The sequence below is a fragment of the Sturnus vulgaris genome, chromosome 3, assembly GCF_052056855.1.
Source record: "Sturnus vulgaris isolate bStuVul1 chromosome 3, bStuVul1.hap1, whole genome shotgun sequence".
NCBI classification, from domain to species: Eukaryota; Metazoa; Chordata; class Aves; order Passeriformes; family Sturnidae; genus Sturnus; species Sturnus vulgaris.
Window position 1 is genome coordinate 35,477,640 of NC_142245.1, and position 64,117 is coordinate 35,541,756.

At 42.6% G+C, this 64,117-nt stretch overlaps 1 protein-coding gene across 1 annotated transcript; it reads right to left on the reverse strand.

Annotated features, from left to right (window-relative positions):
* Positions 1-16,103: 16,103 nt before the first annotated feature.
* Positions 16,104-41,637, reverse strand: SRD5A2 (steroid 5 alpha-reductase 2). Its single transcript, XM_014889858.2, has 5 exons — positions 41,274-41,637; positions 20,921-21,084; positions 19,047-19,148; positions 17,943-18,093; positions 16,104-17,405 (listed from the first exon to the last, which is right to left on the reverse strand). Exons 1-5 carry the CDS (start codon positions 41,555-41,557, stop codon positions 17,339-17,341), a joined length of 768 nt encoding a protein of 255 aa, XP_014745344.1. The 5' UTR covers positions 41,558-41,637; the 3' UTR covers positions 16,104-17,338.
* Positions 41,638-64,117: the final 22,480 nt, after the last annotated feature.

Consider the following 64,117-nt stretch of genomic DNA (forward strand, 5'->3'; position numbering starts at 1 on the left):
GCGTCCTGGGCAGCACAGCCTTTCTTCCAGGTCGATAAGTCAGTATGTAATGATGGGTGAGACCCACAAGCACTCTGCTGCTTTGTGTTGCCCCAGCACTGTGGTGTTGCTGTTGCTTCGGTGTATCCAGTTGGCATCCCCTTTTGCCTTTGTGTTGCATTTGAGTATCTGTGATTCTGCCTCAAAAAGTTAAAATGGAAGGTGTTGCATGCTTGATAATATTTTTTTTCAAATCTTGTGAAGAGGATACAGTAGCATCCTCTACAGACACTTCTTGGTGCTCGTGGTCTGACATTTTCAGTAAGTTGTACCAAAAGTAGGCATTGTTTGAGATAAACAAAGCCCTGTGTTAAAATGAAGCGTTGTCATGTATCAGGGATGTAAAGGTGAAACGAAGAAGAAGATGCTACAGTGGTGTAATGATTATTTTCAAGCACAGGATTGTTTATAGAGACAGGATGCTCAGCAGTGTGGTTATACTTATCCAAATTACAAGGGTACAAGTTTAAAAACAAGCATTAAATACTGCCTTTCAGTAATTACATAGAAGGAATCTATTTTGAAAATGTATGTGGTGTCTTAAAGCCAAATATAAAAAGACTCAGACACAAAAGACAGGTGTTTGGGCTTTTTGAGATGCTTCACTGTGAATTGTTTCAGCTGATGGATTTGTTCCACCTGAGATTTTTGTGAGGTTTAAAAGTCTGATCTTAATTTAATTTTCTGAACTCAGAATGTCTGGTTATGAGATACTAGCAATTATTTCTATACATCTTTTACTCTTAAGTAATATTTAAGCATTCTCATCCTTTTATTCTACTATATATTTCATTGGGAATAAGTATTTACTATTTTTTCCTTTAAAACTGTATTAAATCAATTATAGGGTTTTAATAATATTGTGCATTAAAAGAATTAATTAGAGCTTTTCAATATCAAAATCATAGTAATTAGAAACTTAATGAACCGAACATAATATAACAGGATCTCTTCTATTCTCCACTAAAGCAGCAATAATTTGATATGAAGAGAGGCACTCTGGAATTTCCCAGAGAAAGAGGAAATTAAGTGGTGGTTGGGTTGAAACTGCAGTTGCAGAAGAGTCATATAGTCGCAAAAAGAAAAAAAAAAAAAAAAGAGGGAGAGAAATGTCTGCATTTCAATTTAAAGAGAAAAAGAGGGACCTTAGGAGAGCTTGAAAACTGCATTATTGAGCAGCATACTGAGTATTATCACATCTCCGTTTCTCCTGTAGAAAATGTTGCAGCTTGGTTGTCAGAGCTATTCCCAGGTGCATTTTATGCATTACAGCATTATGTATTACTAAGTTTGGAAATTGTTTTTTCTTATGTTTTATTGTTGGTTTTGGGCCTCTTTCCATTGTGGTAATCTGAAGCCTGGTTATCTTCCTCTTGCAGATGGAAAAAAACAGCTTCTCTTCCTTTAAATCATATAGGAACAGGAAAGAGTTTTCTTGTTCTGGTCCTCTGTTATCCTTCTGCTGTTTGTAGCACCTGGGGAAGTTCTGTGGCTAGTGGATTTGGTGTGATCTGTGACACTGGGAAGACCTGTCCTTTCTCAAACACTTAGTTTGTGTACATGTGTCCCTAAATGAGCAGCAGAGAGAAGACAAACATTGCAAGGTCTGGCTTCAGGCAGGTAGGAACCTCTGAGTAATATTAGTAGCTTAACTAATGCTGTTCAGGCTTTTAATTTCATAATTTATGAACATCATGTCGTTTATTAAAATCTGCACAAAGCTGTCAAAAGTGAGGAAATTAGGGATTTCAGATATTTTACATTGCCCACATAAGCCTTTCTTTCACCCCTAAAGTCAATGGTTTTCTGCAGAATGCAATAACCTTCATGTTAATCTGAAATTAATATGGTTCTGTCAATAGCAAGGCTGAGAAGGAATGCAGATCTATCTTCAAGGGAGATTATTTCTTCTAGAAACAAACTGGTTGTTACTATAGGATTTATCCCATCTGACTTCGGCTGTATGAAAGACAGGTATCGACTTTAAGTGCACCTATGGACTGGTTTTCTCCAACTGTGCTGACTGATCTCTAAGCCAGATTTCCCTTGCTTACAGCCCTTCAGTGCCCTGTACCTTACCCTGCCCCAGCTACAGCACCACTGCCAATAAATTAAAGGAGCCATCTAGCTCTTTTTGGAGGGAAAAGAGAATGTACTTCAGCAGACCTTGTTTGTCCCTTTGTAGGAGATACACCTGGATAGGTCAGACTCTCTGGAGTGCCTGGTTCTCCCTTTAAAATTAGGGGGAACCTAGACAAGTGGCCAGGAAAGGTTGCTTCACTTTTAGGTAGCTGCCTGTGGCTGGCAGGGATAATTGTGCACTAGGAGTTGGGAAGTGGCTGTGGTTACACACCTTGTTTAGTGTGTAGCCCATTAAATCTCCATAAAGCGAGCTTCTCCCTTGTGTTGTGCTTGTTAGACTGCGCTAAAACCTTCCAATTATCCATGCTGATCATGAAATGAAAGGCAAAAAAACTCCCCAGACACAGGAGTCTCTGAACTGCAGTTCTTTATAGGGAAGTCCATGGCCTGCATTTGCTTCTCCCTCCATTTATGTTTATTTTTAGGTTTGTGCAGGTAAAGGTAGATGGTTGCTTCAATTTTATCTAAAATAACCAACATATCAAAGCAAACCAAGGGTAAGCAGAGCTGATGAGGACATGCCTTACACCAGCTAATTCAGAGCAGGAAGTTTCTTTCTTCTCAGTCATTTTGTTAGCTGACCACACAAGAATTTCCCAAGTTCACCAGCAGTGTTTCACTTGCCCAGCCTTTTTGATAACTGATATTTCTCCTCATGCAGTATGAAGATCACACAATGAGAGCACCACCAGCCAACAGGGAAGGACCTTCATATTCTGGAGCACCCGGGCTGCATTGCATGTCTTGAGATACATGGAGTTTATGCCCGATGGCATAAACAAACAACACTCCTTTACACAGGAAAGGAGCACAATTTCCTGCATAGCATATTTGCAGTCTGACTAAATTAGCTGTACTATTTGAGCTTTTATACCTATGATTTTGTTGGTAAATCCCAATGATCAGTCATCCAAAATCAAGCTTTTCCCACAAAATAAAAAAGATAATTTATTCATTGCTTCTCTGGCCTCTATTCCAGCTCTGACAAATCCCCATTACTCTTCATATTGAAATAAAGGAATAATGAGCTTGCACATTTGGAAAATAACAAAATAGTTGAAAGAAGAAGATCCTAAAATCTAACTTGGAAATATAGTTTCCCTGTGATTTCTGGTGTGGGGGTATTTTGAACTCAACTGATGCAGTAACAGAGCACTGAACTGAAGAAATGGGTTGCTATGCTGAGGTGCTGCAAGTTAACCTGCAGATGCTTTCTGAGGTCTAAAATAAAAACACTCCACTTCCACTTGCCCCAAAACTGCTCTGCTGAGTTCATTATCACTGTGCAAATACTGCCTGAGTAAGGTGGTTTATATAATGCTCAAATTTGGAATGCTCTAATTCAACACAAGCTGAGCTGGGGATCACTATGACATTATTGGAATTCGACATTTTCTTTGGTGATTAACCTCTACATGTGTGACCTCAGGGCAAAGTACTAATAGGTGTTAACTAGAAAACTTGGAGACAATCAAATCCAGTCAACTAGACAACTTGGAGGCAATCAAATCCAAACTTATGTAGCCAAACCTCAAATGCTGGAAAATGCAACCTGGAAAAAAAAATCAGACTAGCTTCTTTTCATAAGGAATGTGGTCCTATATGTTGAAATGACTGTCAAGGACATATTTTTGCAAAGCACACAGTACCCAGCAGCTCCTTTATAAGCAAAGAAAGCAAATTATAGAAATTGCTCATGGCCCTGTGCAGGAGAGCTGAGGATATCTGTATTTCCTCAAACCATCTCCAACAGACTGGCTCTTGAAAATATTTGAGAGAAAGAGTCATTTCCCAGTGCAGGTAAGGTTTAATGTCAATGTGCCCAGCTGTGCAAGAAGCACTGCTGAGTGTGGGTGACTAATACATTTGCCAGCACAGCAACTTCAATGTGTAATTTATTGTTGTGTAGGCTGTCTGGATAGCTCAGCCCCGCAGCCTTTTATTTTGCCAGATGCTGATCACCTCCTGAGAAGTGCTAAGACATCTCATTTGTCAGTGCGTGCTTGGTGCCTTGCACAAAGTGATCAGAGCTTTGTTGGGTTTGTGACCCACCAGAACTGAAAAATTAAGGTGATCCATCCTCTACAAACAGAGACAGCTAACATAAAACCAGTGCCCTTGAAAGAGCCACTGTGACCTCTGGTTTGAGCAATTTAGAGGAGACATCATTCAGCCTGCTGAATCTGCTCATTAACTGCTAACACAAAGAATTACTGTGAATAAATAGTCCTTTTAGCTTCCTCTACTCCACCACTTGAAAGCTAAAAAATATTTTTCTGGAAGTGGTATAATGGAAATTGAGTGGCACCAGCTTGAGGTTCTCCCTGGCAGCCTCAGGCATAGGGCAGTGCCCAGCCAGGCTTCAAGGGAGCCTGTGGAGGGTAGTCCTCCCGGTTTTCCCTCCTGCCTAACAGCCCCTGCCTGCAATGCCTGGGTTGGTTTGTGTTGGGCTCATGTCCCTGGCGTGGCTGGGACAGCTCCAGAATTGGTACTACCTGACCTGTATGAGACTTGGCTTCTTTGCTTGGGGCTCCAAGGGGCTTTCTGGGCAGATATCTTTTTCCTTCCAGAGACACACAGCTTCTGTGTAGCACCAACTCTGTTGAAACACATCACCCTAGGCAAAGATCAGCTGGATTGTTTCCCCCGCTTCCACTAGAAACTACACCAGCAGCTTGTACCATGTTAATTACACAAGACAGTGCAGCTTTCAGGAAATAAATGGATGGTGATGCCTTACAACGAGCATTTAAGATGAGTATGTTTGCCAACTTATGTTGCTTGATGATTGTAGGAAAACATTTCCTTTTAATGATGAAGGTATATTTATTATTTTCTCCCATCTGCTAGCAAACATTTCTGCTGCAGATTGTATGGCGTCCAACATCAGCCCATGGGAAAAACATGGAGTTCTCTGAAAAAATGATGACAAAGATGCAATATATTTTCTTGATGCTGAGCCTCAAACAATGGATGAATGTAGAAATTATTTCAACAGCTGAATAAGGACATAGGGCAAGGTGCCTCTTCCCTGGCATCAGTGCTTCCCACGGGGCCAGCTCCTCCTCCTGGGTACCACCACTGCATGCTGCAGCACCATGCCTGGCACACACTGGTGCCAGGAAGCTGCATGGTGTCTACCTTCCTCCCATGAAGAATTTCATAGGATTTGGAAAAGGTTTGGACATTTAAAAGCTGCCAGGGGTCTCCAGAGGAAGGAAGCCAGTGCATGTAGCTTGCCAGACACCTCAACAGCTGTGTGATCCAAAACTGATTGTGAGCAAGCTGAATTCACTTAATATTATTGATATTACAATGCCAGGCAGTGACAGGACTCTGACTGAGGATCCCACTGAGAACAGCTTTTGCCTGGTTTTGCTTTGTAACTCATCCTATGAGAGGAGAGTTCAGATTTCCTTGCACTCTCACTCTGGCCCCTGGATCTGCTGCTGGCAAACAGGCTCCCAAGTCTTGCTTTGTTTTGTCTTCAGATGTGCCTAACTAAAAAAATCTAAATTCAACAACTTTGATCTAAGGGCACTGGCTGAGATCAGAGTCCCATCTCATTAGGTTTCATATAAAGACAAGACTACATTTATCCTGTCACACAAAGTGCTTGCACCTTGACGAACTGGAAGGGAAGCAGCCACAGTGAGAAATGCCTTGCCAAAATTCATGCAACAGATCAAAAGCTGAGCCAAAAATGTTAACCAGCTATCCCAGTTCCTGGCATCTGAGTAGACCTTCTTCAAACTGGCTAGCAGGTGGATCTGTGTATTTATTCATACCAGTGGCTACCACCTCTTAAGAAATATGCTCAAAAACTTACACCACAAAATTAAATATACTTTGGAGGAGCTGCTGGCCCCTGGCTGACCAGCACTTCAGCCAAGGAACAGCTCCAGCAGCAGCTGCTCATGCTGGATGATGAACATCACCTTTCCTGAATTTTGTAAAGCTAACAGCAGACAAGGACCTACTGAAGGGTCAAATGGCACCATTGACCTCTAGTGCACATGTGCCCCTGATCACATCAGATAATTTTACCCCAAAATAATTTCTGTGACTTGGCCTTGGCTTTGGAGAATAAAAATGCACAGATTTTTCAAGCTTTAAGAAGCAGATTCGGTGTTCCCATCTCTTTCTGCATAAGAACAAATCACTGGATTTTACCTAGTCATTTCCAAATCCAAATCACGACTTCTGCTAGAATGACAAATTATGCTGCTACAGTTTGCATGCTAGCTGAGTACTTCTCACTTCAGCTGAAAGTAAATCGTGGCAGTGAAGATCCTCCTCTCCAGCCCACTGCCCTTCTGAATGAATGAGGTTTGTCCCAAGGTATCACAAATTATTTTGGCTCTTTGCATATGTTATAGATTTTAGCTGTTCTTCACTTTTTGATTTATTAATCAAAAGCATCAGACTGTGATGGAGTATTTGATCTAGAATTTGCTTTTGACCATGTTGCCCATGAGTTCTGCCAGAAAAAAAAAGTACTGCTGTAACTGAAGAAACATTACCCTGGAGATTGATACACTGGATCCCTGAGCATGCACTTAGAGTTATGTATGCTCTCTTGTGGTTAACCTGCTGGATTTTGAAGAGAGGATTCCAAATTCTCAATACTAGTGCATCTCTTTTAAGACTATTTTGCAGTGAATTAGCCTAAGTTATTTCACCTCAACCTGAAACTTTTTTGGACAGTACTAGAATGCAGTGCAATGTACTGGTGAGACAGATAGAGGGACAAAGGTGAGGTCTCAGAATGAAAGGAAGAGAAACAAGGAATTGTGCAGGCTATGTATGGTGCTAAAACATCACAGCCAATGGAGGGAAATCAGAAGTGATGTTGATGACAGTAGGTGAGCAGCTTGGGTGCCAAAAAGAAGAAAGGAGAGAGAGAGAAAATTCAGAACCCAGGGGTTACCTGTACTGAGAAGGTGATTTTTCCTTTCCATGATATATATTAATAGGGACTGAGTTTGCTCAACAAAAGTTTAGCTGCCCTGCAAAGCTAGCACTATATGGGTTGCTGGTTGTTGTAGTACCCAGGCTGCCTTGGCAGAGACTCCCCTGTGAAAATTGTTCTGGTGGGCATGACGCCACACAATTATAAGGAAAAGCAGTGTACACGCCCAAAATGATGTGTTTCCATCTACTTCATCAGCTCAGGTAAGGAGCCCGGCTGTGCCACTTTATTGTCACAAGGCTGGCGCTTTCTCGTGGCCCAGTGTGAAATGCGAAAACAAAGTTTCTATCAGGAGAGAGACTTGCTGCCCAGAGGGACAAGGATTGTAGTTGTTGATATAGCAACAGAAAATGACTTGTGGGAAAATCTGAGGCAGTGCCCCACCAGCAGACCAGGGTGATAATTTCTGCTGCTACTGCCCTTCTTCATACAGGACAGGTCTGGGCATAGGGTCATTCCATCTTCATGTGGCCAGTTTGGTTTTGGCTTTTTTTTTCTTATTTGAGTGCCAACCATAGCAAACAAGTTGGATTCATTGCACAGCTGTTACCATTTTGGGGAGTTATTTTTCTTTGGTCTGTTATGAAACTCTGTATGGGATGAGCATCAATAGGGCAAACATTACACTTGGTGGAGGCAACAGCTGTTGTGCTTGAAAAGGAAGAAAGAAAATCCTTTTGTGATTACTGCCAGCAATTTGTTCATGCTTTTTGTATAAGAGTGAGATAACAGCTGGTACAGACACATGTTCCTCTCCCTCCCCATCTTGCATTATTAGCAACTGTTAGTGCAAGTCAAAATAATAGTAATTTGCTGGCAATAAGTGATTTTATCTGAAAATAGTTAATTTCCTTCATGTGGGAACACATTCTTAAATGAAAAGATTCAAATCATTGATTGTAATTTTATTGAAATAAATGGGGTTTTAGGCTATTTGGACAGAAACTTGCACAGCATCTAATGTTTATGGCTATAGCAGTAAAATTATCGTAGCATTTTCATGAAATCATTTGAATGAGAGGTTAAAAACTTGAAATGCACTGTCTGAAAAGCTAGTAATGTGACAACATTCTGCATGAAGCAATTGCAGTGTTGCAGTTGGTAGGAAGTGAGATTGTCAACATGTCCTCAGACCAAGGGACAAAAATACCACCAAAACACACTTTGCTGTGATTGAGAAATCCTTCCAGTGAAGAAAAATAAAAGACAATGAACCGAAGAGGTTTGGGCCTGACATCAGGAGCAGGTGACATGCAGTGCCCAGCCCAGCTCAGGCAGTGCTATGGGTGAGCTGCTCCTCCAGCCACCTGCCCTCTTCACTCCTTGCTCCTTGAAGACCAGCAGGCCCAAAACACCTTTTTTTGGCCATTTCCACATGACATAATCTATCATTGCTTCTGTTACCTTTGTCAACTCAAGGAAGTTGAGAATAATAATAAATAAAATGTGAATAAATCCATGTGCCATCTTGGGCGTGCAGATTCTTTTCCTGGGGAAGGAGTCTGCTTTACTCTTTGAGCTCTTTTGCATACCCTTCTTGGCCCTTTCTGCCATTTCCCCTGACAGCAGCTGGGCAATATGTCTTCATACTGAAGGACTTTCTCAGACAGCAGGATGGGGAGTGCATAGCATCCACTTCATGAGAGCGAGCATCCACCTGCCTCTCGCAACACCTTCCCTACAACAGATCCAGCTGGGCAGTGCTAACAAGCTGCTTTTTGTAAGGATCATCTGCTAAAGCTGAGCAGTTCTCCAGGCTAGATGAAGCTTCGCTAGGAGGTCCTTCCAAGTCACACAGAGATGCTTTGAGGAGGTGTCATGGCTGGGCACTGTGGTGCATTAATCAACCCCAGGGCTATGATGAGTCCCCAGTGTGATACAGATGTAAACCAAGGTAGTAAATACATTTGTCAGAGGCATCAGGCCAGGCATTTGCAGTAGGCTTTATTGCCTATCACATACAGGTTGAGACCTCTCCTGCAATCCTGGGACTAAGCCTGGTTACTAGTGTTCAGAGAAGATTGAGTCAGATGGAAGCAGGTGAACATATGGGGCAATTTTTGGCAGAGAATGTGCTAAAAGATGCCAAGAAGAAGTCATTGCTTCTTTTGTCAGGGTTGCTAGTAGGGAGAGTGTGCTGGGAGCCTCTCCAGCCCCAGCACTGCCCTGTGATGTAAGGCTGCAGCTGGACTGCAAGCCAGCTCCACCTCTGAGTCATTGCCTTGCCTCCAGCACGGCTGTGAGTCATCCCTCCTTGGCTGTTCCTCCTCTCACAGTTAAAGCACAATAGAAAACTCCAAACAAAATTGTGCTGGGTGAAGGAGGCACGGTGTTCTTGTCAGAAACCATCACGCACTCCCTGACCTCCTGGGGGATGCCCAGGCAGACCCACTGCTGTGGTTAAGATCTTTTCCTCTCTGTAACATTCTAATTGCCCAAGACATCTGGCATAAATAAGCCCATTCCTATCATTTACTCAAATTCCAGTTCACTCAGTTCCCAGTCACTGTTTCAACCAGGGGAGCAGGAATGGCTGGGGCTGGCAAGAGCTCATCATGTCCTCTGAGCAGCAAAAGCAACACCATGTCAGTAGACCTCAAATGATATGTGCTCACAGAAAAACTGAGGAGATGGTGCTATGCAGCTGCCCTGCAAAGCAAGGGCTCAACCAGAAGCTGTGGGTCAGTTTTACTGAGTATTGGTGTCAAATTAATGGAAACAATTATTTGGATATAACCAGCTGATGTCTGGATTAGAAGAACGTTGCACGAATGGGTACATTTGAAGCAGCCTTAGGATCCACCTTTCTAATAAAGGAAGCCCAATTAGTAAACTTATTAGTAGCCTTTCTAGCCAGGACTATTCATCTGGTCTGGATAAGTCAGAGATACTCTGGGTCTAAACAGAGCCCTGGTCAACAGAGAGTCCCAGGGGCCTCATAGCACAGCATCAACCACTAGCATAACCCCACTTCAGAGAACATAACACCATGCTCAGGGCACCCTGAACATGCAGACCAGTCCACTGATACTCATCAGAGCTGATGGTAGAGATGCTCCTTCATCCTTAGCCTGAAGTGCTAAGACTGGGAATGACTAGTCTGGGCAGAGATCATTGACCCCACTGATGCCTTTATGCCATCCTGAACTTAATCCTCAAAGTTCCCAGTGACCTTCCCAGCCAACAGCCTTCCCATTTCTTACTGTTATTGAATTAACCCTTTATAGAGCTCCTCATCTGACTTGGGCTGACCTCCTAAGCAAGCCAGCCCTGCCATGGACTCCCTGCCCTTGTCCCACACCTGACCCTTTTATCCCTCTCAGGGAGTACAAGGAATTGCCTCTGTGTTCACCTCCTCCATGACCTGCTGAAGGATAGAAATTTAGCACTCTTCTAGTCTCTTCCAACTTCATTTGCTTTTAGATCAGGAAACTCCATTTTGTTTCCTCTACTGGCTTCTGTTTTCCACCTGAGAGTTGAGGCTTCATGTTGGATAGGTGCATAGTGAAATTACGCAGGGTACAGGCTGGCATCTTGCATCTCCTTGCCTAGGAGATGGACAAGAGGAAAAGTAAGAGATGAAGGGCATAAACCCCAGAGTGCCAAGACATGGCTCAGAGACTGCCAATTCAGGTGGAGTCTAAATGGTGACCCTGAACTTGCTGGCACAGACCCAAACAGCACACCACAGGGTTCAGAAGACTTCAGAAAACTTGGAGGGGGACTGAAGGAGAGGAAACTCTTCAAGGAGATTCTTCATGGCATATAAACAAAAAAAAAGCCCAAAGCAGACAATAAGTTAATCAAATGGTGCAAGGTTTTGTCATCGTGGGACACTGAGGGAGAGCTGTTTGGGTTGGCCTCTGTCCTGCCAGAAAGATAGATGCTCTCAGCTGGGCTGCAGGAATGGCAGTTTCTATTTGAGCTAGTAGCTAAACCAGACTGGAAAAGAAAGGGAAGGCAGAGGTATACAAACTTAGTCTATCCTACTCCTCCTTGTAGGAAATGTTTAAGATCCAAGACCTAGGAAGAGAAGAAATTCCAAAATGCCTGTGAAAAAGCATCTCAGCAGAAATGAGGGAAAACTGCAATATTGTTTTATGAAAAAAATGCTTGCCTGAATTGCCAGGGTTAACACATGCTGGGTAGAAACAGAGCTGAAAATCACTGGCTACAGGCCATTAGTGCATCTGAACAGAGAAAACACATGTGAAACCAGATATTTGCTGAAGTCAGGGAGATTTTCACTGTTCGATGTGCTGCAAAGTGCCAGTAGCCAAACCTGAGTTCAGCCAATGTTATCAGCACAGCTCTAGAGTGTCCAGCTCCATTCTGTGAGTTTTCTGTTAATGACTTTATCTGTAGATGCTTGTAATCCTTTGGGCTCAGGCTCTGGCTTGCTGGCTGTGAAGCCAAAGTTATGTCACATGTTAGAGGACTACCTGGCATAGCTCAGTTACCATCCCCAGAGATATTTCTCCCTGTACAAGCCTGCCAGGATGTGCAGGGATAACGTTTCACCCCACTGTGCAGAAGGCAGGATTAATATATTCAGTGCTGAAATACACATTTTCCTATTTACTACCAGTTATAAATTACCAGCAGAGGGAAGAGAGGATTTAGATCAGTGGACTCCACTGATGTAAATGTACTTTAATTCCAGCTTTTTGTCCCAAGAGTGCTATTTACTGGTATTTTAAAATTGCCTGTATGCGTGCCAGAGCCAGCTTCCCCATCTCTACAACATCCACCGTGAACATAATTTTCTTGCTTTCCTCTATTTGAATGCCTTCCAAGTTTCTAATTGGTGAAAGAACAGGGTTTCTGCTCCTGCAGAGATCTGAAACACAGATTTTCTGGTCAAATGGCAGAGATCCTATTTTGGCACAGAGTGATTCCCAAGTCGTCTGTGAGCTGCTCTCTTGTTGGGGCGATGGGACTTGTTTGAGGAGTTTCCATGACAGAAAACCGATTCACTCAGGGCTGCACAAATGTACCTGGCTGTGCTGGGTGAGGAGGGCTTGGCTCTGGGGTAACATCCCCAGCTGTGGCAGCCCTCTGTTAGGGAGGATTGAGGATGAGAAAGATGAAGATGGGGATGCAGTGGAGGACTCTCCCAAGGTTGCCAGAAAGCTGGGTGTCCCTTCATAGGTGTGATACCCAGTGCCCTGTGGGCACAGGGAGCCCATGACCAGCTCCCAAGGTCTGGTGGGCACAGAATGGGACACAGGAGGCTCATGGAGCTGTTTCCCCTCTCACCACTCTGGCAGAACAAACTGACTCCACACAGATTTCAGCTCAGGCTCTGCAAGACTGCTGTGAACTCGTTGAAATTAACCCCTCTGCAGCCACCTAGCATAGAAATGCAACATATCCACGTACAGTGAAGGGCCTTTCCTCATGGCAGAAACACTGCAGAGCAGGAGGATATTCAGCCTGAACAGACATGGTGTCTTATGTATAGTAGGGAAGCATGGCCGAGACAATATTATGTATAATCTTACATGGCAAACTTGGAAAAAGTAGGCAAGTAAACTGGAATGCAACCTGCCTGTGATGCTGGAGCTGATATGAGAGGTGTTCAAATAGGATAACTCCAGTTCTGGGAATGACACTGCTGGTCAGAGGACCCAGACACAGCTGTTTCCCACCTGATCACATGCAACTCAAATGCCATTGAATGAAGGACTGTGGGCTTACTGGGATGTAATTCTAGCATCCTTATCTCCTGTTTGGGTGTTGTAAATTAGTGCCTGGAGGAGCTAACATCTCCACTGACTCTGCTGGAGGGGGCAGACTACAACACCTACCTGAAAAGCATGCTGGTGGGTTTATTCCAAACACTGAATCAGTTTAAGATCAGTCTCCTCTCTAAGCATGCAAAGGAACTAACTTTGCATAGTAAGTTAGACCAGGAGCAGCCTGGTCTAGTGGAAGGTGTCCCTGCCCATGGCCAGGGGGTTGGAATTGTATGATCTTTAAGGTCCCTTCCAAACCAAACCACTCTGTAATTCTGTGATAATGAACTTCCCAAAACTGTGTCTTTTTCTTTTACCTTTCAGGCTCAGAGCACTGAAGGTAGGTTTGTTGGAAAGGCAGCAGTAACTTGTGGTAACATAGACTAGAACCAGATCCAGCTATCTTCCTTTACATTTCCAGGTGCTGCTATTAGGCACTTCTTGATGTCTGCCCCTCAACTTTGCTCCTGCAGAGATCAAACTTGCTACCTCTTTTTGAGGTGAATAATGGCATGTTCCCAAGCAGCTCAGTGGCTCTGAATAGCTTGACTCACAGAGGATGGTACTGCTCGTGAGGAGCTGGCAGCCCTGGCTCTGAATTGGTATTGGGCATTTGTGTTTCCTCGATCACATTACACAGGGACAGTGGTGTTCAAGTTAGACAGGAGACATGTCTAGGAATGCCTACTCTGAGAAATTAGACCAGTTGAGGAGGACTCAGAGGTGGCAGATGAGAGGACATGAGGCTGCCAGAGGTATGCTTGGATTTAAATGAGACCCTGTGGAGATTTGCATTAAAAAGGATTTTGTTAATTGGACAAGCAAATCAAATACAAGCAGACAAACCCTCTGCTGTCAGCAGATAAGGTTCATAAAGTTCAGTGGGTTCATAAGGGGGAAGGGAAGAGAAAGGAAAGGGAAAGGGATAGAGATGGGAAAGGGAAAGGGAAAGGGAAAGGGAAAGGGAAAGGGAAAGGGAAAGGGAAAGGGAAAGGGAAAGGGAAAGGGAAAGGGAAAGGGAAAGACCCCTGAAGTGGTGAGTCACTGGATGGAATTCGTCAGTCAATCAGTGACACGGTGAACAGTACAAAACTGATATTCTTGAGCCTAAGCCATTTGAGCATTCTGCCTGCCCAGGGAGAATTCCTCAGTAGTTGTGATACCAGGGTACACCATGGCTTGATATTTCTGACATATTCAGAGCTTCTGTCCAAGCATAAGAGGCTCTACTCCAGGAGAGTAAAGGGAGCAGGAGTGCAGCTCTCAGATAGGTGCTTGTCCTGAAGACAATCACTCAGGGGCCAAAACTGGGGGTGCTTTGCCTTTTGTGTAAAATATATTACATAAAATATGTACTTTAAAACAACAACTATGAGTGCCCTACATTCTATTGTCTTGAGTGACCTCTGATCTGAAGCATGGTCTAAAGCCAGGCAAAGGCTGAAGTGTGTGTGGCACACTGAGATGGGAATGAGAGCTGGCAAGTGCCATTGTTCTCCACTTTGCCTCACAGTGAACAGCATTTAATTCTGGGTTTGGTTGTCAGAAGAGATTAGATATCTAAATTCTGGAGTTTTTGAGTGGTCTGTCTGATCTCTTAGAAGCAGAGAACATGTTCTGCAGCAGAAACTGTCGGATGCATGATTAAACCATTTGTGTATTACCACAGCAGCATAGTGCATGTTTGCAGGAAGTCAGCTTTTGAAAAAAACCCCACTTGGTACAAAAATAATTAAATTAACAAGAGTCCTAGGAATAAAGGATTCATTTTCCCAGCAGACTGACAGCAGGGATGAAGGCTGGGTTATCAGCTCTGTGTAAGAGAGGTCTTTCTGTCAGAGCAGCAGCACTAAGAGCTGTTCTGACAGAGGCTCTTTCCAGGCAAACAGCACCCAAACATAAATGTTCCTCGAAGATTAATGAAGACTATGATGTGAATGATGGAAGGAAACCAAACAGAAAAATAGTATTGCAAAAGGGGGAGAAAAGAACGAGCTGTTATTTAAAATGCTTACCAGTAGAGGACACATCTGTTGGGTTTTGGCAGAACAAAAGAACATTGCAAAGAAAGACAGAGAAGTGCTGCTTTGCAAAATATTCTACAGTCAGCTCTGAAATCATATATGTACATAACTTCCAGAGGCTTGAGCAGAAGAATATGAAAATGTCTGCTGCATTTTTTCTCCCACAGAAAAGGGGAATATATTTTTCCTTATAAAAGTAAGGGATGATGAAAGAAATTTCTCAGGAGGTAGGCTGCCCTGGATCCCACAGAGGATCTCCATATGGGGAGAACCTGTGCCACCTCTCCATGACAAGTAACTAAAATCATTGCTTATAGGGGCTTTAAAGCATATGTCTTGCTCCTGCCATTCAAAAATGCCACAGGACTGGGGCTGGGGCTCCCTCCAGCCTGCAGGCAGGTATTTCCTACCTTGGGCCAGCACCAGTTCTCCCACTCTGACCCCCAGCTCCATGCACGGGTATCTGGGACTGACAGTGGCAATGACATCTGGTGCACATATCAAGCAAGACAAAATAAATGCAGGAAATCATCCTGTTTGGATGTGAGGGATGGGTGGGAGGGACAGAGAAGTCTGCACAAATCCTGTTCTGGTCAAAAGGGTGAGGCAGAACATGGCCCCTGCTCTTCCCCAGCCCAGAAATAGATGGAGAAGACAGCAGCTAGGAACGCTGGCACTCATGCTCTATTTGCTCTCTTTGCACTTGTGAGGCTTTGGAGGGAAAAATTGCAAGGAGGAATCATCAAGAAGGATATGCTGAGGGAAGGAGCTCTGGGGTACATGGCTGCTGCTCACACTCAACATCCACTCCTGGGGAATGGGTCATACTCTCCAGCTTGGTATCCTCTTTGCCTCCAGCCTTGCTTTAAATAAGGTAACCAAAGGAAAACACGATTGTGGTGCTAATGTAGAAACTCACCTCCCATGCAACAACAGTTTTGCTTGCATCTGATTTTCTTCCTTCCTTACCTTTGCCTACACATGGCTGTCCTGTGGGCTGTAGAGGGACAGTACAGTGGCACCCAGCCTCAGCTGGCTGCTCTGTTCTGTGGTAGTGAAGGTGATTTATAACATAACCAAAGAAGGGAGGGTTTGTCCAGAAGGAGGAAGCTGGTGTGAGCAGACCTTGGTAAGCAACGTCACAGAGACTTGTTTCTGCAAACAGTAAATTATATGCCAACACAGCTCTGTGTTTCACGTAAATTTTATTGTGTTTTGGAGGAAATTGCATACAATCAATCAGGTTACTCCAACAGCAGGCAGTATGTTTCATGTGTGTGGTCTGATCTTTTTCTTTTCAGCTACTCAGCATAATTATTAGCAGGATTTTATGCTCTAAAGGGTAACTAAAACTATTAGCATCCAAGGGGACATCTCTTCCTACTGAGGTTAATGACATTTTTTGGAAAATTCCTAACTACCCTGAAATCAGGAAGAGGCATTCTGTCTTTTTGTAAAAATTCAATAATACCTCTGCATCATTTCCTAATAAGAGTATCTGAAAATGTTCTCTGTAGACAAAATGTACTGCCAGTGTCAGAGAACATTTTCTTCAACACAGAGCTTTTTATTTGTTGTAATTTTTGTCATATATCACCATTTCAAATCTTTTTATGAACAACAACTGGGTGGTTTTGAGTGGAAAATTTTTTATTTGGAAAAAAAGTTCTGAATTTGCAAGAGAAAATAAATTCTAATGGAGCTGGAATTGCTATAACAAAGTACATTTAAAAGAAACAACCTCTGATGGCTGAAGATTAATCATCTGACAGTGCGTAAAGCCATGGTTAAGGAAGGAACACAGACATTGTGAGTGCCAGCTTTCATCTCCATGTACCTGGCCTCACCTCTGTGCCATGGCACAGCCCTGTACCAGCACAAGTTCCCTCCTGTTACATTGTGTTTCTGGGAGTTAAGATGGCTTTTAGATGAAAAATTTGTTTAGATGAGTAATTTTTTGAGACCCCCTCTCTGGTTTAAAGTGTGGGAACACACAGGGCACTGCCAGCAGAGTGAGGGCACACGTGCTACAGCATGGAGGCAGGAAGAAGCAGTTCCAGAAATGCTATAAATTGGAATGGCTGCTTAAGACTGTCTCCAAAGTAATGGGCTTACTTTCTACTTTTCTGCAACAACATTTAGCCAATGTTTTTTTTTCTGATGTCAATGCAGTTACATATTTATTTTCCCAATCATAGAACCGCACTGAAAAGCAAATATGGTTTTTTGGTTGTCCTTTTGCCCACAACTATCTGCAATTTCCCCTCTAACTAAAACAAGAACTTCCATTCCAAATGACCTTCTTTTCTGTTACAATCCTGGGTTATCGTCTATACAATTAATTATAGTCAGACCTAGCATTAAAACTAGGACTTGAAAAAAAAGTCCTACAAAAACAAAACAAGGAGTCCATATTTCAATCATTAAAAAACAAAAGGAATCAAGGCTTTCCTTGATTTTGGATAGTCCGTAAATGTCTTGAGATAGTACCTGAAAGAAAATAAGCAAGACAGTGAACCTGCATACATAGAGGGAAACTGCACAGTTTCAATACAGATCAGCTGAGGAACCTTAAAACTGCTCCAAGCTGCCTTTCTTTGTTATCTCTGTGTGTTACTCTGCAAAAGAGCAGTTCAGAAACTATTTACACCTGGTTATTTAATTAACTGATAATACTGCTAGTGTTCTAACAGGCCTAAAGTAGAAATTTTAGGAATTCAGAGCATATCTACTCCAAAGGGCTGCAGAGGTTGCAAGAGCGATCTTAGGAAAGGCTCACGCTTATGAGGCTCAGTAAAAAGAGGCTGTAGCAGGGTGGAAGCAGTGATGCAGCTCATGGATTAAATCTCTGTCAGGCCAAGCCCACTTGACAGGGGCTCCAGCTGACTGCCTGCCTTACACAAACACCTCCTGTACGTGGCATTACATTTCAGGTTTATCCCAAATCCTGGCTCTGGTCCTCCCTGGCATTTTGCAAACTGCATTCCAAGAGGAAATAGCAGCATATGGCAAGGAACAGTTTGATACCTGTGATGGTGATAAGCACGTGGACCAATGCAGCAAAGAGTGAAAAAGGCAAAGGCGAAGGCTGGTAGGGACCAGGTTGCAATAGCAAAACCAAACCATTCCACAATTTCTCCAAAGTAGTTGGCTCCAGAAACGTAGGTGAACAGTCCTCCTGCAGCAACAGACAAAATATTTAATTTTTTAGTCATCTCCTGCACATGGAAGGTTCTTTCACAAAAAGCGGCAGAATATGTACCCTTTCTTATTGAGCCTACAGCAGTAACCTAAATGAATCCAGTGGAGCCATGCCAAAGGGGGATATTGCTTGAAATTCTTGTATAAATACAGGAGCCAAGGGGGATTCTGACTCAGATGTTCCCAGCAATTTCACAACCATTTATTTTCATTTGGAAAATAACTTAAGAAAGACCATTATTATAAATTATAATAATTATCATTAGTCAATTCTTTTTATGCCCTAAAAATATTTTGCAACTTCACTACCTTTGGGGAATACATCTGGATCTCAGTTTTTCACAACATTTACAAGAGGCAGGTAAATACTGCAGGTGGGAAACTGGGAGAGACATATCACCATCCATAACAAGCCAGCAGAAGGAGTCAATACCAAGTCAAAGAAATTCTTGGATACCCATCCATATTGTTCTACAGAGCTAGACATTTCCTGGAAAGGCAATTCAGCACCTTGCATCCTTGGTGTTATTATTCTCCCCTAAGGTTTACACTTTGAATCAACCTTTTGCACAGTAAGAAGTCCACTACTACTTCTTTCTGGCATGGAGAAGACTATTTCCTTCTCTGCAGCTGCCTTTTGCAAAGTAAAAATACTCTTCCTGTGTCCCACTTCAATCTTCTCAGAATTACCCGCCAATTTCTTAAAATCTCTCCTCACAATTCGTGTTTTCCAGATGCTTTTGCTGCTTCCCTGGGACTGTCTGCAGCCAGCTCACACCAGCCCCTGCAGCTTAGGGGGGCACCTGAACCAAGTACCTGTGCAAGACCAGCTTCTCTGCCATTACTGTCACTGTCCTGTGGATTCAGTCAGAAAACATTATTTATTCTGCTCCTCTTCTTCCTTCAAGGAAGCAGGGAATAAGAATATACCTTGAGGAATCTTGTAAGTGACTTCCCCGGGTTTCCTCAGCTGGCGCAGCAGGAGATCACTGTGAATGTTGATTCCCATTCCCAGCAGAAATAAGAGGAGGCCTAAGAAACCAGTGAGAAATGGATTAGAAAGAGAGCTCTGTCTAGATATCCTCACTCAAGCTCATGTGTGAGGTTTATCTTTGCAGCAGACACATAGGGGTCACGATGTGAGGTGGGTGGATTATTTTTCAAGTCACAAGATGCATTGCTACCAAGAAGGCTACTGAACAGGAGAAGCACAGGTGACTGGTGACACAGAGCACCTTCAGCTGAACTTCCCGTGTGACCATAATCACTATTTATTGAATAGTTAAGGCACACAAAGTACCCCATGCACACCACAGCTGATGATAGCCAGCCACAGCAGCAGAGAAAGCACTGAGATGTAGATAAGTACCAATATCCTCCTTTTACTGCTGAGGAAAGAACAGTACAGAGACACAGACTTATCCAGCACATCACTGGAGCTGGGAAAGAAACCTGCATCTCAGCACCTCTCAGCCCAGTGCCAGTGAGGCTGCCTGGACAGAGCTATGGGCATGGATGGAAAGCAAGTACTTGCTGAAGGATGCTGGCATGATCTGGCCAGAGTGATCCACTGACCAGATTCCATTTAACTGAAAAACCAGAGGCATTTGATTGAGAAAGTCTGCAGGTGACATGCCCTGCATTTCATGACACATTGGACACTGAGAAAACCACCTCTGACAATGACTAGAAAGCAATAAAATAAATAGTGTGTGCACTATAATGTATGTCTAAAAGACTAAATGCTGATAAAACCTCAAAACTTCCAGTAGCAGCAAAAAATTGGTAAAGGTCTGTAGAGGAAGAACATATACTGTTTATTTTTTCTTTAATATTTCAAGTACTGCTAATGCTGATTTTCTTTTTTCTTTTTTTTATTTCCATATTAAATATATGTTTTATCTATCATTCAATTTAAGTGATTTGGTGTTTTCTGTGTTGGGTATTGGACGTCTTACTAAACAATGTCCAGAATTTTTAATATGTGAGGCTGTCTGAAAAGACTGAACTTGCATCCATGGTTTGAAGCAGAGTACAGAGAGTACCTTGGTTAGTTTGTGCTTGTATCCAAAACATTTCCTCAGACCTCTATGTTTCTCAAAATCCTCATTTCTATGTTTACATTTAAAAAACACTCTCTGCACAGTACCAAATCTGTAATGCCATCTAACTGCTCTTGTTCAGTTATTCTCTGAGGGATTTTGCAGGGTGAAATCCAGCTAGGCTATTAAGTCACAGAATATAAAGGAATTGTATTAACATACAACCAGACTGTGCCTGATCTCTAATCTTCCCCTGTGCCTTACACGAGAAAAAAGAGCTCTTTGTCCCTAAAGCCTCATTCATGCTGGGGTTTTGCCCTCCTTTTCTCTCTCATTTAGAATAGCTGCATCGAGTGCAAAGCTCCCTGGCAGGGAGGAGAAAGCCACAGCTTGTGCTCACACACAGCCACTGCTGGGTGCACACTTCTGGCTGAGCAAGGGCACACCCCCGTGCACCTAGGGCCTGAGGCTGCCTCTCCATGGCCCATAGCAGCAGGAGGCTCTGGAGTGGTGTCAAGAAAACAAGGCTCGAGATTTGAGACTAACACATAACATCATATACCTTCAAAGGTGGCTGCCTAGCAGAAAAAAAAAAAAAGTTACTGCACATTTGCTCGTTTTATCTGGGCCAGCAGGCAGGTCTTATGCTGATTTCCATCACAACAGGTTTGATTCACATGTTCAATGAAGATTAGGACATAATTCAAAATGCTTACAAATTGCTAGGAGATTAGATCTTGGGAATCCTGCAGCTGTAATTACCTGATGTAAATCTGATGTCGGTGCACCAATCGTTTGGATATTCAGCGCAGTAAATCAGGTAGTACCCCTGGAGGAAGCCATTATAGATACAGAATAACATGCCAAAGAAAAGCAATTGCAGTGGGAAAGGTCTGCCTCTAGTGAAGAAAGGGTAAATAAATGTCCTAAGGTAGATAAGAAAAAAAAGTCAGCACATTGCTCATGATAACATTGTATTTGCAATTTCTCTGCTGTGGGGAAAAACACTTGAACAAAGCACAAAGTAGAAAATAGGTCAATAAAGACAAAAAAATTGAAAATAATTGCAACAATGTAAGATCTGCAATCAATGGGACCATGAAATCCTACAGATGCGCATCTTTTCCTGGTCCTTCAGGACTGCACATAAGGTGGGAAGTTAGAAAGCTCACGCAGATTTACTGATGCTTTGAGAATGTCTCTGTGCCTTTCTCTGTGCTTGTTGGTGAAAATGAGGAATTCGTGCCCACAAACAGCATTTTCATTTGAAGACTTGATTTAATGCTCCAGTGGGCCAAGGGAAGATTGATTGCCGTGGAGGGACATAGGGACAGTGATGTTCAGACATCACTGATGTTTGTGAATGGCAGTACCCATTGAATACTGATTCTCCAAACGAGGATCACTATGCCAGGGAGCATCCTGGAGGAGCTTTGTTATGGAGAAGGCATTCCTGATCCCACTACAAGACTGATCCCTGAGGGCTTTAACCCATGGTGGCAGATGGGGCTGAAGGCAGCGTTGAGACCCCTCTGGCTCTCTCACTCCCTGCAGTGTACAGCCTAAGAAGTAATCTCCTTTCCCAGCCTCTCCCACCTCGCTCAGAAAGAGATTCCCAAGCATCTCTAACACACAGCAGCTCTGCCCTTCTCTGCTCAGACACTTCGAGGCACATAGGCACATAGAGGCAGAGCACTGCTTTTGCCTGCCTGGGGAGCTGCTTTGACTCCAGTCCCTGCCTCCCCTCCATGCTTTCAAGCTTTTGTTTAAAATAAGAAGAGCTACAGCTCTAAGTTTAATATGCTGAACACCAAGATTTCCATGCAGCTACAGCACCTAGGGCTTTCTTAGACAGCAGCTATACTAACAGTAGCATTAACATCTGTGTGAGCAAATAATCGGTGCTTGTACAGTTTTAATTTATAGATATGTTTGCTTCAGGTGGGAGTATTCCCCTTGACACTTTGGACAATCCATATCGTCCTTGTGAGAGTGAAACAAAGAAGTCAAATTCCTTTTTAGTAAGTATTTTCTTACCTGGCCAGTTAAGTTCTGTAAATGGTAAAATCTATACTCTTAATTTCTTTCTTTTGCCCTCTTGGGCTTTGGATGGTGCTCATCATACCATTATGTAAGCATTGCTGATAAGTAATTCACATCCCGTGTTGCCAGTGTCAATTTAAGCAAGCTGAGGCATAAAATGTCATAATATTATAAATCTCGATTAAGTCATACTATGTCTGGAAGTGAGTAAGCAGAGTACAAGCAGCAACATGTTAATGTATTCACTGCTTTCGAAAGCAAGGTAAGACAGATTTCCAGCAATTAAGGCAGCTGTGATGCAGAAGTGCTACATATTTTTAAAGAAAGAGAAATGTAAGAGGAATGGAAAATATTCTTCAGATAGTGGTATCACATTTGTCATATTTGTTACAGAATGGAAAGGAATGCTTTTTGGATTAATGGTACCAATAATCACTGGTTTTGCCCTTTGGGAATGTGATGCTGGAGCTACGAGTAGGAGAGGCCAGCTTTAGCATTCTGATCTGCTGTTGAAGTCATATTGACAAATTGGACCTGAACAGTTATGACAAAAAGTGTGAAACTTGCAGATGCAGGCTTGAAGACAGCAAATTGTATAGAAAAGGGTATGATGTAAACCACACAAAATGAGCTTAGGACGTGAATTTATGCAGCAGATTCAAGTAGGACTGGCACTGCTTTATCCTTTGCCAAAACCAGTCAGGTTTAAGACTCAGTTTTTACAGCTGACACAAACAGAAATTTCTCAAGTCCCAGAAAAACTGATCATTTCCAGCTGCTTCCTGGTGCTGCTGCTGCAGGATAAAGGTTATAGGCCCTTGAAAGGTGACTTTTCCTGCAGTAACAGGAGGCCACAGGACAGAAGGAATCTGCATGCAAAGTAAAAGTACAATGGCAGGGGAGCCAGGAGGCACCAGCTTTGTTTAGTTGTTGAGGTAGTAAAATCCTGGCATTGATGTAATCCTGCCTCATAGCAATTTAGACAATCCCAGTCAGGATTTCATCCAATAATCTTTGCTGTGGAACAAATTCCCCAAGGAAATATCTGTGTGTCTGTAAAACCAGAGGCCAGATTCAATTCTCTGTATCAGATTGTACTACATGGCTAGTTGAGGGTACACAAACTACTCCTGGTGAGATTTGGAAAAGCAGCAGAGATAAAGCAGGGGCATTCAATAGGTCTGAATATTCCATGGAGGAGTCTGAAGCACTGCTGGAACTATTTTGCAGTGTGAAAATCACACTGCAAAACAGTGGCCTTAAGACCACTATTATTTTAGAATAGCAGAACAAATCTGGCCTTTTGGTTTTAGTCCAATGACAAATTTGACCTTTTACTTTCAGTGCAGTATTGATGACTAATTCATTACTCCTTTATTATCTTTACCAGCCAAAGACACTGCATCTGACTAAACCATTGCCAACAGCTTCTTTTTAAATGAATGAATAATGAATTATTCATTTTCTTCCCCATCATTTATTTTCCAAAAGAACAGGTTTTGAAGAGAAAATAATTTCACATTGCATCAAATTTCATCTTAAAGGTATTAGTCCAGCTTCTTGAAAACTCCAGAGATTGTCACCTTAACCAAGGGAAAGAATAATTTGCTTTTCTTTCTCTGGGAGGTGGAAATCTTTTCACAAATGTTACCATAATCCACTAAGAGTAGATAGCTTGTCAGTCAGAGATGTTTATGCTCCTGCTATGTCTTCTCTTCTCCAGGCCCTAGATGCAGTATGTCAGGCAGTAATAGCTCATTTGTCACTCTGGAAGCTCAAGGCGTTTTACACCTGGGGCAACTGGGTCAAGGGTGCTGAGAATGGGGGACACCTGGCTCCCTCCAGGCCTGTGGCCACCAGCCTCCTGCTGTGTCTGCCCATCTGCCACCAGGCCCTCTCCTGGGTCTAACCAGGATGAACAAAGGACTTCAGGAAGCAGAAGGATTGCAAGGTGGGCAGGGCTGATGTGGTGCCCTTCTCCTTGACAGCAGGTGCTGGCCAAAACCCAGCTTGTCCCAGCCCAGCATGCTGGGGCATGGTCTGAATGTCCTGGCCCATCCCTTCTCACCCTGGCCAGCTTCCAGAAGAGAGTTATGGACTTCTCCTGGCCAGGAATGCTCTGAGTCTTTGCAGGGATTTTTTGGTTCTCCTTGGACCGTGGGGGAATCCCTGGTGAGGATGAACCAAGGTGCCAAAGGGTGCCTGAGAACCCCCCCCCACGGTCTGGGCTGGGCACACTCTGGTTCCTTGCTCGTCCCACCCTGACATACAAAAGGTGAGGAGGGCTGGTGGCTCAGGCCAAGCCCTCCCATGAGGGTGATGCCCTCAGAGCCCTCCCAGCTCATGTGCACCCTGAGCTGACACTGAAAAGCACTCTGCACTCAGGGGGGTGTTGCACAGTTGCTGCAGGGGTCGTGCAGTAGGTGAGACACCCTGCTCCATCAGCAGCCCATGTTGCAGTCCCTTTTCTCACTCCCTGAAAACTCCTTGTTGAGGGGCTGCCTGCAGCTCTCACCTCTCTACTGGTTGCCTTCTCAAACGAAGACCTATCTCAGTAGAAGACAGCTCTCTAGACTCTGCTGCACCTCCTTCCTTGTGGGGCTGTTTTAATTTTCTCATTTGTACAAATACTTGTATCTCAGGTGATGAGAAAACCCCTGTGCTTTGTGTTACACTAACTACAGACGAGTCAGATGTGAAGGGATTGGCCTGCTGTCAAACCACAGATTTACTTTTGATCTGTCTTGTGCACCGATTGACAAGATTGGTGTCCAAACCTGGGGAGATTACACAGACCAGTTCAATTTGCACCAACAATTAACACCATAGGTTGTCACTGGAATCACATTACTAGGGAGCTGCTGGCACCCTTGGCATACCTGGTCACTCGGACAAAGGCTCAAGTTGTTCACAAACATGATGAACTTCTATTTGGGGTGGCTGTGATGCCTTACACAGAGCCTCTAATTATTCTGGAGAGTTATGGATGTCAAATTAGATGTCCCAAAGACACCTGCTGTTGATTAGTCTGCACATACTTTCTGAGCCCCATTCTGTAGGTTATTTGTAGGTTAAATGCACTCTGAGGTAATTTTAAACTTTTACTGATTTTGAGTTGTGTTACACTAATTCTCATCGAATATTTATAGGAGAAAACTGTCAAGTCCACACTAGGATAATCTGGCACCTAATTTTCCTGTGGCTAATTAAAAACTTTTCAGTTATCCAAGACTGGGTTTAAACAAATGTAGTGGGTAAGTGTTCAGTTCCGAACAGCAGCTAATTTGCTATCAGTATAAAGGGTAAGTAAAACAAAATACTCCAAAATACTTTCAAAAGTGAAATTAAGCATTTTAACCGTCCTTCATCATGATATCTGCAGATGCCCCAGCATCACAATGCAAGTAGAAACTCCTCACCTGTCATATTCCTCACCTATTCATATTCCTCTCCTCAAACATCCTACCCTGAGATGCTTTAACCTTCCCCATTTATTCTGCAACAGTCTGAGAACGTCATCAGCCAGGAATATTCAGATAAAAAGTAGGTTATTTGCAGCTATTTGTACTATGCAGGGTGGACCATTTCCCTTCTGTTAGGGTCTGCACAGTGAGACATGCTGTCACAGACTCAGGAACAAAATCTGGGCTATACCCAGGTGACACACCAGCAATGCCAGCAGGCAGGAATCATGGACTGCCCATTAAGCCTCTGGCAATACCCACTGCAGGTGCAGGACAGCCAGCATCTTCATCTCCTGTATTGCAGCTATATCCCACCTCCTGATGTAAGCCATAAATTCAGGAAGCCATAAATTCAGGAGCTGAGCAGCCAGAGCTGCTTGAGGAGCCCGCCGGTGCAAAGGGTGTGCAGGGGCTGTGAGTGCCAATGGGTGATCCCAGCTGCAGGGCACATTTCCTGACTGAGGCAGGAATGTTCCTCATTTCTGCATTGCTGAGACAATGTGAAACGATCAGAAAACTGTAATCACTTCCTGGATTGTGGCCCAGTTTGTAACCTCATCTTAAATCATTGAACAGAGTCAGTGAGGGGAGCAAGAGAATTACCTTTTTATTTCAATAATTTTCTTTTCATTTTATTTTATTCATGCAGATTTATTTATCCAGAGGTGACAAAAACAAAGTTGGAATGAGCTCCCCTTCCCAAGGCAGCAATACTTTTCCACATGCAAAATACCCTACTTCCATGTTCCTCCAAAGATATCTTTGGACAAATTTTGATGTCTATAATTTAAGGAATAAGAAAGATAGATATGTGATTGAAAATCTTATGATACAGCTGTATAAAACAATACTAAACCTGCCATATCAGGCTCATTTCTGAGGATTCTATCTAAAAAATTGGCTCAATCTACTATCCTTTGGATGTTTGTAGCTCATTTCCAAGATTCATCCAACCTGAAGCCTGTTTGTAGGGACAGTCTTTCTTTGTGTTCTCTTAGTATCAGGTCCAGGGCTGGATGAAAACTTCTGGCAGGAGCAGACTCATCTTTCTTGGGCAAGAGATAGAGGCACACATCTGATCCAGGGAAATCCTGAGACACATGGCACCATAACTGGGTTTCAAGGAATTCTTGAGAAGAAAGGCAAAGGGAAAGAGAGCAGCACTGATTTGATGCAAAGACACCAGAAAAGCAGTGGGATTCAGTGGCAGAACGAGAAGAGACTTGTAAGAGACTGCCAGACTGAACCATGGGGGCTGCTGAACTGGTACTGAAGATTAATAAGAATGAACTTACTTGAGATAAAAAGTAAAACACAATACTAGAAAATAATTTATTTGGAGAGCTGAATAGCTGTGACCAACAGTTGTCGTGATACTGAAAGGAAGTTAGTTTGAATGCATGAAATTTCTGTTAAATGTATTATGGAAAAAACACTGAAGTAAAGAGCTACACAGGACTAGGAGAAGGGGGGTAATCAGAAATAACAGACAAAGGCAGGTTCTTTGATAAAGAGAAGACAAAGATTTGGAATTATTATTAATTTTTGTATTTCAGGGGATAAATTACTTTCCACTGAAGAGAGGCAGAAGGCAGCAGCTGCTGAGGACAATTGACCATCATTTACATGATCTGACACTGGCTTCTGCCAAGACAGAGTGCTGACTGTGAAGGACCTCTGCTCTAAACCAGCGTGACACCTTCAGGGTTTCATAATGTCTCATGACTCATCTAACATTTTATACAAACTGCACATCTCAAAGATGATAAACTCCCTAGAATAGCTCAGCAGTTGCTTAACACCAACATTTATGAGTAAAGCTCCAGAGTGGTACTTGCTGTGCCAGGAAGGCTGACACCATGGGTGACAGCACTTGCAGAACAGTCAAAGGAATCAGCAACTGCCCTTGACCTGTGGCCACAGAGATAAAAACAGACTTCAGGTTGAAACCTTAGTGACAGGTCAGAAAAGCTTAGTTTCTTACAACTGCCTTTGAGTAAAGGGGGTTATAGGAAAAAATATTTTCAAAAGCATGTGTATCTGATAGGAAAGGCTAAAAATTATCCTTCTGCAGCATTGTCAATCACTGAAGAAAAAAAACCATGGTGCATTTAACCTTGGATAAATTTAAGGGATCTGAGCTATATAACACTCAGTTTGAACATTATAAACACCTGAATTAGTCATTGTGACCATCTAGAAGTAGTTAGTAATGCCTCATTGATTGACATAAATTGTAGGCATGCTGTGCATTCAGCAAAGTAAGAAGGATAAATACAGTTTACGGATAAAGCTTAGATCTCTTCACATTCCATACAGATATTATTACATGTACTATATTTAATAAAATATAAGGGGTTGGAAAACAAAATAAGAAAAAGGAAAGGAATAAGACCTTAAAAAGGGTATTTGGTTTTAATTAGTAGAGAAGAATTGTGTAGGCTTGACTCCAAGGCAAAAATTTTTGCTCTTCTAAAATCACTGCAACAGGGGCCAGGTTTCAAAAGTATTTTGCAATTTTGTTTATAAATTACTTCATTACTCCTCTTGGGTTTCTTCCATTATTTCTGAAAATACCACTAGAAAATCTGGTATCTCCCAGTGACTACCAGCATCCAGACAGAACCAACAAAGGAGAATTCCTCTGGCAAAAAAGCATTGAATCATGAAAAGTTTTGTGCTGGTTTTGCCAATATAGGATCAAAGCACTGTACTTCAATTAATATGCATTTTCTAAAGGGACACCAAGAACAGAATTTCTGGGTTTGGTGCACTATCAAGCTGCTTCAGCAAGTCCCAATCCATCAGCAAATTACACTCAGTATCCATTTATACCAGCATATTTGTTTCTTAAATGCTTCAATTTTGGTATAAACACCAAATAGGTTTCAAATATTTTTAATTTAAAATATTATTATATTTTCATTTGCTATTACCCAGCCACTTATTTTCTACATTTTTGTTTGTATTGTGGAAAGGACATCAGAATGAGAGCTGAACTAAACAAAGGGAAGAATTGATTGACTGCCCTTAACCAAAGGCAACTGAAATGAGCCAGATGAACCAGATATTAATACCTTTCTCAGTATCCCTTGTCAAATTGGGCATATTCATTGGAAAGATGAGGGTTTTTTTAAAAAGTACTTTTCCCTTTCATAGCCAGAGTGGGTAAAGTGGAGCGAATAGAGCAAAGGGAATGTGTGCCCTGTACAGATCCCTGCTGAGATCAGTACCATCCCCTACAAACTCTCAGTTTGTCCTCAGACACTGGACAGCCGAGTTAGTGGAGTGCAGAATGTGCAGCCTGGTCGACTTCTTGTCTAAGCAGTAATACTTGTAACAGCCTCTTTGACTCAGAGTCCTGTATATCTGTAACAGCAGGAGACAAGACTCATTTCGATACTCAGTTAGCCCTATTTTCATGGAATAGGTTTGTTGAGTGAAGGAATTGACATAAATTGGATATATTATAGGAGCAGACTATGTCCTGTGTCTTGACCTTAGATTTTTTACACTTCTCACATGGCAACCTTACAAGTAACTTGGAGTTTCCTGGTTTAGAGTATGTTAAGTGGCTGCAAAACTGATAGAAAAATAATATCAAGGAATAGTTAACAATTGTTTACTATCTAACTAGAAAGATGTTTTGAGGGAAGTTCTGCAAAAGACTTTTCTGGTACTACTGAGGAGTTTTTTCATTAATATTATGCTTCTGGGGAAAAAAAATATTTGCAATGTTTGTGGCTGACACAGCTTTGAGAGATGCTGAGCACACCAAGAATGAAGGCCAGAATTTAGAATAGTCTTGAAATACGTGTTTGATAGTTTTAAAACCGTTGATTTAATTCAATAAAGACAATGGCAAAATACTACACTTAACAAAGACCAAATGTAAAAGACAAGCTGAAAAATGGGCTGGATAGGAGAGGGCATACTGGTAGGTGGCAAACTGAGCATGAGCCAATGATGTCTGGCTATTGTGAAAAAGGCAAATGTTAAAAATGTGTTGTTGGAGACACCTGAGGTCATGTTTCCCCTTTGCATGGTGCTAGTAGGAACTTAAATGATGCTCTGCCCAGCTCTCTGTAAGAGACAAAGTGGAAGCAGCCCAAAGAAAAACAACTGTGGTCTAGGAAGTGTGACATGAAGAAAGACTGAAGGACTCACGGCTCTTTAAAATAACTAAGAGAAAACCAGAAGACATCATAACAATCTGCAACTGTATAAAAAAGCTCCTGCAAAGAGGAAAGGAGTCAAGCATTCTCCTTTCTACTGGGAACACAGTAAGAACCAACAGGCCTGAACAGGTGAATAGAAAATGCAGCTAAGATATTAGGGAAAGACAGCGAAGTATTGGAACATACTAGGAATCTCAATAAGCAGCAATTGTTAATCAAATGTCCACCAGGAGTCAGAAGAAAATTTGAGGACTGTATGTGGCCAGGAACTGGCTGGGAATGGGAACATAGTGTTATTTTGGTCAGAGAGAGGCTCTGATGGACTCAGCATCAGGCCTGCTATCACAATTGAAACCCTAATTAAACTTGGTCTAGATTTGTACTTTCATGGGGATTAGAGGACAGGACTACTTGTATGGGAATTAAAGTTCAACTTGACTAGATGGATTGTGGTGATGACAAATGTGCACATCTCACAGTGCTTCATGATTATCTCTACTACTTGATAGCATCTAAAGGGCAACAGTACTTCGAGGTTATGAGAATATTTGTTGTTTTACCTAAGCAATAGTGGGTCAAAGTCTTAGCCAGCCAAAGATATCTCCCTCTTTTCTTCTTCAGAAATAATCGCTTGATATTTATGAAAACAGATCACTTTGTTCCTATTGCTAAACTGTGGGAGTCTGCCAAAAGTGTGAAATACATGCCAGAGTAACTTGATCAGACACTATGCTGTGCACTTCAAAAAGTTCCCTGCTCCACTGGGGCAGAGAGTTCTAAGAGTTCACAGAGGCTGAGACCGTGACCAGAACTGGAGGATGCATTTGCATGAAAACTGGCACAAAATCCAATGATGCACAGACCTGTGCTCTTACAACTGCACTTACCAGATAAAGTGTCATTATTTTCCATAAATTGTCCATGTGGGCCTAAGAAATTACCAAAGGAGACAGGCAATTGGTAACCTATTCTTATTCAACATCAAAACTCGGTCAGATTATATCCAGCCAACATACTGAACCTCTATGATCTCATGGCAGTACATACACATAGAGGGGAACAAAATTTGAAATGACCAGGTCAGATCCTGAGTTTGTGCTTACATTAAAATAACCAGAGGACTTAGAAGCCTGTTTTTTCCCTGAGGAAAAACTGCTATGGCCTGATTCTGAGCCACAATTTGTCTCTGTTTTCTCACAAAATATGTCCAAAGATTTCCTAACACTGAAAGCTGCTGAGTGAATCACTCAACACAATGTCGGTATCATCTCTTGATACTTGGGTATTGCCCTCTCACATTATGACCTTTTCCATCCCATTTCTTCTCACTCCTGCCCCATTAATGCCCTAGCTGTTTTTAACTGTCCTAATTGTCCCTTCCTATGCTCTCTCACCTGACCTTTCTACCTCTTCCCACATTGTAGCCCTGACTGTAAACCTCACAGTGGTTTTTATTTCTCTGCATTCAAGACAGGTTGTATTTTTTCCTAATTCATGTTGCCAGTACTCCAGCTAGGAGACCACTTCTTCCCTGTTGATTATCCTAGCAGCCAGAAAAGTCTTGCTCTGCCCCTACAGTGCCAGCCTAGAGCATACTTGGCTGGATTGCAGGCTCGCGTGCTGTGGTCCTGCTCATAGCCTCAGATGAACCAGGGGAACAGACTCTCAAAATGTTAGCTGACGACCTTTATGTTTGCACAAATACAAATGCACCTCTCAGACAGCTCTGCCAAGCTGAAATTGCTTTCCCTAGGAAGAGCCAGAGACATGTCTCACTTTAGCAACCTTAATCTGGGCCAAGTTTTAAAATGTGAATGCTTTAATATTTCTTTTTTTTTATAAAAAGGTTCTAAAGAGAAGCAAACAGACAAAAAAACCCTCAACAGCGTAATGTAAGTGTTTTTTTTTCCTCTCTGTCATTTTCAACATCTCTTCCTCTCCTGTTCTCAGGAGCAGCAGAAGTTTAATAGAGGTCCATGCATTGTCCTACCCCAGATGTGTGACAGGAGTCACTGGAAGGTTTGCTCAGGACCACACTGTCTGGAGGTATTTGCATGTGCATCTCTAGCAGGAGACCATGCCAACGTGACCATACTTCTTCGGGTAGCCCAGCTGACATTTTCAGAGCTCTCTGTAGCCTTCCAGGCCACCCTGAATGATGGCATGACTACCTAGATCACGGAGACTTGGATTTGTAGGAAAGTCACCCAGCCCATCTTTACCAGCACATCAAAGAGCTGCAGATCATCACCCTGCCTCAGGATCTGCTTCAGCAAATCTTGCCTGGGAACTGATCTATTCCTTAGCATCTCCCCTAGGCAAACCCTCTTTCTCTAGCAGATAACACATCTCTTTGAAGACAGCCTTGCTAAGGTGACATTTTCCAGAACCATTTCTGGGAGGCAGTCTCCCAACATGGCAGGTGTTGGATTAATTTGAGAAACTCTAGCAAAATGGTATCTTACACCTGGCTAAAGCTGACTGTGGGTGTTGCTGCTCCATTCTGTGTTTATAAAGGGTAGTTAGGAAGGAGGTCAAACTCAGCTTCCTTCAAACAGGACCTTTTTTCATTGTTGTTGAAGGTCACATTTGGATACACCTTCCTAGGAATGGTGAAACTTTCTGCTCATCTTTAGGTATTAAGACAGTAGAAACTGGTGCTTCAAAAGTTCACAGGTAGGCAGAATTTAGCTGGTTCTTAAAATAAGTATGGACCTGTAGAAAAATACACTGTTTTTCTTCAAATGAGTTGCCTTTTCCCATTTCCCTACATGGAATATTTTAACTCAGTTTTAATTAGTTTTGTTTTGTTGGGCTTTATAACAAAGTAATCCCATTGCTATTGTTTAACAGTGAGATGTTGCAAAAATAATTAGAATGCCAGCTGACTGGTCAGCAGAGTAACACAGCTCTTACGTTTAAATGGGTGTAGATGTATATGAATTTAATTATTTGACCACATTCAGTAAGGATCACCCTACTGATCAATTCATCTGCCACATTTAAATCGGTTTCTGGACAGAGAAGGACACTTGGATGTGTATAACTTAAGAATTGTCTCTTAATTTAAGTTTGAAAGTATTTCTTTATCATAACCCTTCTTGACCAAAATTAATTTTGAAGGAGATACCAAGAATATAACTTACACCAAGGGAAATATGCAATGTCTGGGATGGACACTGATTTATAATCATACTACTGGGAGGTTATTTCACAATTTTGTTTTTCTTAATGGAGCCCCATAAACCTGGCAGATTACCTAATTATACAAGCTTTTGGGTATGCAAAGGGGCTATTAATGTCTGTCCTTTTGTCAAACAACATTTATTGGCTTAGTATAAAAGTCCTATCTCCTCCACAATGGCTGCCTCTGCTATGATAAGAAATCAAAAAAATCTGATTTGTGGATCTTGAAGGAGCAATATCCATCACAAATTTCCCACTGGGCGTATGGAATGGACCTTAAAACTTTTCTCTTGGTTTTTATTTCTTACTTAAAAGAATAGCCAAATAAATTCCCCAATAAGGGAATACTACAGACACCTCATGATTAAAACAAATCATTTTCTTCTTTGGTAAAAGTATTACTATTTTCAAGTAAACAATTTACAGAAACTCCTGTATATAATTTATTTTTTTTTCTGTCTCTGTCTCAGTATAACCCTTTATAACTCTGCTTTTCTGATATCAACACCAGGAATGTGGCAATGCAAATCCAGACCTTTACATCCTTGCCAGTCTTACCAAAACCCAGTGGAGTTTGGAGCTCAGAATGTTATCATCCTATAAGGATTTAAGCTCACAGGATGGCAAGTGCTTTAACTTCCTTGATTGCCTCCAACTTTACACAGGTGAGATCAGAGGAACCTTCTCGTGCCTTGGTGAGGTCCTGGTGGCTGGGACTCAGGTGTCTGCCCTAGGACTGCAGTTTGGACAGTCATTTTGTGATTAATAGCTACAGTGAGGTCTCAGAGCAGGCATGAATACTCCTTTAGTGCATTTAAAGCTGCCTGGTAATAACAAAATAGCACAAGTGAATTAGCATCAGATATAAAGATACTCCTAAGAGGCATGTTGTCTTGAAAAGAAGTGAAGAAAAAGAAAAGCCTTAAGTTACCTCTGCAGAAAATCTTCCAGACCAAGAGACAAAAGGTAAAAATCACATGAGCACAATTTGGGCTGGGCAAAAAAGATAGGTTTCTTTAATGTTAGCCCACTTTCCATTGGGAAAGGAGTATATAGATAGGATTATTTGTGCTAATTGCTAGGAACTCAATCAGATAGTACTCTATTTTGAGAGCAGGATTAGGAAAGTAATTCATACTGCTAGAGAAGACTGAAAGGAAGCAAAACTCCACACCAGCACTGGGAACATGAACATTTTACAAGTCTGAGGCAAAGCATATGAAGAGACACTTTTGTTGGCTATTAATACATTAATTTGAGGGATTTGGACAAAAATAGTAATGAATCTAGTATTTTCACAGAAGAGAAGAAATTATATATTAGCATCACTGTAATGCACTGAATGACTGGGGAGCACGGAATACACAGAAGAGGCAGAGCAAATGGCCAGCCTCTGTTAGGGATATTGCTGACAGATCTAGAATTACTGCCAAGGCCAAACAGCAGGAGAGAGGATGCAAATGTGCTACCGTGTAGCTGGTGAAGGCCAAAAGGAATCTGGTCAGGGTCTATTCCAAAGCATCAAGGTGAAGGAAAAGAGAACAGGGTTTGTTAATTTTCAAACACCTGCAGATTTTGTATTGGGAGACTAATTATAGAGTTCTCAAGGGGCCAACAATTAAAATGTCTTTAGTTATTGACACTTAGTAGTGGTAACTTTTTAAGACCAAAGGATAAAATAACTATTTCTGTGGGGGGAAAAAATAATCTCTGAATTGGATCTATTTGACCTGGTGCTTATTATCTGGTCTTGTTATATTCACTACTAGCAAGGAGAGTATCACTTAAATATATAAATATCCTTCAAACTTGATCTAATTTCTGTTTATCCACTTCATGTTTCAAAAAACAGCTAAATCCCTGAATGAACTAATACAGAATACCTCTAAAAATTATGAGCAAATTAATTTACAAACTACTTAGTCATTTGGAACCTCCATCCATCTGCATTTCTCTGGAGGCTTGAGCTGCTTTTCTTACTGATCACAAAGGAAAAAAGGGCCAGTCCAGGTGTGTCTAAGTAAACATAGCACCTGCCTGACTAACCAGGCAGTACAGGCAGGATCTGCATTCTGCAGAGCCAGGGGAGAGCAAGAACCTTTATCTTCCTCCCCCCACTTCAGTTCCAGAGAGAGGGACTGGCCAAAAGAAGTGTTAAAAACTCATTTCTCATTGTCTTGCCGCAAAATTCTGCATTCCCTGATCTTTTTAGAATTACATCAATTTCTAGAAAACCAGCTAGAGGTGCACCAAACTGGTCACCTCCAACCAGAGGAGTCTGGGGATCCAGCTGAGTCTCAAAGAGCAGCCTTACTTAATGTCTTTCAGATTCACGTCAGTGCACTTCAGAAATGAAAACAGCAGCTTGGTTTGTTAACATATTAACAGAGTAAAATAGAAAACAAAGATTTGACTTGACTGAAAACAAAGCTGCAAGAGAAGAAAACAAATAAGTAAATGTAATTCTAGGTGGTGTTTGAAACTGAAATGTCTCTCTAAATTGCTTGTCCCCCAGCTATTAAGGGCAGCACAGAAGGGGCAAGTGCAGCACCTTGTCTTTAACACCTCTGCCTTGAGGACTATCTTTGTAGGTCAGCGGGAAAAGGCCTTTCCTGCTGCCATTGCACACATCTCCTCTGCTCCCTCACCACTCTGTCTTCCTCACTGGCAAGAGAAATGCATTAAGAGGTATTGGAATCAAGAATTGGAATTAAGATGTATTGGAGAGAAATTGGATTGCAAAGGCTTCCTCTCATTACCTCATGTTGTTTCCCACCTTTGTTTTTTTTAAGCTGGACTGCAAAATGGAAAGGCAGCAAACAGGTTTCTCCTTGCCACCCAATAATTTCCATTGACATTCCCAGCACAGTCCCTTCAGCAGGAAAGGCTGTATTACAAACTACATCTCAAAGTAAAATACTTTGTCAGTCATTTAGCACAAGAAGTGCTCCTGTATGCACGTCTTACACCACTCATCATTTCCAGCTCATGACCAGCTTTCCACCGAGACTGCATATACAGATGGCAGACTTGGCAGTCATTTCTTTTCTCACTTTCTTCTTCCTTTTCTCTGCCTTCCCACCCCACCACTTTTGGAGTCCCCTACCATCACAGAACCTACCCCAGGAAAGTGAAGACGCTGCTGAAAACAGACGTGATAACTCAAATTTCGGTTTTTATCAGATTCCAAGTAACTCAGATTTTGAGAACGCTATCTTTAGCACCAGAGAGGATTTGAATTTGATGAAATTCACGCCACGTTGTGCTAATAAAGTTCACGTTGAGACACAAAGAGCTGTCTAACTAAGGAGAGCAGCCAAAGAGGCTGGGGCTGGGATTCCTCCCTTCCTTCTCCTTCCTTCAGCAGTACCAGCAGCAGCAGCAGCATCCTGCCTTGTCCCTTCCTGAAAGCCACAAAGAGAGAGGCTGCTGCCTAGCGGTGGCAGAGGAAGGCAGAAAGCGTGCTGCTGGCACTGCTCACCACTGGACAAGGCAGGATGGAGGGGAGGTCTCCTGACTCCATCCACCTCCCCTTGAATCCTCTCAGACAGAAAATCTCAGTTCTGGGCAGCACTGGGGGAGGGCCGGCTCTGTGGCCAGCAGCCAGCCCAGGTGATCTGGGTACTGGTCACCACCTCCTTTCTCTGCCAGCAGTGGGCTAGACGGGGCTCAGCACCTGCCAGAACTGCTCACAGCACTCCTGTGGGCAAGCAGAGAGGTCCTCCAAAGTCCTGGTCCATGAGGCACCACCAGTCTTAACCCAGTTTCCAGAACAGGGTTTGGGTGGTCCTTTCAACACTCCAGCATATTCCTTAAGAAGCCGACAATAAATACAAAATTGCCGCTGATTAAGCCAGCTCATGGCACAAATTCTAGACAGCCAGTGAATATTAATGTGGGCAGGACAGCATTTCTAAGCAGACTGCCCATATAAGAAAGTTATTTTAAAATGAAAGAAATACAGTGATATAAATGAAAACCACTCCTAAGGAGTGATAGATTGTAACCTTGGTTACAATCCGTGTTACACCAGCTCCAGAGTGCTCTAAGTAGCCTGGAAACACAGGATGTCCCTTTGTGACTCCAAACAGAAAAGTGCTCTCCCAATCTGTAAACATCAGAGTAGGATGGGGGAACAGGAAAGTGATGTTAAACATGTTACTACAACTCTGGTACTGTGTTACACATCACACACTGATGTCTTCATTTTAAAATGGAGATAGAAAAAAATGAGAGGGGGGAAAAAAGCCACAGAAATTATCTGAGGACTGAGAGGGGGAAAAAAAAATCTTGCACTGAGGGTCGTCTGCTGTGGTTCAGTGATATTATAAATCTAGTTTAGGATACCTCAGTTCAAATAAAAAAAAATATTATAGCTATTTGACACTGTGTCCAAAAGCAGGACAAGTTAATTACGCTGGCTTAAACCTGTTCCTAAATTTATGAAAAGGTAATTTCATCCTGACCAACTTCATGTTGGATGAAGTATCATGTGTCTGCACTACTCTAACTCTGTGTCAGATCAGGTAATGTCTGTTCCCCTATATCTGGCATAAGTCCACCACAAGCCCATAAATTCAGTATAAATACCACATGATGTGCAGTAATTAATGCACCAGAAATACAATCGTGTGCTCCTATATTATCTGGATCAAACTGATGCTGACAGAGGACTTGACAGCTCTATAACAAGCAAATTAAAACATGATCCAGTGTAAGTACCGTGTAAGTGATACCATGGTAAGAAAATACTGAAGGATACTATGGAGAGCTTTAAATTAGCACAGGGTACAAAGAAGGAGAAAGGCCCACTGGGAGAAAATCAAGACCAGTCAAATTTAAGCAAGACATTTTAAACATGTTTAAATAAGGGTAAAAGAATTCATAAGATAACACTACCAAAGAAAACACTAGATTTCTCCATTAGAAAAAGATGGATTTTTTGTTTCCAGGGGTCTTCAGATCAAGACTTGAAGTTCCTCTGAAATACATGCTTTGGTCTAAAAGAAGCCACTGGGACAACACAGCTGGCTGGAACATAAAGGGAGGTAAAATAGCTAAGCACAGCAGTCTTTTGAAAGTGTTTTTCTCCATAATGGACTATAATGTCCTTCTGAGCATACCTCTAATGAAAACTTCCCTTCCTTATGTATGTTTGCTATAGTAGATGAGACAAAATTAGAAATTATAAAAGCTCCCCTGTGGAGAGAAAGAAGTCACTAAATTATGCAACAATATACAAAGCAACTGTTTCATACAACATAGAGGAATGCTTAAGTACAGATACCAGATGATGAGTAGTAAAAGGAACAGTGGATTAACAAAATACATTTATAATTAAGAGTGGAACACCTTTATTCATTTCAAAATTTTAAAGTCAGAAAATGCAGTAGGCTACACCCATTAGGTAAATGCAATTTTATTACTGATTGATTGATTGATTGATTGAACACTTTACTCATTATTCTTGCAGTCAAATTTAATCACAAAAGTATTTAAAACTGTTGTTAGATTATTCCAAGTAAAGATAATAAAATGAAAAAACAAAAACAAAAAACCCACCAAAAAACCCCCAAAACAAACAAACAAAAAAACCCAAAAAAACAAACCAAAAAGTTAAACTAGATCTTGACTGTTATGTCAAACTACTGAACCTCTTTTCAAACGCTGTATGGCAATGGAGCGTTCTAATCCAGTGTCACCAGTACCCCTTGGTAATATGATTTATTCAACATAAGTTTATAGGCAAACAGCCATAATATGCATGTGCAGAAAATATGCAAGTGCACTTCTTTCTACCCCTTTTTCAGCTCTGCAGTAAGGCAGCTTGCCCACTAGCATTGTCACCAGGATGTGGTGGCACTCAGCATGGAACAGGGATATCCCAAGGGATACTGCCTAGAAAATCCAGGAGCTGCAGGTGGGCTTAGAGTGGAGCTGATTCTGGATGGCAAAACCTGTGAATGCCCAGTGGTCAGGGATGTCTCCTCCACTGTTGTCATCTTCCTCCAAGGACTGAGTAAATACCATTCTTTTAGTTAAAGGCTTAATCCAAATTACAGCTATTGGGTCACTTACTGATTGTTAAGAATTTGACCCAACCTTCAGAGGGTCCAAGTAACTAAAAAGTGTAGGTAGCTAAAAAGTCTAGAAAAGAAGAAAACTGCAGAAATTCTGTTTAAGATATTATCTAAAAAATTCTCTATGACAATAAATTATCCTACCTGCTAGAAACTGTAGATATCAATTAGCTGTGCTGATTGTTAAAACTTTAATGTTATCAATAAGGGTTTGAGTATAAACACAACCATGTGGCCATAGGTCATTCTACCAAGAATCCCTCAAAGAACCTGCCTGTCCTATAGTATTGTGAGGCAAAACCCAGAAAAAGTTATATTTTGTGATTTTGCTGGTCTTTTACATAAGAGTAGAGTATTAATATTTAATATAACATTTCAAATATTAATTGATTCAGCAGAATATCAGAATGGCTTGTGGGAGAAGAGGCTGCAGCCTGTGAGAATAATATTGGGGTAACATGCTGTATTAGAAAGCAAAGTTTTGTACAGACTTGGTTGAAGTGAGGGCTTTTACGAGAGAAGTGTATTCCAGCTACAGATGAGAAGATCCCCGAACTGTCTAGGAAAGAAAACATGAAAACACAGAGCTTTTGCCTAAGCCCAGCAGAAAATTTGGAAAAGAAGCCACAGAGCCAATAAATGTATGCATGCTGGTAGGGTAACATTTCTTTCAGTTGTCTAGAGGTATTCATTGATAGTTGTGTTTCTCAAACAATCAGAAATTCTTGATAATAACAGAGTGCATTAAACTAAATTCTGTATAACAACATATAATCAATACATCTAGCTTTCTGGAAGCCAAATATGTTATAGGTGTGTCCTCCAGCTCCTGCAGCAAAGATAATAGGAGTGATAACAAATACATGTCTAAAACAGTGTTTTAGCACAGTAAACCATTCCCTGTTTTCAATTTCTCCACAACAGCCTTGAGTTTCTATCCCTAAATTATCTGTAGAGATACTGCAACTGGATTTTCGGTATACTGGTTTTGATTGAGTAGCAAATAATAATTTCTGATAAAATATTACAAGAATGTTTTCTATTTCTATGAAGCAAACTAAAAAAAGCAGATGAATGGTGGTGAAAAATGACAAATCAAGTCAAGGTTTTGCCTCAGAAGTTACATTGCTCTTCACTAAATAATGGCATAACATTTTCACCTGCACTTGCCACTTGTGTATAAAAGCCATCTTTTTCCAAAAACAGAAAACCAAAATTCAACTTTCTCATGAAAGAACTCCATAGAAAATGGAAATGGAGCAGAAGATGGATTCTGGTGATATTCTCCAGAACCAAGTCCCACGGACTGCAGAACTGGGTGACAATTGTAGAGCTATGTTTCTTCAAAGTTATCACCAACACTGGATGAAAACTCTAGTATGTCTTTGAGCTCCTGATTAGTAAATACAGAATTAATTAGAGTTGTAGGGCTCGTTGTTATCTGACAAGACCAGGTTTCTAAAAACAAAAATACGGGAAAAGAAAAAAAAAAAAAAAAAAAAAAAAAAAAAGAAAAGAAAACACAACAACAACAACAACAACAACAACAAAAAAAAAAAAAAAAAAAAAAAAAAAAAAAAAAAAAAAAAAAAAACACCCCAGCATAAACTGGTGCTTCGGCAGCGGAGCGAGAATGAGGAATGGAGCCCAAGGAGCGGGCTGGGATGCCCGCGCTGGCCCCCGCTCCATCCTCGCGCGTATTCCCACGGCTGCCGCTGCTCCCGGCGCCGCGCACGCGGCGCTTCTCCTGCCCGCCACAAGCGCTTCCTATGCAACTTTACATAATATTTGGATGAGTTTCATCCAAACCTTTACTTGAGCTTAGAGAAACCCTTTCTTTTTTTCTTTCTTTCTTTCTTTTTTTCCCCCCTCCCCTTGAGTAAAAAATTCAAAGCATCCATCCTCTTCCCTGCTTCAAGCACCCGAGCACCACCTGCTCCTTCTCTCGGGCGGCCGGGCAGGGGCAGAGATGCCCATCCGGCCGGTTCCCACGCTTCGGCCGGAGTCCAGGGATGGACAGCGGCACTCGGGAGGGAGCGATGCCGCAGCCGGGACCTGACCCGGCCCCACCGCCCTCCCGGCTCCGGCTGCGCCCGTTCCCGCAGCTTCCCTCGGTTTGGTTTCCCGGGGCGAGGCGGCAGGGAGCCGCGCCCGGCGGCGGTACCTGTAGAAGTAGTGCCAGCAGAAGAGGCAGCACAGGAGGCGGCAGCCGAGCGGCTCGAGGCGGGGCGGGCTGCGCAGCGCCAGCAACAGCGCGGGCACCAGGAATGAGGGCAGCTCCTGCAGGAACCAGGCGCAGCGCGCCGGCAGCCGGCCCCGCGGCCGGCACAGCCGCTCCTCGTGCTTCCCGTAGCGGGACGGCACCCGCAGGTGCAGCGACAGCTGCAGCAGCGCCAGGGCGCCCAGCAGCGAGCTCAGCGCCAGCACCAGCCCGGGGAAGCACTGCATGCTCGGGGGCGGGCGGGGGCAAACAGCCCTCGGCCAGCGCCAGCCCCGGCCTTATTAGAGCCGCGGCCGTCACCCCGCCCCGCCGCGCTGCCTCCCAGCGCCCGGGCTCGTCACAGGGTGCAGCCCCTCGTGCTGGAGCGGGCGAGGCGTCCCGACCCGCCCGGAGGGGAGCTGTACCCCTCCATCCCTCAATCTCTCCATCCCGACCCGCCAAAGGGGAGCTGTACCCCTCCATCCCTCAATCCCTCCATCCCGACCCTCCAAAGGGGAGCTGTACCCCTCCATCCCTCAATCCCTCCATCCCGACCCGCCAAAGGGGAGCTGTACCCCTCCATCCCTCAATCCCTCCATCCCGACCCTCCAAAGGGGAGCTGTACCCCTCCATCCCTCAATCCCTCCATCCCGACCCTCCAAAGGGGAGCTGTACCCCTCCATCCCTCAATCCCTCCATCCCGGCCCCGCCATGAGAGCTGTCCCCCTCTCCACCCCTCCCTCCCGTCCCGTCTAAAGGGGAGCTGTCCCTCTCCATCCCTCTTTGCTTCCCCGCCATCCGTCCTGCCCGGAGGGGAGCAGTCCCCTGTCCCTCCTTCCCTCTCCCTCTCGCCCTCGCCCTCCAGTCCCCCACTGTCGGGGTCCGGTCCGGTCCGTCCCGGGATGAGGGCGGCGGTGGCGGGCGAAGGGAGACAGGGAGGAAAGGAGGGAGGGAGAGCCGGGGGCGGCCCGGAGCGGGGGCGAGGCGGAGGCGCGGCCCGGAGGTGAGCGGGGGTGACCCTCGCAGGAGGCGATCGCTGCCGGCGAGCGGGGAGCGGGCGGCGGAGTTCCCTTCCGCTGCCCCGGTGTGTCACCGTGCCCCGCGGCTTGCCCGGCCATCTGTGCTGCCAGGGCTGAGCCGTGCCAGGCAGTGCCGCTCCGCTGCGGGCAGGCGGAGAGCAAAGGCACAGAGATGCCAAAGGTCGGATGAAAATGAGCAAGTGTAGATGCTCGCGGTAGGATGAGGAAAACACGGTCCAAGTCCTACGAGTCGGACAAGTCAGGTCATGTTTGGCATAACCCGAACATGCGGAAACTTTTTAAGCGCCCCAAGTTTCAATGAAGGTGGTCCTAATGTACGTGCTCGATTTGGGATGTGCTCAGGAACCCTTCAGTCTGAACCACATGAAGTAGTTTTAAGAAGTTTGCCTAAAACTATAGTCCTTTTCTTTGTCTGTTTCCTCAGGGATCTGCATTTGGTAAGGATTAGCAAGATGCTGAATTACAGCAGGAGGGCTAGGAGAATATTAAACTCTGTATTTTTTCTGGCTATTACAGCATATCACCTCAAGGCTATAAATTACTGTGTCATCCATGTCATTTTGCAGCTTCACTGAGAAAACAATTGGATGCAGCTCTGCAAAGGATTGGATGCCACACAAAACTGGTCTTCTGCAGCAGTGGTGGTAATTGATTTTTATTCAAGGTCTGCGTGAATGTACTGATTTAGGATGTGGGAGACTTTGGGGTTCAGTTGCATCTTCTGCTTAAGGAGATTCCCTTTTTGCAGAGGGAGACCAAACAACTGGCTATAGTCTGTCCTGTAGTTCAGGGAAGGCACTTGTTCTGTTGTGCTGCGTATTCTTTGAGGCAGCTACTTAGGGGAGCAGAACTCTTTCAGTCATAGACGATTTCTCCCTTATCCTCATCGAGTGCTGTAGTTGCTAAGGTCATGTTTGTTGCAATGAATAAAGCAGGTCAAGGTTTTTTTGGCCTCCAAGATGGGTGACATGTTGTGGCTGTCAGCCACAAGCCAGAGCACTCTTCCCACACAGAAGATGCCTGTCTGCTTGCAAGCTGCCTGCTGCTCCTGTCTCTGGTACATGCTGTGTCCCAGCTGTGCATAAAAGAGGGCAGGACCAGAGCTGTGCCAGCTACACCAGCCATAAAGCAGTACGGACGATCACAGGCTAGCAGCAGGGTACCTGTATCCAAGCAATAGTTCCTGACTGTGAACCATCAGTGGAGGAAGGTGCCTCTAGGACAGATTTTACAAACCTGCCTTTGTATCTTAATCCCCAAGAAGTGGAATCCAAAACAAATGGTTGTGTAGCAAAACATTTGAATATGAGAATTTGTCAACCATAATATTCAAGTTTCATGGGGAATTACTTCAAACCGCCTCTAGCCTGATCCTGTGAGTTGAAGACACATTAGCAATAGAAGCACGTTAGGGACATTTATGGAGTGCATCTTCTGCCATAGTGCCTTCTGAAGGAGAACCAGTGATGGACTCAGACTTTCACAAAGCATATCAAAGCTCAGTGGTTAGTTGGGGATGACTGCGGGATGACTTCAAAAGAATGCTTTGTATTCAAAGTGAAACCCTAAAAGAGGCTCAGCGTAAGAGCTGGAGAGGGGTGTGATCTCAAACAGCACTGGTGGCTTCAGGTAGTCCCCTGCTCATCATCCTGGTTGGCTGGATTCAAGCTGAAGGGTTCTAGTTGTACTTGTTTGCAGGGGAAGACTAATGAACAGAAATGCTTCCAGTGGTGAAGCAGTGAGCTACTCACATAGGAACCATTTCCAGTCCATGGAGAAAAGGAGGCACTTTTAAGGTGAGATTCATCTCATCCAAAGAGGTAATGAAACAGATCGATGAATCATAATGTAGAAAAGCTTGTTTCTCTCCACTGGCTCTAAAAGATGTCTAGAGAACTGTGTCAGGAGAACTGAATCCCACTCTTGTTCTGTAAATTAAGGTTCAGAAGAAATGCTCCTCTAATTTAAGTACCATCATGGAATTTATGTTCATTGCTGGAAACAAACAATGCATGATTATTCATCATATTCAACCATTGCACAAATTTTATCCTGAGAATTCCTACTTCTTGCCTAAATACTATGTGAGGGATTGTGATGAGAAAGGTGAAAGCAGTGCTGCAAAAACATTCTTTGCATTCATCAGGGGTTTGGAGAAAGTGGCAAAGTCTAGTGTTGAAAAAAAGTGGTCTGACTAGGATCACCAAAAAACTTCCTTTTAAACCAAACTTTATTTTTCCCATGGAAGCATATTTAGAGATTTGTTTCACCAGCCCGAAGGAGTACCAGGTAGTAATAAATCCTGCCCTGAAATTATCTCAGGTCAGTATGATCAAGCTACAAAACACAGACCATTTAATTCAGACTTTTTCCCCTCCAGTAAATTAAAGATATTCTGAACGCTTTTTATGTCTCAACAGTGAATAATTCAGTGGGAGTATTTGTTAAAAAATGTACTTCAACAATAAAGTGTTTGCAGGCCTGCTGAATTTGAAGGGAGAGGAGGAGAATGTACAGGCTAAGCCCTGTTTGCATATCTGATAGGACTTCAGAACTCTTGGCTTGTTTTATCTTTAAAAAGAAAAATCCAACTCTTCCAAAGAATTGAATTGTACAAAATGTACGAGAGGTACAAAATTACATATGTCATAGGTACATATTTATACATGTGAGTCATCTGGAGAAAAACTGTGGGTCATTTATATATCTAGAGGCCTATGGAGGATTTTCAGAAGAAAATTGTAGATTGAAATCAAGGTAATTTTGTACTACGGTGGGTCTCTTTCTCTCAGTTCAGGAGGTAGCCAAGAATCCTTGTGGCCTGCTGTAGAATCCCAGGATGGCTGGGGTGCAGCATCCCCAAGCTCAGCCTGTCACCTCCTGGCACACTTGTGACCCTTTGGACCCCACGGTGTGTCTGTGCTCCTGCAGCTCTGGGTGAGAACAGGGTGCTTCTGTGGGCTGCTTCCTACAGCCCAGAGAAACTCCTTTGGGAGAGAGAGCTCCTGTAAACCAGGACCAGAGCACAGGGAAGCCAGGAGTGGTCTGTGCCTTTTACCAAAAGGACCTGGAGCTTGTGTGGAGGGAGTACCAGCAGGGGTGTCACTCCATGAGTGAGTGGCTGCATGGTTCTTGGTTGCTGGCTGGGGTTAAACCACAGCACAGTTGCACAGGTATAATCTTTAGGAAGGGCTCAGGATTAAATTTTGAACGAGAATGCTCAATAGGGTGAACAGCTGCGTGAGGGAGTTCCTCGGATCTCCCTGTGCACTGGTGCAATTTTGAACAAATCTCTTTCCAGTGCTGACATGAATGCAGCTAGACTGAAGCTAGGAAACATTGGGAGCCATCAACTAGCATTTACTGTTTGGTTTGCATCACATATATCTTGTGCTGGATAAGGAGCTCTCCATTTCCTCTTGGTCTATTTGCTATTGAGCTATTCTTATAAAATTTTTAATTCCACAAGAGTACAGATTTAATAATCCAATATAGACATTTCCCTCTCAGTCATAAGTAGTCTTTTACTACTTGCAGGAATTTTCATCCACTGACATTATAAGCTGCATGACTTCACTTTGTGTTGCATGTTAGATGCAGCAGGTGAAAAGAGAAAACTATTTTCATTTTCCTTCAGTCAAAGGTGTCTGTGCATAGGAAGAGGGGGAACCAAACAAGGTGTGGTTAGTGTAACTCTCTTTTTTTAAAGGCCTCTCCTTTGAATTGTGCAAGCTACTGTAAGGAAGCAAATAAAACAGAAGTGGGCATTAACTTCGTTTGTGATATTTAATAAGCAACTGTTACTTCTACTCCTAGCATTGATGAAAGTGTGATAATAGGTTTGGAAGACAGGGCAGATTAGTTCAGTGTGTGTGAAGAAGGAGGAATAAATCTTTTACAGAATTAACTTTAACCTAGTGCAAACAGAGTTTTACAGCAAGTTATTTTTAATAGTGTGTTCACATCATTACTGGAATGAATATAAAAATATAAGGCCCATGACAAACAAAAACCCAGAAAGGAGAGGTGAAGGCTTTGTATTTTAAAGCTTTTAAAGGCTTTCCTTTTACTTCAGATTTTCTTGAACAGTATCTATATAGAAAAGCCATGAGATCAGAATCTGACACCCAGTTCTCTCCTTTAATTAATCTCATTTTATCTGGTGACACTCTTGCCATGATTTATGGTTTTCACATTCTTATCTCTGCACAGTTCTTTCAGTAGAGAGGAACAGTACCTTTACACCCACACTGCCCCACCTATTCCAGTTTGTTAGCACTAAAACCTCCTACCCACTCAATATTACAAGAAGATGAGGAAACACGCTCAGGTTAACTGTTAACTGAAGCTGAGACAGAGAATCACAGAATGAAAAGCAGGGGGAGCTTGAGGAGCACAAGAGAATTTTCCTCATCTGGTGTCTGGTGTAAAGCACTGAGCCCACACAGCACAGAACTGCAGTTTCTGTGCTCACCAGAAGCTGGGACATTGTCGTTGCAGACAGTTTCTCTGGGAAAATTACTTACAAACTGTAATATGTTTCTCCTGATCATTGTAAAACACATATTTTCAAAGACTTCTTTCTTGGCATGCCCCAGATGGGGAGACCACCTCCTGACAGATTTCATGAGAATGCTCCAAAGCTTGGGGGTGCTAGAGCAGCTCAAAGAAAATGCCACCATTTTTTTTTAGCTCAGTTATTTTCTTTTCAGAAACAGTTGAATTGTTGGCTGACCTTTTCCAAAACTTTGAGCAGGCACCAAGCTTGAAAAATGGCAAACCGTATGGTTGGAGCTGGAAAATTTAAAAACAACACAAGACAGAGCCTAACTATGGGAAATGCCAGACATCCTTAATGATTTTAGGGTTTTTTTCCTCTTGAGTGCCATGTATGGAAGTAAGAAATGAGGCAGAGCAGCCCCTGTGCTGCCATGGTTCCCTGCCTGAGCCCCAGCAGCAGGATTGTGCTGCAGCACTGCCAGGATTTGCCTGCCCAGCCTGTGGCTGGTGCCACGGGTGGTCTGAGCCAGCAGTGCCTGCACCCTGTGGAAGCTCTGGCTGATGCTGCTGGGTTTCTCCTCCGTGGAAATGGAGAGTCCAGGAAGAGAATCCATGGGCAGATTAGCTCTGATGTCCTTATACAGAGTTGACTGGGTAGTAACTTCTGAGTATCCAGGTTCTGCAGACACATTTTTATACCTCATCAGCCCGTGTACGATCTGTTTCCAACCATGTAAATTAGGGAGCCTATTGGTTCTGAGCTCTTGTGGTGGTTAGCATGTTCAGAAACAGGAAATTTGATGAATACTTTAGGTCTGTGGTTTGCTAAACTTCTAGCAATTGTTTTCTGTAATGGGGAGATGTGGAAAGTTTTCTCAACAACAAGCACGCACCTTCCCAGCTGGCTGTGCTGCTTTGTTCTGCATGTTTGCTCTGCCCTGAGGCACCAGTCCCACTGGGGCTCCTCTGAGCACTCCAGTGCCCAAATTATCTCCTGCAGGGAAGTTTCACAGGTGGAACCTGACCTGCAACAGTCTCCAGATGCTAGAAAACTCTAGGTATCTTGCAACAAACCAGGGTAGTCTAAATCCTTACAAAAAAAAAAAAAAAAAAAGACAGAATGGGATGTTTGGGATAATTCAGTGTGATCCGTTGTGATGGATATTTCTGTCTGATCTGTTCAACTGTTTGTGTTATACAGTACCTCGACCTGTCAGGGCTGTGACAGCTGCATTAGGAGGAGCATTGCCTGCAGGAAGAGGGAGGTGATCCTGCCCCTCTGCTCCGCCAGTGGTGAGGCCACAGCTGGAGCCCAGGCTGTGCACTGCAGCTGGGACAGGGATTAACAGCCTGGAGCACCTGTCCTGTGCCAGCAAAGCCAAGAGGGCTGGTGGCACTGCTCAGCCCCTAGAAGAGAAGGCTTAGGGCAGATCTCATCAATGCCCATAAATACCTGAAGGGAGGGTGTAAAGAAAATGGAGTCAGGAACATTCTGGTGGTGCCCAATGACAGGAACAGAAGCAATGGGTACACACTGAAACACAGGAGGCTCCCTCTGAATGTCAATAAAGGCTTTTTCACAATTATGGTGACTGAGCACTGGCACAGACTGTCCAGAAAGGTTGTGGAGATATCTGTCCTTGAAGATAGGTATCCAGAAGCTGTCTGGACACACTCCTGGGCAGCCTGCTCTAAGTGACCCTGCTTGAATATGAGTGATGAACCAGATGACCTCCATGGGTTCCTTCCAATCTCAGCTGTTCTGTGATTCTGTTAAATTCTGTGGCAGTTTCTTTAAATTGAGGTAGGGAAGTTACCAAGTGAACCATTTGAATGTTAGTTCCACATTTCTTTCAGTAACTGGATGTATTTGCTTGTACTTTTAGTACATTTTCATTTTATGACAGATTTTGTGATCATCATTACATATATATAATCACATTCATATTTAATATTACTAGTCCTTTGTGGTACTCTCTTTTCCATTTCAAATTGTTTACTCTGCCAGAATCACAAGAACTAAATGGATCTAATGTCTTGATGTAAACCCTTGATCCTCATATTTAGGGCTTTACAACAAAACTCAGTAGACCTAAAAGTAGCAATAGTATTAAAATGAGGATGCTGTATCGCGGATATAACTTCACTTTGGGCAAGTGCATGAGCCTCATCTAAGGCAGGACCAAAACAAGCATTGGTGACACAGCTGAGAATAACTGGCATGTGAATTGCAAGTGTACCTTGGAATGTGACCTGTCCCAGTGAGAGGAAAGGAACAGGTCGTGTTTTCAGTGACGCAGTCTGTAGACTCAGGGACACATTCTGCATGTAAGATGCCTACAGGGAGCAGACCCTTGCCAACAGTAACTGCCAAAGCATGCATTATAATCCCAATGGAGGATATTTGGCCAAAACTCTGCCAAGTATCATTCTAGCAATTTAACAGTTCCCCTCTAGTGCCATTCGTGGCATAAACCAAACCAGCAGAGTAGATGCAGCCAAAATTTGTCAGAACATATTTATTTTTAATGGAAGACTAGATTCCTCTACATCTGTCTGAAGCCATTAGCAGCTCCTAAAGTAAATTTCATAGTCACAAATCAACACTTTTTCTTGTTATGTTTTTAAAGTGGCGATACAGATGGCAATTTTGTAAGCCAATCAGCAGAGTGCAAACAGTGACAGAGAAGCTTTTCCTTGAACCGAACATCTGAGCAAGAGGAGTAATTATGGATGTCTGTCATTCCAGTCTCAATATCTGCAGAGCCACTCCTGGAACCTGGATATCCTCCCTTCTTCCTGACAGGACAGCTCCTTGCTGATTTTTTACTCATTATCTTGTGCAAGTATGGTCTTGACAAACTATGAGAGATCAGCATTTGTAAAGCAAATGCAAACAACTGTCTCAAATAAATATACCTAGGTGGGACCTAATGGGATGCCTTGTAAGATGAGGACCTTCGTTTCCTGACCTCACATGAAACAGGGCAGAGTTGTGTTTTCACCTTCTCAGTCATCTTCACTTCCCCCTGTTACTTCAGGTTCTTTTAAATCCATATGATATTTACAAGTTATAGTGCCATTTACAAGAGGAATTCTGTTTCCAAATTTGCTGTTAATATTATTGTAAAGAATGTTTCCAAAAGCTCTGAAATGAGCTATAAAATACTCCAGGACTGAAAAAAACCCAAACCAATTAATCAATAATTTAAGATTACTTGCTTATAAAAATTGAAAGGTGACTTTATATATGTGAAATACCTTCATAGAGGTAAGATACTTGATGCTGACTCTCTAGCTTTTCAGAAAAATATGTAACAAAAACCAGTATCTGGAATTAAAAACCAGACAATGCCAATCAAAATCAAATAATGATTTTTGAAGCTGGAAATTACTATTGTAGAATAAACTTTCAAAGATAAGTAGTTGATTCTCTATTGGTTAATGTGATTTCCAAGTAAGACTGGCTGCATTTCCAGGGAATGTATTATACTTCAGGTGAGTATAATTACTGAATGCAGTACACAAGTAGCTGGGTAAAATGCAGTGGCCTCTGTTAGGTAATTAAGATGAATTAGGTTCTTTCTGGCCCTGAAAAGGGTGAGTCTCTGAAAGTGAGAGGAAATCATTACTGGATCTAGTAAACCCACTTCTGTTCAGGTTATAAGCATGAGATTATGAAGTTGTGCTGCTCATACCAGAAATACTCTTCACTTCTTTGACCATTCAAAGAGGAGCCTAGAAATAAAGAGCTCTCCAGAACAGTGTGACATGGCAACCCAGCCACTTCCATCTGTCATATAGAGCATGGGTGAGTTTCTCCAACAGAAGCCAGAGAAAATAAATAGGAGCACAAAGCCACCAACACAACTACCAACACACAGGCTTGCCAGCCCAGCCTTTGGAGTTCAGCCTTTCACATACTGCATTGAAAGGTTCATTTAGATTTGCAGCAACAGTAAAACTAATATGATATTAGATTAATGAAGAAAATGTATGTGGTCAGGTAGTGAGGTGGATTGTTGAATTTGTTGCTTATGTTTATGTACCTTCTTGTAAATCATTCAATGTGTTTATCCTAAATAGGGAAATGGTGACAGTAAAGATTGCACAATGTAGATGTTGGAAAACCGGTCTCCTTAGACTTGGTCTGCTAGAAGTTCATATTCTTGATTATATCTCCAATTGTTTCTTAGTGTATTTTTTTATCTCACAGTTTGTTTCAATTTTTGGCTCGGTTAATTTTTGGCACTGATCTAGTAACAGGACACCACATGTTGTTGTGTTGTAACTGCTGAAAGCCTGGCTGCATAATCACTGTTTGCCAATGTCTACTAACTTCCACTTCTAACAATATAATAAGCAGTGAATAGACCCCTATGAAAGTATTGTGCAGAATGAGAATGAGTTGTGTCTGGCAGTTACAGTAAGAATCAGGGTAATGCCATCTGGATAATGAAAGACACACAACATTTATATTTGTTATTACAGCTAAAGAGCTGAAATCTAGTGCCAGAAGTGCCAGCAGGAATTGGAGGGGAGACACAAGGAGGGTTGGTCATGAATTGAGCAGAGACTGGTGGCTGTTAGATCTGCGAGGGGTGAATGTGAGGAAGGACAAGTGTGTGATGTGAGGCAGAGCATGGGTACTGAACATAGGATCAAATATGTTTGTGGATTCAAGCAGAATGAAGTACATCAAGTATGATGTGCTCAGTGCAGAGTTATCAGGTGACAAGGTGTAGCAAAAAAGACTGTTCTCTAAACTGTAAGCTAACACCAAATGCTATGGCTTGTTGGGTTTTTTGTGTACACATCTGTGGTTTTCATAGTTTAACCAGCATAGCATCTGATTAACTTGCACTTATTTTCTGTTTGCTACATGCCTCTTCCCCACCCTCTAAATTCATCATAAATGCATTGAGATTACTTAACAAGACTCCTCTTGACTTCAGAAAAGTTGAATGTAACCTTTTCTTAGATTTCAAGAGAATATTTAACTAGTAATTAGCTACCATTTTGTGTCAGATTTCATCAGTACCATGCAAGAGGAGATCCTGGGCGTGTGTGTTTTTTCATATTGTTTCTTCAGATTTTGCTGCTCTAAAGTATAGCCTGAGGACAGAACAGAAGTTTAGCAAGAGAAAGACTGTTTCAATATTTTACGCAGCACTCACGAGATCTATGTTCACTTCTCAGGTAGTTTTGAGCAAGCTATTCAGTCAGTTTCTCCGTCTGTGCCTGTTTGGTGAAGCAGCAATTACAGCACCCCACGAAGTCACGATTCCCTGGCTGGTGAGAAGGCTCCTGTGCCCGGAACTAGCACTGCCTTCATCACTGCAGTGCTGCGAGCTGCTGGCTGAAAATAGCCCAGGAGGAGCCCAAGAGAGGGGAGCGTGCACCACCAACCCTGCGAGACCTCGTGGCTGCCAGCGGAGCCCGCGGAGTGCGTGGGGCACAGAGTGAGTTGTGATGGAGCAGTGCTGTACCTGGGATGGAGCACAGCTGTATTTGTGATGGAGCAGTGCTGTACCTGGGATGGAGCACAGCTGTACCTGGGATGGAGCACAGCTGTACCTGGGATGGAGCAGTGTTGTACCTGGGATGGAGCAGTGCTGTACCTGGGATGGAGCACAGCTGTACCTGGGATGGAGCAGTGTTGTACCTGGGATGGAGCACAGCTGTACCTGGGATGGAGCAGTGCTGTACCTACGATGGAGAGCTGCTGACTTCACAGCCTGCGAGGCTGACACCTTCCTGGCATGACCTTAAACAGCATGGGCAACACTGGCTTTGTGGCTGCTATTGAAATATACTTATTTTATTTTACTCGTGGCAGTGTTCTTTAGGGAATAGTTTGGCATGCCTCTTGCTTAACTACAAGCATCTTTGGTTGTCCTTCTATTTCCTTTTTGTATACTTGAAAGCCTGGTATACCAGTAGTGATAAGGTAGAGGCCATAATGCTCTTTTTTTTCTGTTTTGCCAGGCTGCTCTGACCATTCCACACAAAGTCAAAATCTCTATGTTCAGTACTTCAGGCTTTTGATTGCTTCCTTTCTGGAGCTGCTGAGCCTGCCTTCCTAAAGGGTTGGCAGTACTTAGAGATGTATCGAGCTTACACTGACTGGTTTAGATTGCTATTTTGTTTATTGTACTCCTTTTGTGTCTCTCGGGGTGTACAGTGAAACTATCCATCTTGCTGTCCATTTGGGAATGTCTGAGGAGCTGGAGCAAAGATAGAGTGAGTGGAAGGGAATAGAAGGGGGTAAGCATGTAAACCAAAAACTGCCTTTCTGGAGTAGTAGCTCTAAAGCCATATTGTCCCCTGTAAGCAGATGTCCTCCCATGTAAAGCAGGGCTGCCAGCAGCCCTCTCCAGAGGCTTGGCTCAGCTTGAACACTTGAGCAGAGCAGAGAGGCCCTTCCTGCCAGCTCTCCTCTTGGGTCACAGTGGCAGAGATGTGACTTTCCTCCATCATCTCACTATCAGCTGCATTCTCCTCTCATGGGGAGCTTACAGGACTGGTCCCAAGCCAGCACAGCTCAACAGCACACTGAGGCTTGGCATGGGCTGGGGGAGGAGTAGGGGAAGAACCTTTTCGTGGGGATATTCTGACATTTTCTCTAAGTCTCATGGCTGGAGACAGGGACTTGCTGTTTGAGAGTACTGGAATCTAGGCTCTGTTTCAGAAATGTGCCATTTGCCAGTCTCTTGAAGCACCACGTACATTTGTTCAAGTTAGAAGTATTGTAATCATTATATAGAGCTAAAATTTGAATTTATGTTTTTTATTAAGAGAGTTAGAGTAAGATCAACATGGTTTTGGCAGAGAGGACAACTCTAGTTAAGTGCTGACCTACATAAAGAAAAAGAACAAACTGAGAACATTTTGACTTGGCATCAATGACAGGAGAGAAACAACTTTGCCTGCATTAAGCCATATGCCAAGTCTCTTAACTTAAGAAGTTCCACATCTTGGCAAGCATACAGAACTCATACACTTCTAAAACTTTGCAAATGTAGCAAATGTCTACTTTCAACTTTATAGAATTTCTAAAAATGTCTAATTGTGATAACAAGTGAATTCAAATGAGCTTAACTTAAATTTCTAAAACTAGAATGAGCATTTAAATTAGTGCATACCTAGGAATGACTCAAAATCAATTTTGGGCCCTCTTAGGAAACATTCTGAATTCATGTATTATATATCAAAGTAGCATGTATTTTTACAAATACCTAGGCAATTCAACATGCATGAAATTGTAAATATCTGTTTCTACAAGTAAGTGCCAACAACACCAGGCAAAGGCATGATTATTGTTAGTGCTTGCAATATCTTCTGGAATAATAAAAACAAGCTGAGTCTATTTAAGCCCTTTTTTGTTATGCTTTTTAAATTTTACTTAGGCAATTTAATTTTCTTCATCTATGCTATAATATGATCATTTGAACAGAAAAGTTTATGCTGCTGAAATGTTGGAGGCAACTACAAAATAACACAGTAGTAACTGAAGATTTTTTTTTAATAGGGGAAAAAATACTTCTACTGATACTGTATTTTTTTCCAACTTAACACTTTTTTTTCCCTTCAAAATAATTGGAAAGAATTTTGCTGCTTTGTTAGGAGTTGAAAGTAAATTATGTAAAAATGTCCTGCTGGTGTATGGATATTGTTCTGTCACAGCCTGGTCCGAATGTCCCACTTTTCTCTGAAAGTTATTAACATATACCAAAGAGCTTGTGGAAGGCGTGATGGAGGATCAAACTCTATCCTAACAACCTTGAGGGGTCTTGCCATGGAGACATGCCTTCCCACTGGCTCCTTCCCAGCAATCACAGAATGCTAAAATACATCAAGGGTAGTGGGAAAAGAGCCACTCCTGAAACGCACCCCGTATTGTGACAAAAACAGTGAACTGCTTTAGGACTGTACAAAAAAAAGTAAGGATAATATCATCTCTTCATAATCATCAAAACATCTCCAATGGAACTCATCTGACAAAGGAGTGTTACATTAGGACACATAACAATGGCACCAGAAATTTGCCAGGAGATTTAACTGGAAAGATGCCTTTCCATTTTCAGGCACTCCCCACAATGGCAAAAGCAAAAAGAAATTAAATTCAAAAACTGAAAAAGAAATTGTGGGAAAAATCCATTTAATCTGGCAGTGCTGCTGGCAGTTGGCTAACATTTTTATGCCATGTAGCTGTGTGGTTTCTCTGTTCTGGTAACCCCTGCCTGAGCATGGCCTGCAGAGAAATCTCTGTTGATCTCATGAGTCAATCCCAGGAGATGGCAAAGATGACTAAAAGACTGGAATACAAGACACATGTTACAGGATGAAAACCAAAGAACTGGAGGGTGTTTAAAAAGCAATCAAGAGATTAACTACAGAGTGACTAAGGAAATGGGCATGAAGGAGAGATGCAGAACATGATCACGGTACCTTTGCTCCTGTTGTCCTCCAGAGATGCTGCCTGAGTGCAGGAAGTCCCTGGCAACCCCACAGAGAGCTGAAGGAAGACACAGTTGTCTCACTGGTCCCAACCCCGAGACAAGGAGACCACTAATGGTGCCTCTGGCATACAACTACCATTCTCCATTACACACGTACCACAGACTTTAGTAAGCTGTGCAAGAGTTTGCTTGGCACAGGGTTGACATTGTCTTGCTATTTATGAAATCAATAAAAGCTTTTTTGTTTATTGAGCATATGTTCTTGATTAAAAGGTTTATTGGAGCACACTTGTCCTTCCTAAAACATGTGGATGTCTTTTGGGACGGACAGGCAGATTTTCAATGTCACAGAAGGTCATATTCAATTCCAAGTACCATTGCATATTTACAACACATGTACAGCAGCTTCAACATCGATAGTGTGGCACAGTGAGCTCATTAAAAGCCTTGGGGGCACTGTGTGAATCAGTGCATGAAGAAGTGCTGGGTCACACCTGATGCCTCTGCACCCTGATTTTGAAGATAGAAGTGCTTCCACACACTTGCCCAGCTGACAGAGGTGCTGAGCAGTCCCCTCTCCTTCTCTCCTTCTCTCCTTCTCTCCTTCTCTCCTTCTCTCCTTCTCTCCTTCTCTCCTTCTCTCCTTCTCTCCTTCTCTCCTTCTCTTCTCTGCTCTGCTAAAAGGAGCTTTCTGCTGTCCCACCACCCACCGTGTAGGCATTTGCCTTTAGAAAATTCTAAAACACAATATGCATTGGTAACACAAGGCAGAAGTTTCTCAAATGCTTCAAGCCATGTCCTGACATGTTTCCATTTTTCTTTCCCTCTTCCAGAACTCATACTTACTATTCAAAAATTGGTCTGTAGCTCAGAAGATATCTTTCTCAGATTTCTACTTAGTGAGAAGCCTGTCACATTGAGAGTAGATAAAATCAAAATAACAGTAATACTAACAGACCATTTAATGTCTGCAATGTGAGGCTGTGGAAAGCGGGGGAGATGCAATATGTATGCAACCAAATGAATTTTGAAACATCTTGGCATGAGAAACTATTCCAGTACTTTGTAGACCATGTAGCTAAAGCAATTCAGGGACAGAAACATGGAAACGTGTTTTCAGGTTCTATTCATTATTCCAATAGAAATGAAGAAAATAAAGAGAAAAAATTAGTCAGTATGAGTCAATAATGCATTTCAAAAGGGTGCTTTAAATTTAAAATGTGAAGAAATGCTGAAGCTGCTTAAATCTGTACAACATAAGTTAATATATAATTCAAAATTTTTAAAATATCTTATTTTACCAAGTTTTTATTTTGTTGAAAAAAAAAAGCCATTAGTCAATTATTTGTTTTTCTCTACCTGAGGCTGCCTGCTGTATGGCATTTATTCTTCTCTTTCAGTTTTAATTCCTTTTTTGCACTTACACTCCATCTCACTATCTCTATCTTATTCTGCACCATTCCTTTTAAATTAAAAGAACCAATTTTTTTAGTTACTCTGAATCTAGCAGTGAAAGTTGATGAGAAGATATTTTATATAAATGTGCTTGTTTGTTTGCTTACACAGCAGAGATAACATTCTCAGCTATGTTCTTTAACAACAGTTCCCAACCGAGAATTGGAGTAAAAAAAGCAATATAAAAGCTGGTATTGAAAGTTAATTCTGCATTACCAAAACCAAGTTTTAAATACAAAGCAGCCTATTCTATAATAAGTTGTGTGGTGAATAACTTCAGCTAGTATGGGCTTTTGATTTTATGTTATAAGCTTTGGAAGGTGACAAAAGTACACTGAACATCTTACAGACAAATATATTACCACTGATCTATTAATTTAGAAATGTGAATCAGTTGGCCAATTACCTTTTCATCTTTCTCTATCCAAAACTTAGTAAGAACAAATTGTATTAGACCTAAGCACTTGCTTAACATTTGTTTGTCGGTACAATTACATTTAAAGATTTGTCTTCATTTCCTGAAGGCCAAGTTATTATACATGTGTTCAGCCATGGTGTCACTGAGCCTCCACTTCTGTCTGTGTACAATCAATTGAAACATCACCACATTCTTGCATATTTCTTTGTGGAAGAAAGTAAAACAGATTTGGCAGCAAAGGAATGTTGCAGCAGAAAGGTTCACAAGATGAGTGCTGGATGGAAACCAAGACAATCATTGTATGAAAAAAGTAGTCTAACTTGGTTTTATTTTAAACCTAAAATGTGTTTTGAATTTAACTGTAATTTCAGGACAGCATTTCTTTGCTTTATGCAACAGTGGCTAGCAATAGTGAGACTTACTTTGAGGACATCAACCCAAGTTTTCTTTGGGCTTGTAAAGGCTTTTTCCTCACCATAGCACTGTCAGTTTGGCATGAATAGGGTTTCTTTTGCATTTTTCCATGTTCTTTGTTCATTACTGTTACAGGTCAAATGTTAAGCAAACTGCCACTGCAGAGAAGCTTCATTTTTTAATTGGTTTGTAAGGTAGGATGCTGAGGTAAGGTTGGAGAAGATTTCCCAGCTCTAGCAGAAGTTAAGTACTGGATGACTTTAGTTTGTTTCTGAAATTACAGTGCTTTTAGAAGTATTTTCTTTTGGATTCTTAGGGAAGTCTAAGAGGGTCTGACCTGCATCCAGCAGGGATATCTGTGTGGGAGGAGGCCTTGGTGTACCTCAGCTTTGTATTCCTGTTGCCTGGAGCAGTGGCTCATGCTGGCTCCCATGGAAACCCTGCTGACTCTCTTCCTGTGAGCATCTCCGTGGATGGTCTTGCCAAGGGGATGCTCAGACCTGAGGTGCAGGGACAGACGTGGGATAATGCCACAGCCACTCATGCTAACCAATGGACACTGGGTATTCATGGATCTGGGGCTCCCTGGCAGCTGGCCTCTCCTAGGCCCACGTGGCTTTGTCCTTCCTTGATGAGAATATTTTAAAGTTGAGAGTATTCCTTTCCATGTGAGAAGCAAACAGGTTACCCCCAAAAATGAATGGCCTCTTTCCAGCAGTCACTATTAAAGACGTGGTAAGGAATGTGGGAAAGCCACGTTTCAATGGATTCCAGTGGGAAGTGGGTACCTAAGGCACCCGAGGTGCCTTGGAAAATCCCAGACACTTATGAAATCAAGCAGCTCTCAGCTGTCCTTACACGTTCCAGCAAAGGCTGTGTGTCTCTCATTTGCAGGCTCCAGACTGTCTCCCTTTTCGGCATGGGAACAGCTCGGCTTCAAGGAGCGACGACGCCTTCCTGGTGCCTTACAATGTAAAACCCTTGATGCTCTGAAAGCACCCGTGGCCTGAGATGTGGGGACAGCTGATCCCACTGAAGATAGGTTCGTACTCTGGGTGTCAAAATATTTCCCAAGGACTGGGCTTCCTGCTCAGGCTTTTGCTATTTTCCCTGGTTTGCATTTTGCCACTCATTTTTTCCATTCTTTTGCTGCTAGCTATTTTTCATTAATATCTCTGGTCAGCAGGAACCTTCCCTGCTTCAATTTTACAAGAATTTTGACAATTGAAATTCACCCCATCGTGTGTTTCAAAGTGAATCACAACAATTCTTCATCTATTACAAGCTGTGAATTGCTGAGACATCTGACCCAAATTATGGCTTCAGCTGGCATGAACAGGAATTTACCCAATGAAAATCAGTTCCTTCCAAAGAGTTTGTTTCATCCATGCAACATTTTTAAAATGCAAGTCTGAAGATTAGTAAGAAGTCTATGTTATCACTTACTACCCACTAAAGGTTGATTTCCTCCTCTATTTTAAAAACAGATGGAAAATCAATTTCACTGAAATTTCATTCATTTGTATCAATTCTAAAAAAGAATTTCAAACTAATAACATTTGATTGACTTAAAATGAAGATGGGAGATTACAGTCCAACTCCTCAGTTTATTTTTATCGTTCCTTTCACTGTTACATTGCAATTTTTTAATGTCAGAAATGTTACTATCTATGCCTGTCTGTCTGTGTTGCTATTTCTATGTCTACAAGATTCGAAATGTAAGAATTTGCCTAGAGATTTAATTTCTTTTTCTTCACCAGCTCAGAATTTGATCACAGCTGAATCATCTCAGTAACAGGTCTTGTATCTCACATCAGATTCCAAGGAAGTGACTACAGTTTATCTCCATCTGCAGACAGATGCACTATCTCCATCCCAGGCTGTCTGAACTGGGTAAGTACCCGTCTGCCCCATACTGAGGAATTCTACTGGGAGCTCTCTTGCCTCCAGGCAGATGAAGTGCAGGTCACTGATTTCAGCTCTCATCCTTGGGATGCAAAACCCCATATTCAAGCTTTTCCATGTACTGAAATTAGTGGCACAAGGTCACTCAGGTCACTCAGTGCCCTTCTGGGCTAGTCTCATTTCTTAGAGTTCCACCTATGCTTGGGAAGTCTCATCTCATAGCTTATTTCCTCCAGGCAAAAAAGAGTGAAAAAGAATGCAAGGCCACTTTAACTTCCTAGGAAATTTCACACAAAAGTATCCTGAGCTGTGATGTGCACACAGCCAGTCTCATCCCTGTCTGAGAGTCAGAGACAGCAGAGACAGCAAGAGCTGTGATGAAGACCTTGCTGCACTGTAATTCCCACTGATATGCCCTGTGGATACCCACAAGCTCACTGGAAAGTAAACACAGTTCTGCAGTGCCCACTTACAGCCTCAGGGTCTGATCCTGTCCTGCATATCTTCTTTGACTGGCATCTCAGGGTCTCAGTAGCTTGTGCTGGGTTTCACAGAAGAGTTTATATCTTGTTCAAACCCTGTGCTTTGTGAGACAAGCCTTAACAACACCTTGTAAAGTCTCCTGAAAGCAATACTTGTTAGCTGTCCTGACAGCTGCAGCCTTAAATACAGCAGCTGCCATGAGTACTAATGAAAATCCAGTAGGAGCTGCCCCAGTGTGCAGTCACAGCGACACTGAGCTGTTGGGAGGGCCACCCATGCCCAGAAGCAGAGTAACACAAGTGTCAATATTTCATAGCCCTTTGCCTTCTCTTCAGTCGGGACACCATTGCAGTTAGAGGAGCCCAGGAAGTACAGAAGGGCAGGAGGCACGTCCCTAAACACAGGTGTCCACTGCCATTTGGCACACCACATTTATCAGTCTCTCCTCCCCTAATGTGCCTGTCTATCCCACTTGGCTTTAATCCATCTGCACCAAACTCCAGCCACGTGCCATCTGTCACACTTTCACAGCATCAGTGACAATGGTCTCCTCGTGCACCAGATCAGGTGCTCATCAATATTCCCCCTGCCTATGTGTGATCAAAACTTTCCACTTCAAGGCTTGTCTGACCAGGGTCATCATCCAAACAACAGAGGTGTGGCCTGAACAAACCATGGTATTTGGTGACACAACTTGCATTTCTCTCTTTTCAACTCACCTCAGTGTTTCTGAGTGTCTGTCTCAATGTATGTGGTTGTTCTTAAGCCTATTTCAGAAGAACAGTTGCACTAAGCATGGATTTAAGAGCTATAAAATTACTTGATGCTGAGAAGATAAGGTTTAAAATTAATTTGCTCAAAGCACATCTTTGTACCAACATGTCAGCATTATGTTTTAGCCAAAAGCTACCTCGACTTCCAAGGCAAATTTCCAGCGTGTTATGTAGGAGGGAAGGAATTGCTACATAAAACAATGTCCAGAGTCTCTCAACAGCATCTGGTTCTGGGTGAACCAGAGAGACCTGCAATTGGCACTCCTGCCACCTCCACAGGGCTTCTCTTGAAATGAGTTGTGGGAAGTCTGATTTTAATGGCAAGACCTAAGGATGCTGCTTTAACTTCTCTTGTGACAAATGTTAATGAAGTGTTCTTCACATGTGTCCCCTCAGTGTCTACTTTGTGTACGAGTTGTGAGTTTTTGGTCGGAGTGACAACCATCTTGGCAGAGGGTTACAGTTCTGAGCTTGGGAGCAGGGAACCAGGGATGGTTTTGCTCTCACCACACCCTGAGAAGGATATGCTCAATTGGTTTTACAGATGGATCAGAAGATGGTATAGGTGTGATTTTTTTCTGGGTTTTGCCTTGTTTTGCATGCCTGATCAATGTATTGAGGTCTCTATACCTAAAGCCTGGCAACTGGAAATGATCCAGGCTAAAGAATGAAAACTGCTGTGTGTGTGGGACTGGTGATAGAGCTGGGGATTAGTGACTATCAACCATTTTAGTTTCAGTGGCTTGTCTGAGGCTCAGCAATTGGCTTCTTTTCAGTTTCTCTAAAAAGTGTTTTGTAAACTATTCAAAGTGTGAGTCTCTTCTTTATACAGTGCATGTTCCAAGAGCTGACAGATTTATGTTTTGCCAGAGGTGCACTTGGGTAGACACAGTTACACTGATTGTTTTACTGAGTAGGGAAGGGAAGTTTTCCTGAGTTGTGTTGTAGAGCTTGCAGCTCTGTCTTGATTTTATTTCTGTTCAGGAAGTAATTCCAGGTTGTTTATTGGTGTTTTGAGTGCCTCTTTTGATCAATGCAATCTCTTCTTTAATTAATGTTTATGTTTCTTCCATAAACATTATCTGTTCTTTTGGCAAATTGTTTAATGCCTGACCTCTTACTCCGGGGGAGTGATTTGAAACACTTTTAGCTAGATGCTACATGGAAAACATTTAGAGCTGCATCCTCTCTGATCAGTAATTTAGCCTTGGCTGATGTTTGGTAACATTTCCATTCCAAGGAAAGACGGTATAACTCATGGTGTTTTGGTGCCACGCTCTCTGTGACCCGTTTGACAGGTTTTATTGCAATGATAGATAATTTATTTTCCATCTTTATTGTCTCTAACAAAGCCGTAGATAAGAATTTGATGTTTCATAGCTCATGTTTTATTTCAAACATTTTCCTCCCATGACTTTCTATGACTCACCCTATATAAAGCATGTAATTGTGGTACTGCTGTAATTTCTCCTGAAGAGATGGATTTCTTTTGAGGGATGGCTTCTTCTCCATTTGGGAAGTATTGGGAAGTAAGAAAGTGAATGATAATTTTCTGTAAGCAGTACATGGAAGTTCTGGGGTCCATAGAACTAACACTATCAGTCTTTTGATGAGCCTTAGGCAAGAGTACAAAATATCAAAATCAGTCTTATAGGAGGTGTGGTATGATGAAGTTTGGGGAAAGCAGTCTGGGCTTGGCTCCTGAGCTCCAAAACTTTTGCACCAGCTCCCTTATGCTTTGCCCTAGGCTAAAGTGTGGGACACAGAAGGCAAGTGCCAGTGTCAAGAGCCTGGGAGGATCAGCTCTTCTTTGACCTACCCTGTGAATTGGCACACAGAGGAAACCAGGGCAACCACCGAAATGAAGCTGAAATGTGAAGAGTGGGTTTATTGCATTATCCCACTAAGAGCACTGGGCAGCTGAGACACACAGAGACACAGGCTGTGTTAGGCTCAGTTCATCCCAGAGACCAAAGGTACACAGGGACACAGGCTGTGTTAGGCTCAGTTCATCCTCAAAGGCTTAGTGCACACACAGTTTATCACAAGGCTGTGTTTTTATGCTCCCTCTCCCAGCAGGAGGCTGAAGCATATATGAGTTCAGGAATTCTACTTCTCAAAGCAGGCAGGGGATGAACGACACCAGGCATAATAAATGGAGATTTCCATACTGGTTTTCTTAGCATTCCCAGCTGCAAGGTCACTTCAAGCAAAAACCATTCCATCCTTACCAAATCTTCTGGTTTTAACCCTATCCTCCCAACACCTACATTTTGCAGAACATGTGTCCAGTGGTGACCCCTCAGATCTCATCAAGATCCCGACAGCTTTGGAGGTGCCATGGTGTGGAGTGGAGCTGAATGTCTCCACACTGACCCTTGACTCAGGAGCTGTGCTCCTGGGGTGCCACTCATGGTCTGTCACTTGAGATTCACAAGCTCTGCTTGTTGGCCTCTTTTCTCAGGCCATACTAAAGACATCTGGGGAAAAGTTTTGCCACTTATCACCAGGCCTTTACCCTGAGGCTGGAGGAGAGATGGAGAAATTTCCAGGGAATGAAGCAGTGCAGAGTTTTGTCCCTTCTTTGGCTGTCATTTTCAGGCCAAGAATCTGGCAAATAGGCTGCAAACTGTGTGGTTTGGCTTTGAACCCTCATCATTCCTCCTTTGTTCTCAGCAGGTTTTTGTCTCTGGAGCACTCAAATTTTGCTAAAATATACGAGGTTCTTCCATCAGTTTGATTTCTGTTGATGGTGGATGTCTTTTGATTATGAGCATTAAGGGTTCTCGGTCTGTATTCCAGGTACTTTTAGAGCAACATCTGCATTTTTCTCCCGTGTTCAGTTATTGTAAAATACCTAGAAAATGAGACATGGCTTGGCCCTCTCTGAGTCTCTTTTTAACTGAGTCATAGTAAAGAATATTGTGAAATTGTCTTTGTGGCCTTTCCATTTTACTTGTTCCTGGCTGCATCTGAGTGAGCAAAAGTATTTGAAGCAGGTATCTGAAAAAGTTAGAATTAGATGCAAATGAAAGTTTTCACTCGAAAATATGCAAAGCCTGACACAGAAATTATTCAAATAATTTGGAAGTTTTCAAGGGGACTAGAACAAATAAACTTCAGCCTGACATCCTGAAGGCTGGGTGAAAGTAACCTCAGAATGATGCAACCTTGGCAAACCCACAAAAGGCAAACAAGGTGGCCTGAAGATGACAAAATCAAAACCACTGGGGATAATTTTAAAAGGTGTAGAATGGAGATGGGAAGTTATCAATTGATGCAAGGAAATTTCCATTGAAAAAAATATTAGTGGGAAATAAATGAACAAACTATATATGGAAGACAAAGGTCAGTATTA

Bases quoted from the DNA above. Each gene is read 5' to 3' on its own strand.
- SRD5A2 (XM_014889858.2), bottom strand. From the start codon at position 41,557: ATGCAGTGCTTCCCCGGGCTGGTGCTGGCGCTGAGCTCGCTGCTGGGC. The intron at 21,085-41,273 runs GTACCGCCGCCG...TATCTACCTTAG, and splicing joins TGCTGGCACTACTTCTACAG to GACATTTATTTACCCTTTCT. The intron at 18,094-19,046 runs GTATATTCTTAT...CTGTTGCTGCAG, and splicing joins CACTTACAAGATTCCTCAAG to GAGGACTGTTCACCTACGTT.